The 72089-nt window shown below is 41.1% G+C and overlaps 1 protein-coding gene across 3 annotated transcripts; it reads right to left on the bottom strand.

Annotated features, from left to right (window-relative positions):
• Positions 1-14607: 14607 nt before the first annotated feature.
• On the bottom strand, positions 14608-41566 carry LOC109936539 (complement C1q tumor necrosis factor-related protein 1-like). Of its 3 annotated transcripts, none has more exons than XM_048609257.1 (4): positions 41450-41566; positions 33482-33576; positions 21637-21884; positions 14608-17729 (listed from the first exon to the last, which is right to left on the bottom strand). In XM_048609257.1, exons 3-4 carry the CDS (start codon positions 21863-21865, stop codon positions 17176-17178), a joined length of 783 nt encoding a protein of 260 aa, XP_048465214.1. In that variant the 5' UTR covers positions 21866-21884; positions 33482-33576; positions 41450-41566; the 3' UTR covers positions 14608-17175. The 3 variants fall into 3 exon arrangements, with proteins under 3 accessions (XP_048465214.1, XP_048465215.1, XP_048465216.1); XM_048609258.1 differs by having other exon boundaries at positions 41491-41525; XM_048609259.1 differs by lacking the exon at positions 41450-41566 and adding an exon at positions 40148-40415.
• Between the last annotated feature and the right edge of the window lie 30523 nt (positions 41567-72089).

Below are 72089 nucleotides of genomic sequence, written 5' to 3'. Positions count from 1 at the left end.
CATTTCTGCAGCTTTTGCCTAGTCATTTATTTTTCTTCAAAAAGCTTTTGCTCCCTTATTGGTTCCATGTGTGTTATTATTCCTGTACAATACAAAAGTATCCATTTCAGTTCTGAAATTTTCAGCCCTCACACAACAATGACAGTACTTTAGGGGAGGGAGTTTCAGGTTTTCATTATCTTTTGTGTGAGGAATTGCTCCTGACACTCTCCCTCAACGGCCAAATTTTAATTTTAAGATTATGTGCCTTGCTGTGGACTGCCCCTCCATTTTTCTCCTTTTTTTCGACACTATCCTTCAGTCAATTTTAAGCACCCAAATAAGAAGGTCATTAAAACCTACCTCTTTAAGCAAACCATCTGTCCCAATGTCTCTTTACATTACAACTCTCTATCAAATATTGACAGTACTCACATGAAACTGTTTGAACATTACGCTAGACTAAAAGTAAAAGTTAGACAAACAGGAGGCTGGAAGAACACAGCATGCCAGGCAGCATCTGGAGGAATGGAGCAGTCAATGTTTCGGGTGTTACCCTTCTTCAGGACTGGATGTGGGGGTAGGGGGGAGCTGCTGATAAAGGAAGGGGTGGAGGCAGAATGGTGGTGATAGGTGGACACTGGTGGCAGGTATGACCCGTCGGTCAATGGGAGGGATGAATCTGATTGGTGGCTGAAAGGGAGGGTCAGTAGGTGGAATGGAAAGGAGGAGGTGAGGCTGGAAGGGGAGACGGGGAATGGGTGGGAAGGTTATTTGAAATTGGAGGAGAACTCAATGTGGAGTCCTCCAGGCTGTAGGGTGCCCAGACGGAGGATAAGGTGTTGTTCTTCATATTTGCGTTCCGAGTCGCTGCAACACTGGAGGAGGCTGAGGACGGATGTGTCGGAGGGGGAGTGGGGCAGGGAGTTGAAATAGGTGGCGACCGGGAGGTTAGGTTGGCCATGACAGACCAGGCAGAGATGCTGGCAGCACCTCCTCCCTTCCATTCCACCTTCTGACCCTCCCTTCCAGCCACCAACTGAATTCATCCCTCCCATCGACCAACCAGGTCGAACCTACCACCAGGGTCTACCTATCACCACCATTCCACCTCCACCCCTCCCCACACCTTTTTATCTGCACCTCCAGATGCTGCCTGGCCTGCTGTGTTCTTCCAGCCTCCTGTTTGTCTACCTTGGATTCCAGCATCTACAGTTTTTTATTGTCTCTGAAGGTAAAAGTTGTTTTTGTGTTCAAAATTGACAGCAGCATATCTGGGCATCAGTAAAACTAACAGGGATCTGTGAAGTTGGAGCATCAGAGATCACAGCAAATAACAAAAGACCAAAGAAATTCAAAACAGACATTCGAGAGGGCATCTTTCTGAAGATTTTAAGTTGCAACTAAAGGTTAAAATGGAAAATTACATGAATGTTCTCTGATCAATATTCAATCCCTCAATTAATAACTAGAATAAAATGAATATTTGGTCTTTTATCAAATTCCTGTATGTGGTATTGTCTACTGCTTTTCATTACACTTCAAAAGTGTTTCATTGTCTTTAGTGCACTTGGACATTCCAAGGTGGTGGCCATTGTTATATATAGATGCAAATTCCTTCTTCAAAACAACCTGTATAAATAGATCGAGAAGAAACATAAGGCTAATAAGGAACAAATTGATCAGAAAGGTCTGTATACAATGAATCATTAATCCATGGAATGGAATCTTGGGCAAAAATATTGTTTATGAAGATGTGGCATCTTCTTGTCAGCTCGATGCTGGTGATGTTAACACATTAAAAATGTATGAGTTGGTAAATGGAAGCGGCAACAAACTTAAAATAAATTATTAAATGGAGGCAATAATGTCTTCAAAAATAGAGAGGGAGCAACAGATGTGGAAATGCCAAGTTAATGAATGCACACAGTAAATGACAGCAGTAACATATTCAAAGTAAAACAAATAGAAGCCAGAGCATTGATGCACCTTTTTATATAGCAAGTAAAGCACTGTCTTGTAAATATTTTTACCATTTATGATACCATTGACACATAAGTAAATAACACCAAAACAATTATTTAATATGTCAACTGTAGGACTTGATTTATCTTTTCATCTAAATCAAATCCACTTTTAATTAATATAGGCTCGCAGAATTAATTGGAGGGGTGCGAGTCAATATAATGCACAAGAAGCATGGGATAGTTGCTGCATTGAAAGGGTCAATATTGCTGTCGATATGGGCAGATTATTTGAAAGATGTGAGCTGAGTGAAGAGAATATTGTTTACTGAATTTATAAAGTAAACATAAAATAATGTTCACTATGGGAAGCATCAGTTAATAATCATCAGGTAAAAGAACTACACAACTTGGATTAATTTTTATGTAAATCATGAATGTAAAATGGAAACACTGATATAGTTCACCAATTTATAGGGCAAATGAGAGCCCATTGGGATAGAAGTTGATTCCGGTTTGTTTTTGCAGCAAAGGCTAGATGGTGTTTACCAGAACCTGAAGTTCTGAAGCTCAACCAAAATTATGTCCCAGCCTTTATGTTAAAGATGCAAAATCTGCCGGCACTTATAGCATCTCCAGGGGGAGCTCACAAGTCACCAGGGAACCAGGAGAGGCCCCATCTCTTACTGCCTTCAGCAACTTCCAAATAAAAGCAGGTGGAAGACAAAGGAAGGAAAATGTTAGTGCAGGCCTCCCCTCACGGAGCGTTGGGTAGGCCTCAAATAGAACTGGCAGCATTGAATTATGTAAGCATTGTGTCTGCTCTGCATCAGAGAGACATATGCTCCCTAATTGTCAGGGTCCTGATGCCTGACAGAAAAAGCCTGAGATGCCTCAAATGGTACCAGTAAATTGAGCACAGCTTGGATGTGGACATCAAGCCCCAAAATTAGACCAAAATTTTTAAATGCAAAAACAACTTTCATTTGAATACCTGCAGCTTTCACACAGTAAAATGAGAAGGTGCTTACATGAACTTTATTACACAGAATTTGACAACAAGCTACATGTGCAGGGCAGCTGACCAAAGCTTTGAAAAAGGGCAGGCTATAAGGGAGTTTTAAATGAGACAGTTTAATGCGGTGGGAATGTTTTTGGAGGGAATTCCAGAGTTTAGAGCCTTTACAGTAAGGCCCCGCTGTTGCTGGTGGAACAACAAAAATTTTGGTTGAGAATTTGGAGAAGTGCAGAGAGTTTGAAGGCTGTCGCGGGTCAAAAATGACCACAAACAGATGGGCCAACCACAGGTATCTAAGGTAAGCTTTACATCTAAAATGAGCTTGAGGACTGGATTCTCAATTGTACAACTAATGATGAACAGGACAGCTATCAGCGAACATAATTCTACTTGTTCGATCATACATGGAATAACTTGGTATTGCATATGTACTTCTCTGTCAAAAAGCATAGTAAGCAAACAGGTAGAAGACAGTATTACATTTTAGAAAGAATTACATTTGATCTAGCAGGGAGTTAATATGTTTTGGATGCAACAGGATGTAAAATGTGAATTATTAAGTCACAACCCGTTTGGTCATATTGTATGGACTACTCATTATTTAAACGTAAGAGGAGGGCTATTGGTCACAGGAAGCAGGGAAGGTGGTGAAATTAAAAGCTGCAGGCAATCCTCAGGAATGGTTGAACAATAACAAACGTGGATTTTTACCCGACAACTAAGTGAGAATAGTGTGATAGGTGAACCACAGGTAGGGCTCAAGGAACAGCCGGGGTAGAGACAGGATACAAACTTGAAGAGAGAGCTCATGGTCAGGGAAGAAGACAGGATACCAAGAGCAGTCAAGGGTTGCAGCTGTTATAAAGTGGAGGTTGACACCCCCCCTCTGAGAACTAAAATCGAAACACACAAAGAGGAGCACCTCACCCTATAACCTGTAAGAGGAGTGTGAAAAGTGGTGTAACCTGCCTTTCAGCAATTTCTAGTGGTTAAATAAAATAAATCCCTGACACTCACTTTATAATTAACAAATAACATTTTTTTTAACTCTAACAGTGAACAAATTAACCAAACTATTAACAAACCGAATACATCCCTTCTAGCTATTAATTATTTCTGAATAAAACAAGATTCTAATGACATGTTGTTCCAATAAATACAAGTACCACTTATATAAAATAAAAATATAATGTAGTCTCTCGAAATTACAGCCAGGTTACGTGTCTTTCAGACCGCTCTGTGCCTTCTCCATTGATTCTTCAGTCAGGAATGTTAACAAGTTGTGCCATGAATACTGCTGTTATTTATATGGTGCTTTCTCTAAGATATAGAAGAGTCTCTGGGTGCCAGTGATTCTCTTTTGACAGCTGAGACCTGTTAACTCTGGCAAATGGCAGTTAACTCTGCTGTCTTTGTCCAACTACCCACTTCTTTTATACCCTTGATGACATATAAATTTCTTACAATAGGATTGGTCCTATGTTGTCAAAACCATCAGATTTAAATTTAATTGGTTTTTGCTATCTAAGTGCCTGGTTCAAATTGATTGGCTAAATTCAAAACCCTGTTGTCTTGGTTAAAAAAGACTGCTGCTTGGCCTGCTAACTATACAGCCTTTTGATACAAATGTTTCAATTTGGATGCTCTCTGTGTATTGCAAACGTTCAAGCTGCTGCTCACAGACATCCATTTTACAGCTCTAAGTATCCAAAACGCACATCATTTTTTTCAACGGACCATGCAATGCTTTTCCTCCCCTAGCATTTTACAAACACCAAATTCTAACTTCCTTGCTCCCTATCCACAAGTACTCTACCCAACATTGCAACACAACTGCATCACAATAATCAGGCTAACGTAAGGATTATTCATTCCTCTGTACTACTGCTAAAGCGATTATATTTACTTTAATTATTCCATATTAATAAAGTCAACATCGGCAAATCTGCTAAATTGACAAGCAACGTAAGAACAGCTGGTCTGTTAAGCCTTGCCACACATATCATGATGGTCAGAGCTTCATGACTACACATTTCTTCCCTTCCCTCAATCTTATTCCCCTACTGTTTCTCACCAGAGATCAAGTTCAAGGTCAAGAAAGGAAATCAAACTCCTGAAAATTCCTCTCTGAGCCCTGTGAATGATCAGAAACACTTCAGGAGATGGTCCTAGCATTATCAGCACCTACTTTTTGCCTCAGTCAGAAGACAGGAATGAGAACTGACCACAGCTGCATTCCAGGTGCCCACTACTCTCTGGGAAAAGCAGGATTGCTCAGTATCCTGCCTATTCCTAATCTTCCATACTTTGAAATCATGTCTTCAAGATTTTCCAAATCTGTTAAATGGGAACAATCTATCAGGCTCTGGGATTCTTACAGCATACCTCTGGGGAATGCATTTTAACATGTTCTGCCTCTTTATACTCAAACTAACTGCTGTGTTTCTTACATTACAGTGGTTTAATTTCAAAAGGTACTTCATTGGCATTCCACTTTGGAATGTGCTATGGTTGTAATATGTGCCATATCAATGAAAGTCTACTTTAATTTTCCAACTGAGAACATACATAGTCTATGGCCCTGCATGAGTACAATCCTTCTGACACGATACATTTACATCACTTCATAGGATAGAATAGAACAGTACTACAAAGTGTCCATTATGCCTGTAATGCCTGTGCTAATTCTACTCAAACTAGCAGCATGATTGAGAAGCTTAACCATGATGTGTTAACCATGATACCAGCATAAGCTTGCGCTACCAGATTGCTTAATATGCTGGACCAAAAATTGCTGCAATCACAGGTTTGGTGATGAGTGACATAATCAGGATGTTTATGCTCACAGTGGACTTCAACCTATATTTCAACCTATATATTCAGCAAACCACTGGAACATTGATCTGATACAGAGCAATGTCGGTGTCACATCTGGGATTGTCACTCCCAATGGTTCATCGCTGAACAAAAGAAAGAATATTGAAAGAAGCAGACTAAATGACAATGGAACAAATAGAATGAGAGTCAAATTACAGATAGAAAAGAGCAAGGTAAAGAAAGAGAATGAAGTAAGAGAGAATGAGGGGGAAGGCTACTAAAAGAAAAAGAAATAGATAGAATGTGGAGAGGAAGAAGTCATTGTAACCCAGTTATGTTCAGGAATCATTGTATTAGTCCTTAGGGAGTTAATGAGCCAATGAAATGTTCGGCGTGCAAAGCATACAAATGATCTTTACATATGAAATATGGAACAGGCAGCCTTGTCCATCATAATCAGGGAGAGAAACACCCAGTGAATATGCCAATACACTGCTCTCATAATCATATAACAATTGATGAATGATAAAAGACAAAGGACCTCCATCACCCTAGGTAGTTACATAATGTAACAATAATGGAATTGTTGACGAACATTAGCAATCAATCTCTATCAGCCAGGCTACAACAGAGCGTGACATGACATAAGGAAAACTCCCAGTGGCAGTGGAGAGCTTCAGGAACCATAGGTCCAAAGGCATCTTTATCCATAACCCCTTCTACAACTACCCCATCCCAATCACGCTATACTTCCACACCTCCTGTCTCAACTTACTCACACTCTGTAATTCAGAGCATTACTTTCTGAAAGAAACCTATCTGGTTTGCATTCCTCCATATCAAAATAGTTTTTCATCTCAAAAATTATTGCCCTTCAATACTAACAGGATTGTAGATAGCAAAGCTGGCACAAAGGTGAGCCAAGATTAATAAAAAGGGTATAAATTGCTGAAGTTTTCTACAAATTAATAATCTAAGGCTACAAAGCATCATCATTCCCCAAGCAATTTCTGGTCATCCAGCAACCAAATGCTATAGTGCTGCTATTTTGTAGATTTTATTGTCAATGTGTTGCATTAACTAAAATTAAGCAGTAAAACAGAGGCATAAAGTATCATTCAAAAATGAATTTAGAACCAGCTGAGAAATTCTGATCCAATTTCATAACTGCAATTGTGTAAAGTGAGATTTAAAAGCTTTTTGAAGCTGCAATTAACATCTTTTTAATGTTAGTGAAGAGTCATTCTGATTCACTCCTTAGTAACATTCACAACAGATAGCATATGGACACTAGGAGTGCAGAATGTGTGCGCAGGGCTACATTTACCCCAGCCAGTGTGGGAAATAAAGCTAAGCGGTTAGCTCAATGCAATCACTTGTAGCGGCAGGGGAACAGAGAAGTTATGGGCGTCACAGGCAGGGGGAGATGTGCAATGGTGCTGAATCATCAGTTAGACGTTTAACCTTCAGTGATTTCGCAATTTCAATTTTTTTCCATGTCAGCTGGATTTGTTGTGTATTCAGTTCAGCATGCTCCATAGTTGCATTTCTAAATTTCATCAGTTGTTCAATGTGTGTTTTCAGTAGGCATTTTATTAATTCCATGGATTAGAATCTCATTCAGTTTAATCCAATGAAGGAATCTTTAATTGCCCGTGTCTTCAACGAAAGTGGCACTGTGAAGAAATATTCTTTCCCTGTGTACTTGCAGACTGTGTTGTGGAATTTTGCAGCCTTAATATCTGACTCTAAATCCATTTAAATTCAAGGATAGAAATTCCCAAACTGGGAGTGAGCAGATTCGTAGTGTAAACTTATCTGGTTTGCCAGAAGGTCAGCAGCTTGTTAGCTTTCCCCACATTGTTTGGGAAGCTAAGTGTCTCGCTCCTGTTCTTCTGGGCCTGAGATCAGAAGCCTGTTTTCGCAGAAATTTCCACAAAGGCTAACCCCTACCCCACTCAGAGAAACTGGTATTGTTCCCTTTAGAGCACTGGAAATTGTTAGGGTGAGATTTGATGGAAGTTTTCAAAATCATTTCACCAAAGGAGGAGAAACTATCTCCAGAGACAAATGAGTCAAGCAACCAGAGGACATAGAGTTGATAAAAGAACCAGAGACAAAAGAAGGAGAATTTCTTTTATTCAGTGTATTCTTGTGAGCTGGTTGCAAAGCCTGAGAACAGTGGAAGAAATGAAATAATAACCTTCAAAAGGGAAGGGGATAAACCCTTGAAAGGGCACAAATTTATTTCTTGGGGAACGGAACTGACAGAACGGCTCTTTCAAGAAAGCAAGAAATGCTGCAATGGATTAAATTGCCTCCCTCTGTATCATGCTCAATCTATCATCCTATAATTCCTTGAATGCGTAGTATTAGATCTCTCTTCCAAAGGGCCAAAAAGGAAACAAATAGCAAAATTCTTTTACAGCTTTCTGAATGGAAGAACCACTGACAGAGCAAGAATTAAATGGCCATTCCTAATTGCCCTTGAGAACTGGTGAGCTATCATTTTGAATGTTTTGTAGCCCATGTGGTGTAAATACATCTACAGTATTGTTAGGGAGGGAATTCCAGGATTTTGACCCTGCAACAGTAAAGAAACAAGGATATAATTCCAAGTCAGAATTCTGAGTATGGAGGGAACTTGGAGTTGATGGTGTTCCTACTGCCCTAGTTTTTCTATAGAGTAGACATTGAAGGTTTGGAAAGTATTTTCATAGGCATTTTGACACATTGCTACATTGTATCTTGTAGATTGTTTGCAGTGCTGCCACTGCATATTCAACGAATGTTTAAGGTAGGTCCTATTAAGCAGGCTTCTTTCATGTCTTTTGTGTTGAACTTCTTTAGTGTAATTAGAGCAGCACCCATCAGTGAAGTGGAGAGAATTCCACCCTAAGACTGATGAGTCAGGAGAGGAGCTATTTTGTGCAGAATTCCTGATCTCTGACCTGTTCTTATATCCAGAATACATGTCTAGTGCAGTTAGGTTTTGGTCACTGATAATCTCCTAGCACATTGATGGTGAATGATTCAGGGCTGGTAATGCCATCTATTGTCAAGCAGAGATTATTAGATTTGCAATTGTTGGCCATATGCGGCATTTCTGTGGTTTGAATATTATTTGTCCCTTATCATCCCAAGCCTGCACGCAGTATCTGAGGAGGTGCAAATGGTGCTGAACATTGTGCAATCATCAGCAATCATCCCTACTTCTGACATTATGCAGGGCAGATAGCCATTGATAAAGCAGCTGAAGATGGTTGGGCCTAGGACGCTACCCTGAGGAACTCCTGCTTTGATAACCTGAGGCTGAAATGATTGGCCTCCACTAACCACAACCATCTTCCTTTGTGATGTGCTGATTGCAATCAATGGAGTATTTTCATCTGATTCCCATTGACATCAGTTTTATTAGAGCTACTTAATGTCACACATGGTCAAGTGCTACCTTGATATCAAGGGAAGTATCTATCACCTCTCCTCTGGAATTCAGCTCTTTTGTCTGTGTTTGAACCAAAGCTGGAATGAGGTTTGGAGCTAACTGGCTCTGATGAATTCCAAACTGAGTGCCATTGAGCAGGTTATTAGTCATAGGGTTGTAGAGTCATTGAGTTGTTCAGCACAGAAACAGACCCATTGATTCAACTCATACATGGTATGCTAAATTAATCTAGTCCCATTTGCCAGCATTTGGTCAATATCCCTCTAAACCCTTCCTATTCAGGTACCCATCCAGATGCCTTTTAAATGTTGTAATTGTACCAATCTCCACCACTTCCCCTGGCAGCTTGTTCCATACAGGCACCACCTCTGCATGAAAAAGTTGCTCCTTAGGTCCCTTTTATATCTTTCCCCTCCTAGCTTAAACCTATGCCCTCTAGTTTTGGATTCCTCTACCCTGAGAAAAAGACCTTGACTATTCACCCTATCCATGCCCCTCATGGTTTTATAAAGCTCTATAAGGCCATCCCTCAGCCTTCAATGCTCCAGGGAACATAACACTAACCTATTCAGCATGTCCCTATAGCTCAAACCCTCCAGCCCTGGCAACATCCTGGTAAATCTTTTCTGAACCCTTTCAAGCTTAACAACATCTTTCCTATAGCAGGGAGACCAGAACTAAATGCAGTATTCCAAAAGTGGCCGAACCAGTGCGCTGTACAGGCACATCATGATATTACAACTCTTTTACTCAATGCACTGACTAATAAAGGCAAGTGTACCAAACGCCTTATTCACTACCCTGTCTATGTGTGATTCCACCTTCAAAGAATTATAGAGTTGCACCCCAAGGTCTCTTTGTTTGGCAACATTCCCCAGGATCTTACCCTTAAGTGTATAAGTCCTGCCCTGATTTGCCTAATCAGTCCTTGCCTTTCCAAATGCATGTGAGCAAGCCACAATTAACAATATGTCAAGGGCAGCTTTATCACTTTGCTGATAGTTGAACTGAGGCTGATGAGATGGCACTTGCTCTCTTGTTCTTTTGTAGGCATGAACTACTAGAGTCATTTTCCACACCTTTGGGTAAATGCCAGTATTGTGGCTGTACTTGAATCGATTGGCCTTGGGGCATAACTAGTTCTGGAGCACAAGTAAATATTGAGTACTCTAGTTGTTGTGGACCTCAGGAGTCATTGTCAGCTGGAGATGGTGACCAATACTTCAGCTTATTGTTTGCTTTGATGTGCTAAGTTGTGCCATGATTGAAGGGGATTTTTTTTTTGGAATTGTCCACCATTATTCATGACTGGATGTGGTAGGAATGCAGGACTTACATCTGACTCATGGTGTAGGCTTATTTATCTCTGTCCATCACCCATTGTATGGCATGCAAGTAGACCTTTGTGATACCACGTTGGCATCCTCATTTTAGTTATATCTGGTGTTAAACCTGTCATGCTCAAGCGCACTCCCCACAGAAACAAACAGGATACCCTGACAAGACTGTATTGGTAGAATTATTTTGTCTACCTCTTTGGGGATGTAACTCCATGGTCATCATATTCTGAGGTGGACATTGAATCCAAAACTGCTGGACCAGAGGTATGGACATTAACACTAGGCCACAAGACCTTCTTGGTATTAGAAGAATGAGATATATATACACACACCGTGAGATAATGATTCCATAATGGTTGATGACACACACCACCTCCTCATGTCCAGTTTTGAATTGCTAGATTTTTTCTGAGTCTATCCTATTTCAAGACATGTTAAACGTGGAGAAGTACGGATTCATCAGTTGAGGTAGAGCAGAAGGAGGTTTCCTTGCCCATGTTTAACATGACACCATGAGAATTCATAGGATCCATTGTCAATGAGAGGATTCTCAGGCCCATGGCCTCCCAACTATAAAGCTCTGTGACAAAACCTCTGGTGACTATGCTCTGCTGGGATAATCAAAGAGCATGGGGCATTGGCTATAATGTACGACACAGGAGTATGAACGCCCGAATGTTTGAGAAGAGATCAAACGGATTTCAGCCAAGTCCAATAAAAGTGGAATAATTGGGAGAACATTATCCCCACCCACCCCACCAGCTAATTACCACCTTTTATTCTTAGAGCAGGTGAGGCACTCTGATGGAAATGCTTACATGTCCCCCATCAGTTTTAGTTTGCCATTCAACGCAACTGTGTCATTTTGGAAGGATCAGAGTTAGTACACTTGATGCTAATGATGATTAAAATAAATGAGGACTTTATTGGAATAGCTCAGCCCTTTATCTTGCCTAGGGATGGTGATAAGACAGCTGGAAACTGTGGAGGAGACTGCATGCAGAGGGTAGAAGGTACAGCAAAGCCTTGCTGTTATACTGGTTTGGACCTCAATACTTTCACCTGGGATTAAGTGCAGCATTAAGCCATGGATGAGAGTCACCTTTTTCTGCCAACTGCAAAAGTCTTACATAAAATAAAATCAGGGCAGTCTCAATTAATTGTGGTGAGTTGACATTGCTTGTATATGGATAGGCAATGTAGGATCTTTAAATATTGGATGTAAGGACAGGGCTAACACTCAAATATGTATAAATTAAGCTAAATCGGGGATACTACTGTATCCCCCAGGGGATAATAAAAGAACATTGTGTTGATCTTGCACAGCAAGTTGGATTTGAAGAAGTGGAGAGTGAGGATGTTGAAGAACTGCTTGAGTCCCACAGTGAAGACCACTCTACAGCTGATCTACAACAACTTTTCACTGAGGGGGAAGTGGAAGCTGGAGATGAAGAAGATGAAGTCCAGGATGCAGCACCACGAGAAATTTCCACTTCTGTTTTGTCTTCTATCCTGAGGGAAATTGAGAAGCAGTTGTAGTTCTTAGAGGACAATGATTACAATGCAGAATGCAACAGGGTAGCATGTTGTGGAATAATTATTTGGCATCCTACAAACAACTTCTTCATGAAAGAAGAAAAAGGGCAAAGCAGCAAAAACTAGATGTCTTTTTTAAGCCAACCCCCAAGAAACAATCAGAACACAATGAACCACAGCCATCCACTTCTGGATTAACTATTTTTCGCCCTAACCCTGCAACCCCAACTGTACCTGAAGGCTTTGATGATGATGATGATGACCCTCAGCCCCTGCATTAACAACAGAGGAACCTCAAAATCTCCTCCTCCATCAAGTCATCTTGACATTTTTTCGAAGGTAAGGTGTTAAGTTTACTTTTATTTCATTATTAGATATGAATTAAACATTTATTCAACTGTGCTATCATTTGTATTGTGTTGTGCTGGCATTTGAGTGATTTTTGAGCAATTTTGAATGATATTATTTGGTGGTCTGCCCCTAACCCTGCTTTTTCCATAGGTCCTGTTATTTCTGTAGCGCGATTTTCTATAACGGGATGTAGTGCAGGAACGCAACAATTATAGCAGAACCGACTGCACTGCATACAATTCTGGACACCTTTCTACAGGAAGGATGTTGTTAAATTGGAAAGGATTCAGAAAAGATTTCCAAGGAATTTGCCAGGACTGGAGAGTTTGAGCTAAAGGGAGAGGCTGAATAGGCTGGGGCTATTTTCCCTGGAGGGTCAGAGGCTGAGGGGTGACCTTATAGAGGTTTATAAAATCATAAGGGGCATGGATAGGGTGAACAGCCGAGGTCTTTTTCCAAGGGTGGGGGAGTCCAAAATTAATGGGATATGTTTAAGGTCAGAAGGGAAAGGGACCTGAGGGGGAATTTTTTTCATACAGAGCGTGGTGCCTGTATGGAACGGGCTGCCAGGGGAAGTGGTGGTGGCAGATACAATTACAACATTTAAAAGGCATCTGAATGGTTATATGAATAGGAAGGGTTTATGGAGATATGGTTCAAATACTGGCAAATGGGACTAAGGTCAGATTGGGATGTCTGGTTGGCGCAGATGAGTTGGACCAAAGGGTCTGTTTCCATGCGGTGTAAGTCTATGACTCTATGACTAAACATCGGCTCATATCAAAGAGCTATTGACAATGCAATTTTAAAAATCAGTTTACAGTAAGATTAAAAAAAGTCTGAATTCCTGCAACATTTTTCAGTGTCATAATAGATTAGGAAAATACATATTCCAAGGAAAGAAATTTATTTGGAGGAAATGGGAAACTTCCCACATTTTGAAATCTTAAAGTAATCAGGATGCAAACAATTAAGAACATACAGTTTACTCATATTTCTTAAAGTATGAATTTTATGAAAATAAGCTTTAATGAATCATGAATAAAAATGTCTTACTGGTGTTCGAGCTAGTGTTAATTGTCCATCATCTCAGATGAGAACAGCAACCATGCAGCTTGTATGCAACCACAGAAGCAGCTCATTCCATGAGTGATATGAAACTTTCATATTATACTTGCATGCTGTACATGCAAGGCAAGTACTTTTACAGGCTCATATTGTTGCGGTTGCACTATGTCTTCGGATTCAATGTGATTTGCGAAGCCATTTGGTTTTATAACTCTAGGCTGCTGTAAAGAAATGTGATTGTACAGTAGGAAATGTGAGTACAATGATTAGTCATCTTTTTGCAATGCCAAAGTGCATTATTCTGCAGTTCATCACTCGTATAACTATCAGATCAAAAGATCCAGATCAAGCATTCCCACAAAACCATTACTATAAATATACCTATCATCAATTATGTCTGATTATGCTCCTTTGAAGTACTTTAGACTGATTTACTACATCAGAGGTGCTCCACCAATGCAAGTTGTTGTTCAAATGGGTTTGCTTTAGAATTATGATTTGTTGTTTAATCTATCTTAATCAGATTCAAATACAATGGCTAATGTGTTGAAAAAGAACTTATTCTCCCCACTGTCCAATTTGGTTTAATAGCTATGAGCTCCTACATTTAACAGCATAAAATTTAATCGAGCAACAAAGGAAATTGCACAATTATCTGGAGGTCTCACTTTTTCCTATATAAAAACCAAAAGAACTGCAGATGCTGTAAATCAGAAACAAAAATAGACGTTGTAGAAAGAGCTTTTCCAGCAATTTCTGTTTTTAATCACTTAATCCTATTATTTCCTAACAGAAAGCTTTATACAGTATATGCCAAAACTGTTTGCACAAAAAATTGCAATAGTGATTGTATATTTGAATATTTATCTAGGACCAGTGTCTTCACCAATGCAATAATAATCGCATTCCTTGTTAACTTCATTTACTGCGGAATGGTTTTATTCACCTGAGTCTGAGGTTACTCTGAGGATTTCCAAAGGGTATCCTTACACACTGGCTGTCCTTTCTATTCTGTAATATTTTTAAATGACAAAAAATGACAAAATCATGTCTGTAATACTTGTTAAATACCATATAATAATCATGTTAGCAAAACTGAAACCCATAGGTTCAAAGGAGTCCAGGATACATATATTGCATGGAATTGACTCAAGGACTGAAAGCCTTTAAAGTGGAGAAAATATGCTGTGGTATGCCCCTGTGTCAGTAATGGGATTACACTTTCAGGGAAATTTAGTGACGACCTGAACTTGGATATTGACATTATACTACAAGGCTGTACTATTCCATAATTCTATGAAAACAGACTAAAATTACCAAGATTGTAAGGGCTTTCTGTTTTCTAGGAAAAGCAGCAGGCAAATCGAAACACGGGAGCACAGTGAAATCAAGTGAGTGAAAGGAGCTCACATCACCTCAGGGTGAACAAAAAGCTGAGGGAATTTATAAATATAGTGGCTCACAAAAGCTGAGGTGTTTCCACATGCTTTACAGCCAATGAAGGATTTCTGAAGCAGTCAGTGTTGTAATGTAGGAAAGACAGCAGTCAGTTCACGCCTAGCATTCTCCTACAATAATAACATAATCCCAATCAGATAACCTATGAAAAGAAATGCACATTAAGTGTAAATGGAAGGATAAGTGTTGGCTTGGATACCAGGGAACACTCCCCTGCTGTCCTTCAAAATAATGCCATGGGAGTATTCAGGTGCACCTCAACCTGGACAGTCAGGGGCTCAGTTAAAGTCTCGTTGATTTTTCTTTTGACAAAGTCTAATGCAAAGTTAATGCGTAAAATTAGGACAAAGAGTAAATAGAGGAAGATTGGCAGAAAAAATATTAAAAACTTTGCTTTTAATTGAGTGGCTTTGAAATATTTATCCTGTTGCACAAGATTAGTATTACAATAACAAAGCTGCTTCTGAAATCTGAGTCGCTTAATTACTATAATTCTTCTGTTTGCAGCAGTGCCAAAATAATAACATATAAATATAAAGACCAGAGAAAGCGAAACTTCCCTGGAGCTACTAAGAGGCTACTGATAGGAAAAGTAAAACCCATATGGTCCTTTTTTTTTTATTAGAAAAAGTAACATATGTGCAAGAATATAAGTTGGTGTTATACTGGTTATTGAGTTAGAAGTGATCCATCACTTCAATGGGCAGCTACTTAATTTTGTCATTTTCTAATTACATAAATGTATAGAGTGACAATGTCATTGACTTATGATACTTACTGGAACCCAGTGTATGGACATGCAAAACTGCAGGCCAAGTTCCAATCACCCAGCAACCCCATGCTTACTGAACTACCTATGCTGTCTCTTGTTGAAATGCCCCAATTTGAAAGTTTCATTCTTGTTTTCAAATGTTCATGCATCTGTAATTTACTACAGTCAAAGTTCTGAAATCTTGTGCTCCTCCAATTCTGACCTTGCATGTATCCACAGTTTTAATCACTCCACTATACCATTCTTTCTGCTACCCAGGCAGTAAGGTCTGGAATTTCTGTGCAAAACTGCTTGAACCCACTAACCCTCTTTCTTCCTTTAAGATGCTCCTTCATACCAACCTCTTCAACTCAGCATTGCTCATCTGCCATAATATAGCTTTATGTTACTCGGTGTCAAATTCTGGCAATGCTCCTGTGAAGCATCTAAGGACTATGTTAAAAGTATTATATGAATGCAAGTTTGTGTTGATGAGTTTAATGCTTGATATTCACCTTGTTTGGGGAAAGTAGAAAAATAAAGGGGACAAAGAAAGGTCATGAAAACTGAAAGAAATTCAAAATACTGCAGATGTTCAAAATCTTCAGCAAAAGTTGAAAATGCTCAGCAGGTCAGGAAGCTTCTGCAGAGTGAGAAAAAAGGGTTAATGTATCAGCTCAACGTCCTTTGCCAGAAATCAGATTGTGAGCACTGCCTGAACGCAGTCAGGTTCAAAATGCTGGCCAGGTAAAATTCGAATTAGGTGTTCAGGATTACAACCCAGGAAGTACTTTTATTGATAAAGGTCATGAAAATACGGAATCCTTTCCACCAAAAACCAGTGAATTCTGGGAGTCAGTTAAAAAGTTCAAGACTGAGATCGACAGATTTGCAATAGGAAAGTGCTTCACAGGATAATAATCAGAGATGAGTAATATACAAGTAAAAATACAAAGGAACATCAGAACAAAAAAGTAGGCCATTCAGCCCCTTGAACCTGTTCCACCATTCCATTCGCTCATGGTTTATCTATTCCTGAACTCCATCTACTCACTTCGGTTCGATATTCTTCCATACCCATTGCCTAACAGAAATGCATCAATCCATTTTTAAATTGACAGTTAAATCCCCAGCTTCAACAGCCTTTCGGGGCGGAATGTGTGAAACTTTCATTAACATCTGTATGAAGAATGCCTCCTAACATCCCCCCGAATGGCCTAATCCTAATGTTAAGGTAATACCCCCTTTGTTTTGGGCTCTTCCACCAAAGGAATTAGCTTCTCTCTATCGACCTATCACCTTCTTTAATCATCTTAAACACCTCAATTAGATTGCCCTTTAATCTTCAAGTGAATACAGCCTCATCTATAGAACCTGTCCTCACGATGTCATGACTTTCACCATAATTTAGTTTGAGTAATGGGACAGTGCACTGCCGGCCGGCCCTTCTAATCCGACTCTACTGCTGCCTTGATTAAATAGCCATTGAATGTGATGTAGATATCGCCTGCACCACTGTAAGCAGCGTTTTCCCTGTTCTCCTGGTAAAGGCGCACCCACACCTCATCACTCTCACTTAGGTCCAGCATGACGCTCTGACTCTGCATGATGCTGCGGTCACTGGGTTGAGCGTATAGGATCACCACCTCCTCGTCATTGCGCATGAGGTGGAGGTACGTTTCCTTAAAGTTCCAGGTGTGTACGTTGAGGTTAAAGAAGTAAACCCCCTGGACGTAGCAGTAGAACCTGCCAGTGAACATGTCGAAATGGTGGTAAAGGTTGACAAACTCAGTGTCAAAAATCAGCTGAGGTTGGAGCTCGTTGCTCTGGATGCCCTTCCTGCGGCCAACCGAGAATGCTGCATAATGTTGTTTGCAGTTATGCCCCGGAATGCTTGCTTGTCCTTTGTCTCCCTTGATGCCAGTGATACCAATGGAACCATTGGGTCCTGTTTTCCCTGTTTTTCCTGGCATTCCTCTCTCCCCCTTCTCTCCTTTGGAGCCTGTATAAAGAGATTAATATTCAATTTGTGTTAGCATTTTATTTTCCCCAGGAGGCATGCCTATTACATGGAACTACATTGAACCCAAAGCAGAGAAACACCAGTTGATCTATACTGGTGTTCAAGCTCGGCAAGAGGTTCCCGCCACTATATTTAATTGAAACATATCACATCAGCTATGTGTGCTGACACCAGGCTGGTGTAACTAGAGATAAGCTTAACCTCACCATCAGAAAATTGGAGAACAAAATTCATCCAGTGTTTTGCCTGCGTTGTGTAATTTGATCCAGAATGCTGAAGAGTCATTGAAGTTCTGAAGGGGTTTAGTTATGAGGAGCAGTTGGATAAACTCATTGCTTTCACAGGAAAGATGGCTGAGCAGTGACGAGATAGAAGTCTACAAAACAATGAGATGCGGAGATAGGGTAGACAGTCAGAGGCCTTTTCCAACCTTGGAAAGGTCAAATACAACAGGGCACAGGTTCAAGGTGAGGGGGGACAGTTTAGGGGAGAATTGCAGGGAAAGCTTTTCACACAGAGGGTAGTGGGTGCCTGGAAGGCACTGGCAGTGGTGGTGGTATAATCAGATACGTTAGCAACATTTAAGGCATATCTTGATAGACACATGAACAGGAGGCAAACAGAGGAGTAGAAACCACGTATGGGCAATAAGTAGCAGGTCTAAATAAGGAACGGGAATTGGCCCAGGCTTGGTGGGCCAAAAGGCCTGTTCCTGTGCTGTATTGTTATATTGTTCTTTGTTCTAGACAAAATGAGGAATAACTAAGTAACAATGAAATTCCTGCATGTTAAGAATGAAAGTTTTGAGTGACATAAATATCTCAGCGATACCTCACCTACCTATTATTCATTACATAATATCATCAAAGCACTTAACACAGTGGGATTTTCGTTTTAGTCAATACTTATACATATATCAATGGAAATTAAAGAATTTTACATTATCACCCACTCAGAATTGCCTTGTTTGCCTGTATTGATAAATATTCCCCTGACCTGATACATTGGGGTACATTGACAGTGAGTCATTGCTTATCTCTTGTGTGGTAAACATCACTTGCCTTGTATCAGACAAAACCTGAATGTCATTCAGATCTAGCTGCATGCAAACAGGGCTCTTCGAGCCTCTGAGCAGGTAAAATTGTAGTTAGATGACACGGTGGCTCAGTGGTTAGCACTGCTGCCTCACAGCGCCAGGGACCCGGGTTCAATTTCACCCTCGGGCGACTGTGTGGAGTTTGCACATTCTCCCCGTGTCTACGTGGGTTGCCTCCGGGTGCTCCGGTTTCCTCCCACAGTCCAAAGATGTGCAGGCTAGGTGGATTGGCCATGCTAAATTGCCTGTAGTGTTCAGAGATGTTTAGGTTAGGTGGGTTAGACGTGGAAAATGCAGGGTTAGGGGAATGGGTCTGGGTGGGATCCTCTTTGGAGGGGTGGTGTGGACCTGTTGGGTCGAATTGCCTGTTTCCACACTGTAGGGATTCTATGATGAAGTACAGTTATAACATTTAAAAAACAGTTGGACAGGCACATGAGTAGGAAATGTTCAGAGGGATATGGACCTACACAGACAAATGGGACTTGTTAAGTTTGGTATACCTGATCAGCATGGATGAGTTGGACAAAAGGGTCTGTTTACAAGTTGTACTATTCTATGACTCATTGAAACAGGATTGATTACCTCAATGGTAATGGTAGTGTAGGGGTTATGTTAGGCCATGTTGCTGCTGATGATGACCCTTATTGATGCCCAGTTTTGAGCTTCTAGCTCTGTTATGAATCTTTCCAATTTTGTTGGGTGGCATTGCCACACAACACAATGGATGGTATTCCCAAGGTAAGGCTTTGTCCCTACAAGCATTGAGCAGTGGTCCCTCAGGAATTTTTTTCATGGAAAGAGGTGATACAGCAGGAAAATAACATCTAAAACTGATGGAGAATGGACAATGGGGTGTGTTATTAATTGCAGTTACTGCTATTGTACTCAAATGATTCAGGTATAGCTAATTTGAGCAGAAAGTGTTGTCCAGATCATCTTCGGACTTCCTCCTCCTCTCCCTGTTCATCTTCCTGCTGCTGCCATGTATCTGGTGACAAGCTCTTTGTCTGCATGATAGTGAGGTTGTACAGCATGAAACTGACCACCATACATCTTGACATAGGTTCTGCTGACCACTGCAGGACTCCATCAGATTCAGGCAGCAGAGGCATTGTTTTTGAACACCACAGGTCTGTTTGATTACAGATTATGTGCCAGCCCAAGTTAGGGTTCATTCTGCACCCGAGTCACATATCCTTTACAGATTGCTCTTGTCACCCAAGTAGCCACCCTCTGGTTTGTTGTGGTGGTTCAAATGTGGGTGCCACGGAATGTGACCAGCAAGATACCGGACATTGACCTGTTTGATACACTGAGGAGGCCTGCACAATGTCACGAGGATGGAATCCCTTTCAGTCAGAATACTTCTCAGTAGGGGACGCAATGGCCTATTGCTGGACTGTTAATCCAGAGACCTGAATAACATTCTGGGGACCCGGGTTCAAATCCTGCCACAGCAGATGGTGGAATTTGAATGCAGTAAAATATTGGAATTAAGAGTCGAATAATGACCGTGAATCCATTGTTTATTGTCACAAAAATGCACCTGGTTCACCGATGTCCTTTAGGGAAGGAAACTATCATCCTTACCTGGTCTGGCTACATATGACTCCAGACCCACAGCACAGCAAAGTAGTTGACTCTGAACTGCCCTCGGGGCAATAAGGGATGGGCAAGAAATGCTGCCTAGCCAGCGATGTCCTCATCCCATGAATGAATAAAGGGACAAAAAAAGTTGACAAGTGGAGCAATCAAGTTGATGTGCATTCGGTAAATAGTACCCCACACTGTGGAACAGCCTGCAATCCTCACAAAGCTATTGTTCTTTCCACTCACTCTGTCTGGTAAGGGAGCATGAGATCTATTCAGCTGACTTGGAATATAGGCTCTTAAATGATGTTCCTTAAGCAACAGTGAAAGAAATCTGGGAGAAGCTGTAAATAACACCTTCACAAGCCAGGATGTTGTATAAAAGTTCATGGTCATGGTCCTCTTCGCTGTTACTGTAATACCACCCTCATCCTGCTCGGAGTCTGCCGTTCTAGCTGCAGGCACTGGCAGAAGTAAGGCATTCAACCGCAGATTCACTATCCTCTGAAAGATGAGATTCCTCCTCATCTCTGATTTAAATATATGACCCCTTACTCTGAGATAGTACCCTCTGGTTCTAGACTCTTCCACAATGGGAAACAACCTTTCTGCATCGACATAGGTCCCCTAAGAATCTTGCATGTTTCAATGAGATCATCTCGAATTCTTCTCAATTCCAACAAGTACAAGCCCAATCTATTTAATTTCCCTGATAAGATAGTTTGCCCATACTTGGTATCAGCCAAGTAAACCTTCTCTGGACTGCCTCCAATACTTAATATATCTTTCCTTAGATAATGGACCCAAAACAGCTCAAAGTTTCTAGCTGAGGTCTGACTAGTGATTTGAGCCAAATCTCCCCAACTTTTATACACCATTTCCTTTGAAATAAGGGCCAACATTCCATTTCCCTTCCCTATTACCTGCTGAACTTGGATGCTCGGTTTTTGTGCTTCACTTACAAGAGCTCCAAAGTCCTCTGTTTCGTAGCTTTCTACAGTCTTCCATTAAATAAATAATATTCAGTTTCTGTATTCTTTCTGTCAAAAGTGCATAACCTCGCATTTTCCCACATGATAAAATGGATGACTGGTGTTGCTCACAACAGAAGCATGAATGTGGTAAAATGGCACTTTGGAGCTAAAATCAGACTTGTTCTGCTGCAAAACCAGCGGCCAAGAAATTTCTGGCTCTCACCTTTTAGTATAGTCATGTCTATCTTTGGCTTGATCTCAGGAATGGCGTAGGTGGGATGGTCACTTACCACCCTTTGGCTAGATGACAGCCCATACAGATACATCGGCTTCTCCAAAGGACCACAGCATCGGACGCATGAAGATTGCAGCGTCTGCTTTTTAAAGAGAATTCTTTTGGACGAGGCGGCAGCAGCTAGGAAAGAAACAATCAGAGCAATGGAAGCCTTCATTCTTCAACTGCAGAATAACCTGTGCAGGGGAAGATACAGAAAATAATCAATATTTATCCCTGGCAATATCTACAAAACAGGATGAGGTGGCCAAACCTCCCGGATTGTCCAAGCATTTAAGATAATTGTCCAGCTGCAAGCAAAAGTCCTTGGGGAAAAATTATAGCTGTATTCAAAATTTTTTTTTATTATTATGCCATCTACAAGGCACAAGTCAGAAGAATGATGAAATACTTACCACTTGCCTGGAGGGGTGCAGCCCCAACAACACTCAAGAAACTTGACACCATACTGCACAAAGCAGCCCGCTTGATTGGCACTACATCCAAAAACACCAGTTCCCCCACCATCAACGCTCAGTAGCAGCAGTGTGTACTATCTACAAGATGCACTGCAGAAATTCACCAAAGGTCCTCAGACAGCACCTTCCAAACCCACGACCACTTCTATCTAGAAGGACATGGACAGCAGATGTATGGGAACACCACTACCTTCAAGTTCCCCTCCAAACCACTCACCACCCTGACTTGGAAATATATCTTTATTCCTTCATTGTCACTAGGTCAAAATCCAGAAATTCCCTCCCTAATGGCATTGTGGGTCAACTCACAACAGGTGGACTGCAGCTATTCTAGAAGGCAGCTCACCACCACCTTCTCAAGGGCAAAAAGGGATGGGCAATAAATGCTGGGCCCAGCCAGTGTCACCCACATCCCACAAATAGATAAAAAACAGCTATCAAAATAGTGGTGATAGGGAAGAAAATTACCAATCGGTATGGAAAGGAGGGACACTGTGGCATGTCAGGTGACCAGTGGTGGGTTTGGGTGATTGGGTACTTGAGGTCATGGGATGTTACTTTAAAGAACATGCCAACTCTGAACTAGCTACTCTTAGATAAAGGCCTTCAAACACTCCCAATCCACTTGCAGCTTTGTACTCATAGGTTTGCTGCTCTTTAAATGTGACAACACCATGAGAGATAGAATAATAGAATCCCTACAGTGTGGAAACAGGCCATTCAGGCCCAACGAGCAACCCATCCAGATCCATTCCCCTAACCCTGCAGTTCCCATGTCTAACCCACATACCATAAACATCCCTAACACTACGGGCAATTTAGCATGGTCAATCCACCTAGCCTGCACATCTGTGGACTGTGGGAGGAAACCGGAGCACCCGGAGGAAACCCATGCAGACTCGGGGAGAATGTGTGGAGTTTGCACAGAGAGTCGCCCGAGGGTGGAATCAAACCCAGGTCCCTGGCGATGTGAGGCAGCAGTGCTAACCACTGAGCCACTGTGCTGCTCTAGATACTTGGACAAATGTGACTGCTCAACACCATCATCTCATGGGCAACTAGAAATAGGCTGTAAATGGCAGCCTTGCAAATGACACTCATTTCTGCACAATGAAGAAGCGGAGTAAAGCAAAGATAATTTTTATCCACAAGCACAAAATAAATGAAATCTTTATCAAAAAAGTTGATGCAGCCCTGTGATTAATTCCACGTTTGCCAGTCCATGCAATGTGGGGTTTTACTTGTAAGAAAGAGTCCCATTTACTTCACAGCTTGATTTACAACCTCAGGATGCCCCAGAGCACTTTACAACCAGTTGAATATTATTATGAATTGTAGTCACTGTTGCAATATCAGAGAGTCAGTAATTCATACACAGCGCAATGCCACATATTATGTGATATATATTATTTGTTCACAACACAGGGGGGAGGGGAGGTGGGCGCAGTGGAGGGTGTTATTTCCCTACTCTTCTATATAAACAACTCATCAGATCACAAACAGCACACACTTCTCTGAACAACTATACTCCCTCATACCTAGACTGTTGGACCAAAGGGTCTGTTTCCGTGCTGCAAGACTCTACAGCTCTATAGAGGCAGTCCAGATGTTTGTGCTCCAATCTCTGGAATAGGAATTGAGCCCACATCTTCCAACTCAGAAAAAGAATCCTGCCAACTAAGCAACATCTGAAAGCAGTTCTTTGGGGTGAAGAAAGGACAATGAAACTTTTCCAATATCTTTGTTCAGATTAAAAAACTGGAGAGAATCTACAATTAATGTGGCTTGTGCTTGACAGTGTAAACTAGTCTAACCAAATAAGTCTTTTTTTAAAATCCATAAGTTTCTTATATATCAATGGGGTTCAAATTAGCTGTGGAATTCTGTTCGTTCAATATCAAACATTCTCAGAATTTAAAAAATAGGCTGGTTCTCTGTGTTACAGTCGCAAAGTACTATTATGGGTTTGATTGTTATTAAAGAAGAAAAAGGACATTTTTGAAATACGTTTCGCAGGTGATGCAAAATTACCTTTGTAGGTGTCTTTGTTCATTTAGAAGCAATCAATGCTGCTGCCAATGAGCTCAAACGTTGCAAAGAAAACAAACAATCTTGCTCACCATCAAGGGGAGGAACTGATTCCAAACACAATTTGAAAAGCAACATTTACAGACTCACTTCATTGTCCGGTTTCATACCTTGAGGCAAAGGCTGAATGCAGAGTTTGGCATTCATAAGAACAGGGATTTAAGACTATTTCTTTTTAAGTGGGAAAAGAGCAACAAATTTTGTGAAGATTATAGACTGATATCAGGAGGGCATCTGTTCCACTTCATTTAGTAATGACAAGGCTGAATTGTTTTGACTGTTGGATGCGTTAGATTGTAAAAATAGTAGTAATGAAATAAAACAAACTATTTAATACCTTCTCTTCAACCTGTTCAATGATAAACTTCTCACATTTGTTGATGACTCTTAGTCATATCAGTGTAATGCTTGTCATTTTGTCACTGTATTATTACTATGCCTGTGAGCTCACCATCCTCAAAATGAGATATAATCATAGGAGAATTACCCTAATCTGCCTCTTTCACCTGCTGTTTGAAAACTATGAAGTTCCTTCTTTTGTTGTTCTTCTTAGATCAAGGATGGCTTGTTTCCAGTCTGGTTCGATGCATTCTGAAATTTCTGATCAGTCCATTGCGCAATCTGCAGACTTTGCCACATGTGGGCCAGGTGGCACTTGAAGGGTTGAAGAGATGGTTGCTCAACTCTGCACTTTCCCAATGAAGTCCCTCGCTGATTCCGAGGCCTCCTCTGTTTGATCATTCACGTGCTAGAATGTTTCCAAATTATGGGATGTTTGACCTCTTCAAGATTGTTTCGAGGATGTCTCTAAAACGTTTCCATTCACTTCCTAGGAATCTCATGCCAGAGAGAGCATTTCTTTGGAAGTTTGATATCAGACGCACAAATGACATGTTGTACCCAACAGAGATGATTTTGTGTGACTAGTGCCTGTTTGCTGGGTATTTTGTAAGAGAACATTGCTGCTAATTGCATTAATTGTCATCAGATTAGGAGGATCTTGCAAAGGCACCACATTTTGGAGCTTCTTCAGTGCATCCAAGTACCTGCTGAATGTTGTCCACGTTGATGGTTAACCTGAGTATTGGGATAGAGATACTAATTGTCAAATATTCTTTTCCTCAGTTGACCAAAAGCAGAGCTGGCGTTGTGGAACTGAATTTGAATTTCATCATCCACTTAGGCTTCCATCAAGCCAAGCCTACCAATACAAGGAAAATGGTACACCTGGCCCACCATCTCACTGTTGATCTTAATCAATGGAGGGAGGTGTTTGCTGTGGGAGTGGGTTGGAGGAGGACATTCGTTTTCCTGGTGTTTTGTGAAAAATCCTTTCTCTCACATGGTTCAGAGAAGGAATGGGCAATGACTGGAACTCAGTTTCTGAGAGTGTGCATATAAAGGATCATCAGCTTTCTGAAGTTCAATAACTGAGGTTGGAGTGGCTTTGGTTTTGATTTGAAAGCTTCATAGGTTGAATACTTTCCTGTCTGCTCTGTCAATTATCTCCACACCTGTGGATAACTTGCTGGTGGTGAGATGCAGTGCTGCAGAGAGGAAACTGGAGAAGGGAGTTGATGCAATGATAAAGCCTTGTGTTATCCCTGTAATCACTGGGCTAGGGATTGTGGAGATTTGTTGGTGAGAATCATAGCTAACATGTTATTGTGCAGTCGGTAGTAGGGGTGGAAAATTGTGACAAATTTCTGAGGACAGACAAATTTGAGGTGGGTATTCCATTAACCGGCACTGAGCTACAGGTTTTCATTTGGTCATGAATGGCCTTGGACTGTAATTGGTGTTGGTTCTCGTATTTTCCTACAATATTGCTGTCCATTGCAAATGATATCTGTGATATCTCTCAAGTGGCGAAAACAGCATTGTAACTCTGGATGGTGTTCCTCACTGTCTAGGAGGTGACAGTTGAGGAGAATCCTTGCAATGATCTTCCCTATGGCAGACAGCAGAGACACCCCTGTATAGTTATCACATTTGGATTTCTGTCCCTCTTGATTATAGTCAAGATCTTGCAACCTCCCAGCAAGCAGGAATATAAGGTTGTACAGCTGGGACAAAAGCATGTCTCAAAGAATACATTAAAGAGGTTGACCCTGGAATTTAACTCCTTGAAAATGTTCAAGAGATGTGATTGATTATGGGATATATGACAACACAGGGTGGTAGTGAATTGGTGTTACATCCCTTCTGATTTTCTTTTCCTTCAATGTCGATGGAAAACAAAGTTGAGCAGGATTGGACTGTTCAATTACAGAGGAGTTCTGCTGACTGTCTGTCTATCATGAGAAGCTGTTTACAGCACAGAGTTACTTCATCTGCATTCACTACTTCAGAGCTTCTTCAAAGTTATCATAAAAATCTGGAACTAATTCTCTCTAAATCACTATGGTGCCTCAACTGAAGTTGGCAAAACTTGAGATTGATACAAGGAATATGATGCAAATGGGTTCTGGTATAAATCAGCTATGACCTAATTATACCTGGCATAGCAGACTTGAGGGGTTGTGTTTCCATTTCCACAAATGGATACCATGACTTTTTGAAGATCATTGTAGTTATGCCTGAAATAGGGCCAACAGAATCTTTGATCTTGGATGCCCGAGTTAAATACTTCTGTGTGGAAGGATGGTATCCTTTTAGTGTAATTCATCAGTGTAAAAGTAAAGAAGGATATTGTTTTACTCAGGCACTTATTTTGTACTACTCACCAGTACTATTACTCCTCAGTGTTAGCCCAGATGTTGTTCTTAAATGCCTGGAGCATAGCTTAGAGCCAGGAAACCTCTGAGTTCAATGTACTACCAAATAAACCAAGCTGGTAATAGTCACTTTGAAGGAACCTGAACATCTGCAGTCTGTGTATATAGTCAGATCTACACTGTATCTATAATGCTAAAATTGGCAGATTTCTGACATTGTTTCAATATTTGCAGATCTGTTTGAGTTTTACATTAGCCTCTGTATATTATTTGATTGTGTAAATCATTTCTATTACTGTGTTTCTGACTTGAGGAAATGCTGTGACCCCTGACAGAATGAACTCTATCATATTTATTTTGCTCAAAGCAAGTAAATATTTAGACTAGCATGGTTGGTAGGAAGGAATCGTGTAGAGCAGGGACGGCACACTGGCTTAATGGTTAGCACTGCTACCACACGCCACCAGGGACCAGGGTTCAATTCCAGCCTTGGCTGACTGCCTGTGTGGGGTTTGCACATTCTCTCCGTGACTGCGTGGGTTTCCTGCAAGCGCTTTGGTTTCCTCCCACAGTCCAAAGATACGTCGGTTATGTGGATTGGAGGGGTAGGCTGGTTGGATTAGCCATGGGAAATACAGGGATAGAGTGGGGGTGCTGGATCCGAGTGGGGTGCTTTTTGGAGGGTCGGTGCAAACCCAAATGGCCTCTTTCCACACTGTAGGGATTCAATGTCCTGACAAAAGGAAAGCAATGTGACATCAATGTTAAGGGCAGTAAAATTTTGGAAAAATTGGTGGTGAACAGCCTGCAGGCTGGGTGAGACCACACCTCAACAGGAGAGGAGTAGAAGTGCAGGAGATACATTTGATTTGGCCTGAAACTAGGGATGGGGATTATGATGCATGATTACCTGGTGGCTAGTCCCGGCACAGCGAACAAACTATGTGCTGCCTATTCATGACTGTGAATGTCGGGAGCAACCTGGTGTTAAATGCATTGCTGACTGGCTGCACGCTCAGCAGGGGAGGGACCCAGTGTCATGCAAGACTGGCACAGTGCACTGCAGGCCTGGACCTCTGAAAACCAGCTGCCCTTTTGTGGAGAGGGGTAGGTTTTTGGGGGGTGGTTGCACTCCGATTGCAGGAGTGACAGAACAGACTCTGGTAATGGAGCACCAGAACTGGATTTCAGGTTTCCTGAAGTCACGCTGATAGCTTCAGCAATACCAGCTGAAAGGAGGAGAGAGGCCATATTTCCCAGGTGGGAGTCAGGAGGCTGTAAACAGACCATCATTTGGGAGCGTCAATTCCCAGAGTCTAGCCTAAATAACCCAGCTGTGGTGCTAGAGGAAATTCAAGCAGGACATGACCATAAGACTATCAGACATAGGAGCAGAAATTAGGCCATTCAGCAACAGGTCTTCAAATACTATCTCTCACCCATCACACTGCTAATCTATTACTTACGTGAATAAATCACACCCCATCAGCAATCACAACTCAAACCTAACTTTCACAAACTGTACCTTACCTTCATACACCAACGTTGCCAGCCTCATACCCACCAACTTGCATCTGGTTATTACAAGAAATCACTCCGGACATGGCGCAATGCCCTCACTGGCTTCTTCACCTTTCTCACAGCACATCACCAAATGAAGCAGCTGAGAGCTGGCAGATACAGGTATGCCTTCATGCCCTAATCCCCTGGGGGCAGGGCAGGTGACAGTTCCTTGTTGAGACAACAAGGTGCAGAGCTGGATGAACACAGCAGGCCAAGCAGCATCATAGGTGCAAAAAGGCTGACGTTTCGGGCCTAGACCCTTCATCAGATATGGGGGAGGGGAAGGGGGTTCTGAAATAAATAGGGAGAGAGGGGGAAGCGGATAGAAGATGGATAGAGGAGAAGGGAGGACAGACAGATCAAGGGGGCAGGATGAGGTTAGTACGTAGGAGATGGGGGTGCGGATTGAGGTGGGAGGAAGAACAGGTTAGGGAGGCGGGGACGAGCTGGGCTGGTTTTGGGATGTGGTAGGAGGAGGGGAGATTTTGAAGCTCCTCCCTGGACTGACTTATCCCCTCCCTAACTCCCCACCTACACATCTTTACTGGCTCCATCCCCGCCTCTTTGACCTGTCCATCTCCTCTCCACCTATCTTCTATCCACCTCCCCCTAATTATTTCAGAACCCCCTTCCCCTCCCCCATTTCTGATGAAGGGTCTAGGCCCGAAACGTCAGCCTTTTTGCTCCTATGATGCTGCTCGGCCTGCTGTGTTCATCCAGCTCTGCACGTTATCCCGGATTTTCCAGCATCTGCAGTTCCTACTATCACAGTTCCTTGTTGGTTGTGACTAACACCATTAGATCTGGAGTCACTGAGAACATTCTGGATGACAGAATGCCTCTCTCAAATCCCACATTCTGCTATCTGACATGAAGTGCAACCTGCACATGACCGTGTGACCATGAATTTCTTACACTCCACCTTCATAACCACTGGTAGCACCATGGGTCCAATCACAGGAGGTGACACAATTCAGTGACCATCACCTTGGGAACATGTGGCTGCCTCAGACATTGACTCTGGCTGACTTGCAGGTAGGTGAAGTACTGTCTGCAGACCCTTGGCAGTTCTGACCTTCTCCTGCAAGCCCTCCTCTTCCTCCATCTACAGACAGCCTCCCCTCTCTGCTGCCTCTGCTCCTTTTCCAGGTCACGCTGTAGCTCCAGGAGAAATTACAGCTGACTGAAGAAGACTTTCTCCCGACAGTGCCCCTGACCCCACACATCTCATCTGATATCCTTGTCAAAGCTCATCACCCTTTCCAGAAATTCAAGAAAGTGGATTCAAGAAAAACATCAAGGGGTACAGAAATCATGTGGCAAGTGGTATTGAGGTAAATGATTATTCATGATCAAATTAAATGGAGCAGGCTTGATGGGCTGAATGGTTGGCTTACGTTCCCATTGCCTTGAATCGAAAACATCTGAATTCCTCTCGCAATAGTGAACAGAGCAGCAACAGGAATTCTAAAGTGGTTCAAAGTTAAAGTATTTTCCCTTTATTTAGCATTCATGGTATGGGGTCCTCATGCAGTTGAACACATGTTCATCTGAGAGTGATTAAAAGAAAACATTAACTGAACCTGGAGGATCCAAAACGGCAAATCAGATGCCAAGTCAGACGCTGTTTGATGTCAGGATTTGCCCACTGTGCATGTTTCCAGCACATGCTAGTGCCCTGACAGTCAGACAGCACCGCTCAGATTAAGCCTGAATGTCTGGTGGATTCTTCTGAAGTTTCAGGTTTCCTTGGTGCCAGCACTTACAGGACTGTAGAGCAGAACTTTACAGACGATATTTCCATTGGAATTCAACGATAAAACAGCTGAAACTAATTTGCCTGTGCCCATGAAACTGTCATTGAGCAACATCTAAAAGCACCATAAACACAACCCGCAGACATTCCTTCAACCCGGGTCAGCATGCACCAAGCTTCATTCACTGAGATATTAATCTGAACTGACAGTAATCTATGACACATTCTCTATGAATACATTCTAAATTCAGGTCCTTGTTCCTCCTTTAGTACAGTATGCAGCTCATATGCTGGGGCTTGCTTCATTTTGCCAGTTTCTTACTTTATTTCTCTCTCGCTCCTTGGCCCCTCTCCCACTTTTAGTGTCTCTTTGACTACTCTCAAAGTGGTTCTCTTTTATCTCTTGTTCTTCATAATTTCTTCCCCTAAATCATTTCCATCTCCTCCTTAACATTTTATGGCCGGGTTATTTTTCATCTTTTCTCACATGGTCAATGGATATGTTCCTCATTCAATGCATTGCTCTGTTTCTGGTTATCTATGACATCTTTATATTTTGAAGATGGACTTATCTGGCCTATCTCCAGCTACTTTTGCTTCAGGTTACCAGCAGCTGCAGTATTTTTGGTTATCTTACTGCCATGGCTGAATTCTTTTCTTTTTCACCCCATTAATGGCCTTCTACGCTAATCTTTTCTCATGTGCTCTCACATTCGCAAGGCAAAAAAAAGAACAAATCCAAACATCTTCAGGTATTTAATCAGGTGCTGCATTCCTCCCAAGCTTAGGGTATGCTTGCTGTTTAAATGAGACTCCCCCCTCCAGCATAATTTTGCCCTACTGCTATCGCACTTATAATTTGATTTGATTTTTCTTCCTGCTCATTCCTTGCCATGTGAACAAGTCTCAATTTGTTTGCCTCCTCAGTATCCAGGATGATATCTGTAACACGACTATAAGCGATTTCATATTTCATAGAACATAGAACATTACAGTGCAGTACAGGACCTTCGGCCCTCGATGTTGCGCCGACCTGTGAAACCAATCTGAAGCCCATCTAACCTAAACTATTCCATTATCATCCATATGTTTATCCAATGACCATTTAAATGCCCTTAAAGTGGGCGAGTCTACTACTTTTGCAGGCAGGGCATTCCACACCCTTACTACTCTGAGTAAAGAACCTACCTCTGACATCTGTCCTATATCTATCACCCCTCAATTTAAAGCTATGTCCCCTCGTGCTAGCCATCACCATCCGGGGAAAAAGGCTCCCACTCTCCACCCTATCTAATCCTCTGATCATCTTGTATGTCTCTATCAAGTCACCTCTTAACCTTCTTCTCTAACGAAAACAGCCTCAAGACCCTCAGCCTTTCCTCATAAGACCTTCCCTCCATACCAGGCAACGTCCTGGTAAACCAGCTTCTATTCATTTTGAGTGGATGAATTTTACAAATGCTTGCAAAATGCAGCCTGACAAACACCCTGCCCCCGCACCTTTTTGTTCTCAAAATGGGACACAAATCCAACCCCCCAAAGTTTTTGACCATGCTTGCAATCTCCCAGTGAGTTCTCCCAGCAGCAAGATTCCAATCCAATAGCACACATTCATTGAAAATTAACGGCCAGTAAATTGAAGGAGTAGATATCTGATGAATGGGCTGTACTCAGAAAGCTTGAGAGATTCCAAATAAACCTATTGGACTATAACCTGGTGTCATGTGACTTATAACTTTGACACAGGAGGGCTCAACAAACCCATTTTATGCTATTCAATTAGAACATGCATGATCTACAGCTCATCTCTGTTTACCCACTTTTGCTCACTATTCTTCGTCCAAAGCTATCTCCCAGTAGTGAATTTCCATCCACACCAGGAGGTTGCAGTAATAGATTTTAACCTGGACATTGTTACTGTTAGATTAATTGCTCTTTAAACATCCTGCACTTTGGAAGGATAATTTGCTCACTTAATCTGCCAAAACAAAGATTTTGTTTAAAATTGAACTCCAGACCTTTCGACTCTTAAAGTACAGAGCTAGTGAGATTTTCCTGCAATCAGAAGTGTGCTATTCGTCATATTTTCATACAGCCTGTAGCTTGGGTAGAAGACAGACACACATGAAGGGAAACAGAAACTTAAGCAGCTTACCTTGTCAGGTTTCACCTAAGAGATGTGACTTTTGGAATACACTTCAACTGAGTGGCATCCTTTTTATCTGTACTGGATCAGGAGAGCGCTAGTTTTCATTTCAGCAAATTTCTGTTTTTGCCAGAGTGGGAAGAGCAGGACAGGAAGGTGCTTGAATTGAATAAAGCAACATGAACTGGCTGTGTTACTGCTTCAGATTGATAACAAGTTGCATCTTTTCATGTGAAACTGGACCAGGTTTTTGCAGGAAAGAGAATGTGTGACATGGAGTCACGCTCATTTCCTGCCACTTGTTTGCCATTAGAAATTTCTACTTCAATAGTTATAATTCTGCCTGTGCCAACTTGAGGCACCTGTAACTACATTCGTCCCCTCTAGAATTCTCCATTTACTTGAAGACCTCTAGTGGGGTTTTTTTAAAAACAACTAAGCTAACATATACAGCACAGAGTAATCTCCAGAGAGAGCCTGTGCCTCGAGCGCTACAGTACAGAAGCTTGCGGCTTATAGTCATGTGATAACATCTAGGTACTTGGGCGTATTTGAATGTTGAGCTTCTAAGACGAGGTTTTGAGCCGCCTTTTTGATTTTGGTGTAGATAGACCGCAATATCATTAGGGAGGGAATTCCAGGATTTTGACTCAGTGACACTGAGGGAACGGTGATATATTTATAAATCAGGGTATGAGTAACTAATAAGGAGCCTTGCAGGTGGTGGCATTCCTGTGAATCTAATGCTTTTGACCTTCTAGATGGTGTTGGTTGTAGGTTTGATCCACGCTTTCTTTCACTTGGATTTAAAAGAAAGTTCATTGAGGAATTTTGCTTAAATCTTTAACTTTTGTGATGATTCTGGGAAGAGAGGGCTTGATTTCCAGTGTGCTACCCCAATGAGGCATGACATGTCCAACATCCACAACCATCCTCCTGTGTGTCAGGTATGGCTCCTGATTCCCCAGTGAATTGAGTAGGGCTTCTTGATGCCACACTTCATTAGATACAGCCTTGATGTCAAGAACAGTCAATCTCAACTCACCTCTGGAATCAGCTCTTCTTTGACCATAGATGGGTATCACTTTTAGGATGAATACACAACATCCCTGTTTATTTTCCAAAGATGACTCTTTTATCCTATTTGTGAAAACAGTAACATTTAGAGAGAGCAAAATTAGTTATGCAGTTATAGGAATTGTAAAATTTACAAGGCACAAAGTCCTGAGAATCCATATATAATTTATGCTGTTTGACAACTCTTCTAGATCTTGCTATGGTATAACCTCCTGAAAGTATGCATCTAACACTTGGCTGTGATCAGTGACTTGTTTATCGTCCTGGCATTACGTTACACCGTTGTCACCTGGGTGTTATTTCATCTTCAATGTGCACAATTAGCATATTGTACACGACCCTTCACTGGCTATAGTTACTACTCAGCATTGTTGCAGTACGTATTCTGAATCCATAAGGTCTGAACTCACTGCATATTTGGAAAACTTTGAATGTAACCATGCTCCCATCAAGTGAAATGTGACTGACACTTTGGCCCAATGTGTTGTTGGGTTTGGTCTATACCTACACGAGTCATGAACCATTGTCATTCACTCTGGTTTGTCAAAAAGTACATCCTGCATCTGGGAGAATTTGGAAAGGTGGTGGCTTGGCAATGTTGTGCTCTCACTTTGCTTCTGAATATGACTTCTGCCCAGTGATGGTGATACCATATCCAAAGTATAGCTGAGGAGAAACACAACAAACAAAATCTTTTGTTTTGATACCACACATTTATAGCTGGGCGCCATTCACATAGCGAGACTGATCGGCATGCAAGTGATGAGGATGTCGTGGTGTTCATGACAATCTTTCAGTAGTCTACTCATATACTGTGGTGCATTGCCAGAAAATGTTCTCTGTGGTGCATCAATCAAACTGAACATGGCACTCAATGAGCCTGCCTTGGCCTCGTTTGAAGTGTTCTTTACTTGTGCAACAACTAGAAATTTGACGAAATTATCACCCATTAAAATGAATAAAAATCATCATCGATGGTAAATCGATTGGTGTGATTTTGGACCAAGAGACTGACAAAATCCTGGTGCAGGTGTAGGTATTTTCCACATTGCTGTGACAGATGGCTCTAGCATACCTTGCACATCCTTACTAACTTTTCAATGTCACCATTTAGCCCTGGTCAATAGCCTCATCTACTTGTCTCATTCACTCTCTGCCCATACATTCTTGTGTGGTTGTGACAACATCTCCCAAAGATCTTCATGTAAAAGGTATTTGTTTTCCTTTGAAAATAATGCCTCTTGACAAAGCAGGCTAATTTCCTTAAGGTCTAAAGCATCTGCGCATATCTGACATCTCTTTTATGGCATCAGGCTATCCTTTAAGATATTTTACCTGATAATAGCTTTTTCAGTGATGTTATTACTAATGTCTGGAGCAAATAGAACTTAAACCCAGACCTCTTGGTCCAAAAAATAGGGACACTACCACTGCACTACAAGAGTCCTAGATCTACCTTGAATCAACCTGTTGATACATGTTATGACACACATCTGGAGCAGGTATGGCCAGTATCTGAGCCTCCTGTCTGCGAGGAAAAGACACTACCAGTGCACCACAAGAACGCCTTAAAGGCTATCCTTAGAGATATTTTTGAGCCAACCTGTTCACATGTGTTATTACACAGCCCTGGGGCAGGTGGGAATGATAATGTCGTATATTGCATTTAGTTAGTGGGCCATTAACTGTTTTGGATTGAGGGTTCCTCAGGCAGCTTAAATTAATCCCACTGTTAATGGAAACCTGCTACCTATTGCATCCAACAGCTGCCATCATGTAATAACATTTTTATACTATCTAGATGTAACTCAAATGAGGTACTTCGATTCTGTTTACTTGAAGATTTCTGGTGTGTTTATTTACAGGTAGGCTAATATATACAGTGCAGAGTCAGTCATACAGCATGAAAACAGATCCTTCAGTCCAACTAGTCCACACTGACCATGTTCCCAAACAAAACTAGTCCCACATCTCTCCCAATCTTCCCTATTCATGTGCTTATCCAAATGTCTTTTAAATGTTCTAACTGTCCACCATTTCCTCTGGCAGTCTATTCCCCACATGAACTGCCCTCTACATAAAAAATTTGCCCTCATGTCCTTTTTAAAACTTTCTCTTTACACTTTAAAGATATGCCCCCGAGTTTTAAACTTCCCACCCAGGGGAAAAGACCCTTGTTTTTCACCTTGTCTTTGCTCCTCATGATTTTATAAACCTCTATAAGGTCACCCCTCAACCTCCTATGCTCCTATGTCCCAGTCAATCTTTATAGTGCAAACCCTTCATTCCCAGCAACATGCTGGTAAATCAATTCTGAACCCTTTCCAATTTAATAACATCCTTCCTATAGCAGGGCAACCAGAACTCTACACAATAATCCAGAAGAAGCCTCACCGACATTCTGTACAACCTCAACATGGCATCCAAATTCCAATACTCAAAAAGGTCTGAACAATGAAGAGAATCATGCTAAATGCCTTCTTAACAACCCTGTCTACACATTACAAAATTTCAAAGAATCATTTACCTGAACCCTTAGGTGTCTCTGCTCTACAACACCACCCAAGGCCCCACCATTAATTGTATAAGTCTCGCCCTTGTTTGTTCTACCAAAATGTAATACCTTGCATTTATCCAAATTAAACTGCATCTGCCACTCCTCAGCCCATTGAACCATTTGATCACGGTCTCTTTGTAATATTTGATAACTTTCACTGTCCACTATTACACTAATTTTGGTGCCATCCACAAACTTACTAACCATGTCTCTTAAATTCTCATTCAAATCGTTTATATATATGAGAAACAAAAGTGGACCCAGTACCAAACACAGCATATGCCTTTAGTGCTACAGTGCAGAACCTGTGGTTATGTTATAGCATCTGGGTACTTGGCTTATTTGTATATTGAGCTTTTTAAAGGGAAATCACTCCAAAGATCATAACACAGCTGCATCAGTACTAATGCTAATTTAATGTTCGTAAAACAGGATTTGTTCTCTATTTTCACTAACAATGCTTCATGTGTGGTTGCTGATTCAAGTTAACTGCAATAAGGGAAACGTTAAACCCCAAAACAGGTGAGATTGGGTCACATGGGATAGAAAAGAAATCTTTAAATTTCAAACGCAAACCCAATTCACCTCAAATTTTAATTGAGTTATAACAAGCAACTAACTTATTTCCAGGAGGCCGATCACTCAACGTAAATTTATATGCATCTGTATGTACCAGATGATATCTGCCTTCTAGATTTAAACCTGATCGACTGGTTTGGCAATTGAATATCAGGGAATGATCAGACACAGAAGGAACCCGTCTGCAACATCATTTTTTTGACAAAGCTACCTAATTAATCTCATTCCTTTGCGCTTTCTGAATAGAATCGAACAAATTTTCTTTCAACTCTTCATCCAATTCCCTTTCCAAAGATATAATTAAATCTGTTGTAGAGCATTATTGAAACATCTAAAAGTTGTACTGTATTATTAGCTAATACACAATGACTGTAACTAACCAAAATCCCCTGCTCTAATTTGTTGAATCAAATTTTAATGCCTTGGTTTACAAAGCAGGTTTCTCAGAAACCTGTCCGTATGTTAATATTTCACACCATGACTTCACTGCACTTCAGTAGACTGCTATAATCAAACTGGATTGAAAAATTGGAACAGTATGGAGAAAATATTTTAAGTCTAAACATCTAAAGCAGCAGGTAATTAAGAGGAGAAGATTGTTAATTTGTAGGCAATGCCTTCAAAGGCAGCAGATGTAGATTCAATCACATGGTTACATTAACCGTACAGTTGCAAAGGAAAACAATGCAGACCTGTAGGAGTGAAGTATGGAGAATAAATCTGAATTGTTAATTCTTTCACAAGGGCCATTGGAGATGATGGGGCAAAAGACCTCCTTTTGTAACCTAAGAATCTGGCATCCTGATAGTGACAGGCAGCTGGGAGTGAGGCAGTGTGAGGGGATGCTGTAGGGTAAACCCTGCTGGAGGCTGGAGGCTGGATGCTGCAAAATGAGGTGGTGCAGAGTACTGAGGGGATGTTGGGTGGGGAGGGAGCGGAGTTATGAGGGGGTACTGAGTTATGTCTTGTAGATGTGAAGAAGATGTGGGGTGAAGGGGTGCTGAGGAGTAAGGGGATGTTGTTGTACAGACTGAAAACCCAGAAGAATGGGTTTAGCTCAGCTCCTGACAAGTTTAACAGCAGGGCTTGATCCAGGTTGCTAACTCCATTTGCCAGGTGGAGTGATTTACTGACTGACTGACTCTCACAGGGAGGGCCCGCAGCGCCAGGCTGCCACTGAGGTTGAGAGGAGGGACAAATTGAGGTTTGTAGCAAAGTGGCTCATTTTGATGGCTTAAAACTCCTCACAAATGATTTTCTAATGCACTAACAGTGAACGAACACAATGTCTGAGAATAGACATAACTGCTTTTTCACAGAATTGTTACAGAACTGTCAGAAGCCATTCAGCTCATCACATCTGTGCCAGCTCTCCAAACGAGTAATTTACTTCATGCCATTCTCCAACCCTCACCCTGTTACCCATGCAAATCATTCCCTTTTTCATAAAATAACAGTTGCATTCCCTTTTCATTGTTTCACTTACCTCCATTACACTTTTAGCTAATGCATTTTTAAGTTTTTCCTTATTTCAATTTTGCTTCCTTTACCAGTTACTTTTAATCTGTGCCCTCTTATTCTCAATCGTCTCATGAATGGTAAAAGTTCCTATCGATATACTTTGTCCAGCCTCAGGGATTTTAAATACTTCTATCAAATCTCTTTCCAGCTTTCTTTTCTTCAAGGAAATGTCTCAACTTCTCCCACCTATCTTTGATAACTTAAGTTTGTCTTCTTTTGAAAAACTAGCATTGGTGTTTTTTCTGCATCTTCTGTAATGCATTCACGTTCTTCCTAAAATATGGAGCCAAGAGCTATACACAATACTCCAGCTGCTGTCTAACTAACATCTTAGACAAGTTCAACATCAGCACTTTGCTTTTGTAGTCTATGCTCCTATGGCTAAAGTTTAGGACGATCTATGCTTTATTAACAACTCTTTCGACCAGTCCTGCAAGTTTCAATGACTAATGCCTATATATATTGATGTCCCTTTGCTTTTATATCCCTTTTAGAGTTGTACCTTTTATTTTGTTTTGCTTCTCCTACCAAAATGAATCACCTCATTTCTCCAACTGTACTTCATCAACCAGCTGTGCACCAAGTTGAAGGGCATTAATATATATCAGGAAAGACATTAGTAAATAAAACAAGCAATCTGAAATTACGCTGTCATACTTTATCAATCTAGAAAGATCAACCAAACAGTGCCATCAGAACACTTGTGAATTTAACATGATTTCCCGCAACTCTAACTGAGCACTCAAATGTAAACATTTTCCCGACACTATCACTTGCCGAGCTGTGCAATATTCTATATGATTCAGTATTTCACATGCTGCAGCCTATTCTTAATTATGTACTTCCTAAAAGGTCAGAAATGACTATATAGATTGCAGTTTATTTACAAGGGCAGTACGTGTTTATATTGGGGGTTTGCTCTGTACTGGTTCTTGTGCTCTGATCGGAAACAGTTGAGGTTTTAACTCAATCAAAACCCAATCACCAGTAAGCAATTAAAATCAAACCCAAAGATTCTTAGAGCACAGGGGAGGCCATTTAGTCATTTGTGTTTGTGCTATTGCCTTGAAAGAGCTGTACAATTAATGCCACTAACACCTGCCCTTTCCCTGTAGCCTGCAACCTTACCCCTTAAAACAAAGAGAACTGTAGATACTGGAAATCCAAAATAAATTGCTGGAGAAACTCAGGACATCTAGCAGCATCTGTGGAGAAACCACCAGAATTAATGTTTCATGTCCAGTGATCCTTCTTCAGGACCTAACTGGACTTGAAACGTTAACTCTTCTTTCTCTCCACAGATGCTTCCAGACCTGCTGAGTTTCTCCAGCAATGTCTGTTTTTGTTTCTGCAGTTTACCCCCTCACTTTAAGTTTTCATGCAATGCCCTTTGAAAGTCACTTACAATAACATGTAATCTTCCAATAATCATTCACTATTACATATTTTGCTTTAGTCTTCAGCGAAAGAAGAAGATAAATTCTTTATTCTACTTGAAGATGTGAATGGATGCAGTCAGTGAGTTAAATTGGGTAACATACTGTCAACCCAAGCAATGGCTCACTGGCAGCTTCTTCATGAATCACACATTCTTGGGCAAAATACTCACTGCAGAGATCAGAGTACAAAAAGCTAGGCTGACAATCCAGGGCACTACTGAAGGAGTGCAGTCCCGTTGGGTGCAGTTTAATACACCTCCTGATGAAGATAAAAGATCCTGTGGCATTATTTCAAAGAAGAGACCCATATTCATCTCTCAACCAACAAGATTAATTATCCAAACACTGTTACATTGTTGTTTGTGGGAACGTCTTGTGTGCACTTGGCTGCCATGTTTTCTTTATTCTGCAGTGAATACAATTTAAATAGCACTTCATTGGCTGCAGAGATTTAAGGCATCCGGAGGTCAAAAAAGGTGCTGCATAAATGCAAGTCCTTGTTTTTATTTCCCCTCATGCTATACCTTAAACAACTTACCCAAGGACTTGCTCCTCTTCCCTTCTCTTCTTCAGTGAAGCATTGGATGTGAGCCAGTTTCCTCTCAGCACACAATAATCTTCTTCAGTCTGTCTCAGCCTCAACCCTCACAATGATACAGCCAAGCGCCGATCTGGGTTATTGTTTCTGTTTGCATTGGCAAGCAACTTCTTTGCACCGAAAGCTAATTGCTTTGGCTTTACACTAAGATTGCCACCCTTTGAATTACTGGAACCAGTCTGGGACTTGGTGTGTTAAGCCTCCAGAGTCACAGATGCCCATTGTTCAAGATCCAACAGGAAAAATAAAACTCATTTAAAACAGAAGGGAAAAAACACCCCCAGGCAAAGGGAAAGAAAAATTGTGGTAAAACCAGCTGGAAGTCATTTCAGAGTAGGAAATGTCAGCAAGTCTGTGAACATGGAGCAGCTGCCTGGATTCTGGAACATTTAGGAAGCACTTTAGATTAGAATGTAGAAATAAAGCAGTCACAGGTTCAGATCATTACCATTCAGTTGCTGTACTCAGAAGCGTAGAATGGTTACAGCAGAGAAGGTAACTCTTTAGCCCATCATGTCCATACCAGCTCTCCAAAAGAGCAACTTAAAAAAAAACACTCCCCTACACTTTCCCCATTGCCCTGCAACATTTTTTTTTTTAAGTCCATTCCCTATTTGAAATCCCTGATTGTAATTGCCTCTACCACATCCTGAGACAAAAAGTGTTCCAGATTCTAACCAATCCCCACATTAAAAAAATGTTTTTCCTTGCGTCACTTTTACCACTCACTGTAAATCACGGTCTCTTGGTGCTCGACCTATCCCCCAGCAATTTACTTTGTCAGTCCCCTTTTCCAAACTGTCCTGCCATGTTCAACAATTTGTGCATGCATGTCACAGGACTCTCTGATCCTGCACCCCATTTAGAATTGGGCACTTTGTTTTACGTTGCTTGTCCTTGTTCTTCCTACTAAGATATGATACATCATAAGCAGAGAACAGAAGGCTGACATTTCTAAAGTACCTTATACAATTTCAGAACACCCAGATGTCCTTCACATCAACTAATGGACTTGTTGAATTCATACTTGTTTATAAAGTACATACAGAGCAAGATCTATCAAAACTAATGCGATCAAGACCAGATCATTTCTTTGTACCAACGTTGATTGAGTGATAAATGTTGGCCAAGTGACAGATGAGAACTAGAATTCTCTTCCCCAAAATCACATTATGAGATAGTTTCACATGCAACCAAACAGGCAGGCAGACAGACAGACAGACAGGCAGAAACTCAATTTACCATCTTTTCTGAAGGCTGGCACCTCAGCCAATGCAACGTACCCTCTTCTACACTGCAGTGACAGTCCCAACTTAATGACTGAATTGCTTGAGATGGATCAGATTCTCTAGTGAAAGGCTTTTAAAGAAATACCTTGTATCACTTCATTGGGGTAGCAACAACCCTAGTCTAAGTGAGTACAACACATTAAAGAATTTAATTGCATGTCATAATAGTCTGAATACATCTTAAGGAATTAAAACAAAGAACCAATTCAGTTGAGGGCTTAATAGAACAGGTGCAATGCAGTTATATTAATAATAGAGCTCTGAAACCACTTAAATTCTGTTACTCAGTGATTCAATTGATTACAGATTTCAATGCAGATAGCACCTAATTAGACACTTAGGTATTATACAATAGTTGATACAGCTGCCAATGAACAAGGCAATGCAAATGAAAGATGATCTTGGGCTCTCAGGGCACAGTAGTGGTGTGCCGACCTCTGGACTGGGAGGCTCAGGTTCAAGTCCCAACTGCTCCAGAGGTGTGTAGTAATATCTCTCTGGACAGGTTGATTAAAAAAAATAGGTTAGAGAAAAATTTGAAAGAGGATCTTTAATTCAGTGAAAGCAAGCCAATAGTTAAAGGCTGATCTTTGAGGTCACAAACTACTTTAGCTTTGCTGTTTAACAAAGTCACCTAATTATTACTCCTAATATTGCTAAAACCTAACTATTGATTCTAAATAAGCTTTAGAATGTATTATTTAAATAATGCCTGAGATGTGAACATCATTGGTAAGACCAGTATTTATTGGCCATTGTTAATGTCCCTTGTGAAAGTGCTGGTGAGCTGCAGTTTTGGATGTTGACTATGGTATTTCCTATGAACTGTCCCGATGAATGCAAGATGAAACACTTTGGCAAAATCTGTCTTTTTTTCAGTAATACCCAAGTTCTGTGCTACCAAACAACTACCTACACCCAAGTGTTGTAATTGAGGCTTTTCCAGAATTTCGATATCACTGACACAGTGATACAGTTCCAAATCAGGACGGTTTTTCATTTGGAGAGAAATTTGCAGGCAGTGATGCAAATCAAAGGACTGGAACAGGCACGATAGACCAAATGGCCCGTATCTGCTGACCTTGTTCTTTTAGTTGATCGATGCCATGGATTTGGAAGTTGCAGTCATGGAACCTTGATGACGCTGCAATGTATCTTATGTGCCATGAATGGGGTGCCAATCAGGTGGGCTGCTTTTTCTTGGGTGGTGTTTAGTTTCTTGAGTATTATTGGAGCTGTACTCATCCAGGTAAGAGGAGAGCTCCTGACTTGAGCCTTGTAGATGATGGAAATGTTTTGGGGAGGCAGGAGGTGCTACTTATTGGAGGATTCCTAGCATCTGACCTAATCTTGTGGCCTCAGCACTTGTATGATTACTCTAGTTCATTTTCTGGTGACTTCTTTGCTGATTCCCATGTGTTGATGATGGCAGTTTTTATAATAATAGCATTGAATGTCAAGGGAAGTGACAGAATTTATCACGTTTCATAGTGAAGGAGATGATTACTGTGAAGCATCTGTGTGATGCAAACATTACTTTCCCTTATCAAGCTAAGCCTGAATGTTGTCCATATGTACACAGATTGCTTCAGTATCTGAGGAATTATGAATGGTGTTGAACATTGTGCAATCATCAGTGAATATCTCATCTCTGCTCTTATGATGGAGGAAAGGTCACTGATGAAGCAGCTAAAAAGGTTGGGCCTAGGACACTGGTTTGATAAACACCTAAAGCAATCTTTTGAGGATGAATTGATTGAGATTATTGTCACTTTCAGACCTGCAATTCAATCATTTTGTCCAGGTTGGATGAGCGTTGTAATAGGGTCTGGAGCACAAACTCATGAATAAGAACCACTTAACAGCACTGGCAAGCACGCTTTCTAATACCTTGTACGTGGCTTTTTGCAATGATCGATAATCAGCCATTTCCTGAAGTCACATGGAATGCAATTTGGCAGAAAACTGGCATCTGAGATGATAGGACCCTGAGGAGGAGGCCAATACGGATCATTCATGGCATTGTTTGTGGAGATAATTGCAAATGCTCGATCATTGATATAACAAACAATGTGCTGGGTGTCATATAGTGAAATTGGTGTAAATTGTGACAATGTACCTGATGACATGACTTTGCCATTAGTAAGGGAGAAGACACTAGGCTAGAATGAGTATATGAGGAAAGAGGTCATCGAGAGAGCTGTATTAGATAACTATTATGTAAATCAAGGGCTACAAGTAGGCTAAGTGAAAGGAAGTCACTGCATTAAATGAAATGCACATTCTCATAGAAACCCATGTACATGTTCAGGTTATGTTTCCAGAATATCAAGCAAATATAGAATATAAGCATATGGTTAATATAAAACACCAAAGTAGACATGAAAATATGTGAATGGAATATTTTTGAATGACCCTTGCCTCATATACAAGATTGTTTACCTGGAGGGGGAAGACTGTAGATCTTCATTTGACTGATCTGCACCTCTGCAAGTTGAAGATTGTAGATCATTGGACCGCTCTTTTGCTTCTTTTGGAGGTGGAGGGTTGTGTTTCATTCGGGACAGCTTTTTTTAAAATAAAATCCAGCAGGCAACAGTCAAAACAAGCAGACTGAACAAGAACTTGCTTCGGAGTGCTGTGTCTGGGCAGGCATTCATTCCTTAGTGCTGTTGGGAGAGGAGTAAAAACTGTATTATTACAAATCAGGGACATGTTACTAGAATCATGGGCTATAACAACTACACCATGGTAAAATCACATTAATCGAGAACAATCTGTATGAACAGATGTTTTAAAAAAGTAGTGTTCCAATACATATGTAGTTTAAGAGCCAGATAATGATAAGGAGGAAGTAACCTCAGGGACGGTGTATGTGCAGACTCCAAAACCCATGGCATTCCAGTCAGAAAACACAAAGTACAGGTAACAGTCTCGACTTAAGGTGCAAGATAAAGCACAGAGACAGTGAAGGAAAAAACCTCCAGAGCCAAAATGTGAAGTTAAAGTAGAGTCCAAGGGACACAGTTGAAAAGGGAAGACTCCAAAGGCAGGACAGGACTTCGGATGATATCAATGATGTAGCCGAGCAAACAGAAGGAAGGTTCAAAATGTAGGCCTTAACCTCAGAGGATTCATGAGAAAAGCTGGATGTGGAGAAAACTCCAAAGGCAGGGAAAGAATCCTTGGAAGACTTCATTTGCAAGGCTACAGAATGGGAAGGCTTTGAAAAGGTGGTTGGGGGCAAGGGAAGATCCTCAGAAGACTTTGACCCTGGCCACAAATCCCTCAAGAGAGGAAATATCCAAGTACTGTTGCAGATCAGTCAAGCATAATTGCCCATAGTGATGTCAGCTCCAGTAGACACCTTGCCATTACCTCAACTCATGGAAAACATAGAAGGCTCAAAGTGGGAGATCTGAAAGCAGTATTTTCAACATCATTGAATGGCTTCAGACTTACACATAAATAAGCACTGCTACCAAGTCAGCACATTTTTATACGCAATAGGGCTAGTAACTGATGATGTTCTGGAAAGACAAAGTGTAGAAGAAAGTTCTACAAAGTATGATGCATTGATTGAAGAGTTCAACATAAACTTTAACCCAGAAAGTAATTTAGTGATTAAGTGGTCAATACTTAATCAACGATCTCAGCATTTAGGTGAATCAATAGAAGCCATTTTAACATATTTATATTATTAAGCAGGATGCTGTGAGCATGAAGCTTTTCAGGATGAATTAATTAGAGACCATTTAGTAATCAGTGTAAGATATGTGAACTTATTGAACTTGTTTGAATCCAAGGAGGACTTAATATTGAAATGAACAATCAAATTTGCTACCAGGGAGAAATCTCAGCTCAAATTTAATGAGTATTGTGAGGAAACATTGAGGACTTTCCTGACAAAGTTGGAAGTATCAGCCGCAAGATGACATCATCACTCTCCTGAAAGTTCATCAAAATGTCAAAAAAAATCAATGTCATCGATTTATTAGGTTGTATGAGATGTGGCTCCAAACAGAAACCTGAGCGCAATAGACGCACAACAGGGAGAGCTGAGTGCATTAAAGTATGGAGCGTTGGGACACTTCAGAAAATATTGTGAGTTAACAGCACCTTCAACACTGGAAAAAAAAAGGATCCTGCAAAAGGAACATTTGCAGAGAAATGCAAATCAGACACCAAGGAAAAAATTCAACAAGTTGAAGATGTAGAACAAAAAATAAGGAGAACATTCCTAGGGGAGGTTTGGGGGTCTAGACCGTCAAAAGGCTTTGAAACAAAATCTAAACTCCAGCAGTTTGCCATGGTTGAAGCCTGTGAGAATTGGAGCAACTAATGCAGCGTCAAGGGCCAGGACGTATAGATCTTCAGGTGCACAGAAAAATCAGCACAATGAAATGTCAGTGAAACACTGTGTATTTTGGATGAATCAGAATACCTCATTGTTGAGCAGAAATACATGTATTTGTCCAGGTCTCTCAGAGAAAGTAGATATTTCAAACCAAAGACAGGAGAGAATTTCAGCAAGAATTTTGATTTGATTTTGATTTTATTGTCACGTGTATTTTACAGTAAGAATACAATAAAATACAGCGAAAAGCTTTCATTTGTCACCATGAAATGGTGCCGTTTTGAATATTTTAACAATAAGGAAAGAAATAACTTGAAGAGAGTCCATCAATCCTGAGCTAGCTCATCACCATCATCAACATCTATGCAGCCATGCCTACGCCACCACTTCACCACCGCCAGCACTGGGCGCAAACAATATTGAAGTCACCAAGCTTGAGGTGCCATCTTTTGCCACTGGGCCTACTTTGCCAATACCACCTCTGTCAATTTTGTAGCAGCTGCTGATTTCTGGGTCCTGTGCTTGCTCCAGGAACGTAAGTAGGTGTCTGGTCCCTGGGGTCTCACCACTGCCGATGCCATCCAAGTTCAGGACAAGGTAAGTAAGTAAATAAAAAAGAAAAGAGACTGGGAAAAGAAAGAAAAAGGAAAAGAAAAGCAGTCACAGTGCATGATCTCTGGCACAGGAGCCCTACTCTGCCACCACCTTGATCCAGAATTATCCAAGTTCTTTGCATGTTTTGGAAAATTTGAAGCAGGAGAATCACATAACATTACACATGATCCTAACCCTAAACCCATCTCCTCATACACTCCCAGGAAATTCCTCATCCTCCGATCAGAAAAGCAAAAGCTCAGTCGGATAGCATGATTGAAAGCAGGATCATATTTCTAGCACCGAAACTGACACAAAAGCGCTCAGGGTGCGGTGGGTCATGGACTGGGTTGTAGGGATACATGGAGGTATCCGAGAGCTGGCGCTCAGCCCCCACATTGTAAAGGTCAGTCCGCCAGCTAACAACAGCACCACCCTTGTTGGCAGGCTTGATTATAAAGTCAGAGTTGGATCTGAGAGCATGGCGTGCAGTCAGTTCAGAGGGAGACAAGTTGGAATGGGGGCAGAGAAATTGAGGTGACTGATGTAACATCGACTGTTCTCGTTGAACAGGTTGAGTGCAGGTAAAAGGCCAAAGGGAGGGGTCCATGAGGAGGGACAGTATTGGAGGAGGGTGAAGGGACAGGGACAGGACTCTTGTCCAAAGAAATGGGCATGGAGGTGAAAGTGATGAAGAAGAGTTCAATGTCATGTCATGCCCAAAATTCGTTGAAGTGGGGCATAGGAGGATTACTCTAAGACCTTCCCTGAGTACAGAACATACAGCATCAGAGAGCAGAAGGTCAGAAAGGATAGCCAATGCACGATGGGAGATGGGATGGAGTCAGAGGGAAGGGGTAGGGCGGAAGGTTCCAGAGGGGCGTGGGTATCTCTAAGTTGTTGCATTTGCATTCCTTAATGCCTGGAAGGAAAAGACAAAAGTTTCTTGTTAGAACATTAAATGAGCCAGAGGGTAAAGGGCAGCCCTGAGCTAGCATATGCAGTGCTAATAGAGAGAGAGGTCAAGAGTTTGCACATGGCAATGTATGACACTGAGTGTGGACCTTACAATGTGGAGAGAGCAGTTCTCTGAGCAGCGTTGTACATCACAGAGATACCTATGATCCTTGAAGCCTTCAGGACTCAATATTGAGTTCCATAATTTTAGGGCCTGAGCACTTTACCCATTTTCCTACTTCAACCCACACACAGCAGGGCTGCTACTGCAACAATCATTTTCAGCCACTCATGGCCCCCATGTGCTGCTTTTGATTCCCCTAGGCTGATCGTTACCCATTCCTTTATCTGCCCAATTATTGTTCCCTCTCATGCTCCCCCCCTCCCCACCTCTCTCTCTCTCTCTCCGGGTTCCATCTCCATCTATTATTTAATCCTTCCCTTTCCCCCACCCCATCTTCAGCATATATACCAACCTTTTCTTAACTGCAATCAGTTGTGAAGAAGGGTCACTGAACACAAAATGTTAACTGTTTTCTTGCCACAGAAGCTACCACACCTGCTGAGTTTGTTTCCATCAATTTCTGTTTTTGTTTCTGATTTCCAGCATCTGTCGTTCTTTGTTTTTTTTTTAGTGTCTCGAGATGGAAGCTTATTCATTTCCAATGTATTAATACTTCTGTTCCAATAATAAATGAAGGACTCATGCTGGAATGTGTTAAGTATTTACAGTCTGCTATTAAACATATTTAATGTCTCGGCCAGTTACAGTGTATCTCCTTGTCTTCAGCTCTATTTTTGCAATGTATTGAAACTCAGGCCACAATACACTGCAATAGATCTTACCTTTGACACAAGCCCTATTAAATTTCCTCTATCAATAGCTTTAGCAAACCTTGAAATTCATGTTGGGCCAATCAAGGATGGTCAGTTAGCACTTGTTCACACAAAGATTGGTGGAAACATGGGACTGTCACTCCGCCAGGGACATGGGTCCGATTCCACCCTTGGGCGACTCTCTGTGTGGAGTTTGTACATTCTCCCCGTGTCTGTGTGGGTTTCCTCTGGGTGCTCTGCTTTCCTCCCACAGTCCAAAGATGTACAGGCTGGGTGGATTGGCCATGCTAAATTGCCCAGAGTGTTCAGGGATGTGGAGATCTGGTGGGTTATAGGGGGATGGGTCGGTGTGGACTTGTTGGGCCGAAGGGCCTGTTTCCCCCCTGTAGGTATTCTATGATCATGAAAACATTTTTGCAACTAATGGTCATCTGAAAATTTCAAAACTGGATCAATAGATTTTTGCTGGACAAGATAGATAAAGGTTACAAAACCAAGGTGAATTAAGATACAGATTGGCCATAAACTAACTAAACAGGGAAACAGATCAAGAAGTTTAATGATCTGTTCCTGTTCACCGTTTTGGGGGAAAAAATATCAAATCCAATTTCCTCGACTTGGGGGGAGTAAGGAAGAGGCCAGATTCTTCCATCATCTGCATGTTCAATTTAATTGAATGTCACATTGAACCCTTCTCCATATTGTGAGCTTTTTTCCTTTAAATGTAATCACCCTATAATTAGAAAAGCATGTTGTTATTTATTGGGCATAGCTCCATTGTTTCTCCTGTAAAGCAGCTAATTAAATATCTTCAACATCTTCACATTGACATGTTAATGTACTTCAGCATCTTGTGCAATCTTCCACCACTGAAAATTACTTTAACTCATTGAGCACTAAAGAAATCAGCAAAAATTGACAGCTAAGCTCGAATACTCATCCATCCAAATGATGTGAAAAAGGTATTGGCAAGTCTCATATGATCCAATATTTTAGAAGTGTGTTTTTTGCAGATGTGCTGATTGTATTTTTATAATTTTAAAATCAAATGCAAATAACGGTTGAAAGTTAAATAGTTAATGTCAGAATAATGTTAGTTGGTATCCTTCAATCTCTGAGTGATGACGGGAACGTTGCCTTAGAATTTGGTTGAGATTAGATGAGATTATCTCCTGCTTTTGTTAAGACAAGACAAACCCCTCATCTCTGGAATGAATCTAGTGAATCTTTTCTGACTTGCCTCCAACACAACCACATCCTTCCTGAAGTAAAGGGACTGATGGTTTAATGGCTAAACGAACCGATTCTGGACATGTAAAATGTGCTAAAAATGCCACATATGATACTGCCCCTTTCCAGTGGTGCAGGATGCTATCAACTGTCATAACCATTGACCTTAATCCTGAAGCATTTATAGACATACAGAACTTTTAATTCCAATACATGCTTTTCTTAAAGAGGTGAAAAATAGCCAAAGGATGTCATATATCTTATAATATTATTTATTTCAGAGTTTGGACTTTGAAATAGTGACATGTGTGTTTTGGTCTGTGTGTATAAGGAGGATTAATGTTAATATTTGTCAATATTTCTGGAGCCATGTTCTTTTTAAACCAGCATAAGAGAGACTTTCTGGGTAATAATGGGAATTTGTTCACATTGAGAGAATTTTACAAGTGGACAGAGTAATCTTGAAGGGCATTAGGTTGCTTACAGTGAAAAGGATCGGGATTTTGTTTTGTTTATGAAAAATATCAATAGTTTAGAAAGTCTTTGGCTTCACTTTTTAGAAGTCCTGATTGAAGTAGTAAAACAAATTTCCTAGACAAAGACGTTTGTTAAGAAAAGTTAGAAAATAGTTTACTTCAGTATTAGGGTTATAGTAGAAAGCTTCAGACTAGATGTATTTGGGTAGAACAATGAAGGGCTTATTGAAAGCTGAGTAAATCTAAGTTCAGTTATGTGCATAATCAAGGAAGAGACAATCAAACTCTCAAGACTGAAAATTGGAAGAAACAATTAATTCAAACCAATACATAATGGAAATTGTCTCTGGTGTTTGCATGCTGTAAAGCGATGATGTTGGGATAGGTGGGATTGTATTTTAACACTTGTTTCAAACATTTTCAAATTATTTTATAAGTAAGTAATTTGGTTTGCTCTATTTTATCTTAACTTCTTTTGGGCAATGAACTTCTGTTTTATTGCATGCATGTGTTCCAGTGAAAGACTATCCTGTTAAATAAAAAAATCTATCAAGCCAGTTTTTCTTCTGGGATCTGATTTACCTAGTCATAACTTCAGCTGGGATCATGACGCAGAAACATAGAAGATTAGAGCAGGAGGAGGCTATTCAGCCCTTCGAGCCTGCTCTGCCATTCTTCACAATCATGGTTGATCATCCAACTCAACAGCCAGTCCTGCATTCTCCCCATAGTCGCTGATCCCAAGCGCTATAACAAGTCGCCTCTTGAATACATTTAATGTTTTGGCATCAAAATGACTGTCAGGATATAAATTAAGTTCAGCTGGGCAGCTAAATAATTATATTAACTTTTTAATACACCCATTTGAATGAGGGTGTTCAGAAATGCACCTTTAAGAGTCAATGATTCAATTGTTGTTCAGTTACACTTGGGATATAAATTACAGTCAGTCTGAAAAATGGAGATTGTGTAGAGATATGGGAAAGGGGATGCTGCTGCATGGGATGCAAAGCAACAATGACAAATCTATTGTTCTCCTCCCTCCAGCTAAAGAAGGGTCCCGACCTGAAATGTCAGCTTTCCTGTTCCTCTGATGCTGCCTGGCCTGCTCCACACTTCGTAGTGACAAATCTACTAGCTTTTCCCTTTATTATTTACTGTTATATTATTGAATCCCTTAAACAATGACCCTGAAATAATGTAGTGGGATGTTAGTGTAAGAACATATCTACCTGACTTTCATCTTTCCACTAGTTTACCAGAACTGTTGTTCTATTTATTTTAAATATATTAATAGAAATTATACAGCAAGGGACCAATTAGCCTTTCAAGCTGGTATCTCACAGCCCATTTCAAGGAAAGAACAGCATAACTTCTTCAATCTGGGAATGACTTAAACTATGATTATGAGAGGATATTGAGGACTACTTACACTTGAACAGAGGAAGGGAGATTTAACAACAGTTTTTAATAGTGTGAGATTTTTAAAATTGTAAATAGGAAAAGATCAGTGTTGGAATGGGATTTGAATAGATGTTCAACCATAATTTCAGCAGAAGGTCAATGGAAACCCTGGAGAATGTATATAATGAAATAGTGACCATAACTGCTGGTTATAGTACATGTTTATACTATCCTGCTGAATTGTGCTCTCCTCAGGTAGAGCACTAGAAAGTATTCCAAACACTCTATAATTGTACTGCCTAGATTGAAATTGTAGAACGACAAATAATAATACTCTCAGGTTCAGTTCCAGTTTAGCATTTGCTGATTGATCTTAGCTGAGGTTAGAATGACCTCCCTGCTAATGACCCAACTGCTCCATCCTACTGTCTCTGACCTTCATGCCTAGCATGCTCGCTGGGGCTGACCCTTCTATTCCTCTACCTTTCACATTTAATAATGAATTGAGGACAAGATCAGGCTCAGTTTAAAACTCCTATTGTCTATGGTCTCTCTTGAAAAATAGCTACTTGATATTATACAGGAGGACGTTGGCATCCAGCGTGACCTTCAGGAGAAAAACAATGAGAACTAAAGACAGCAAGAGCACCAATCTGGATAATGAAGTGCTGCAGTTTGACCTTTTGTAGTTTGAAGATGATGATTTAAGCATGCAGTGCAGGTAATCAAGAACAAGTTGAAGTATATTCACGCTTGCATTACCAAGACTAGAAGCACTTTCTATCTATTAGATATTCGCTGGAAACAAACTGGCTGACAATGAAAAGGCTGAAGGACATTCTCCATATGAACCTACCATCTGTGGCTACATGAAAAAGAGAAGATTCCTGTCCTGAGCTAAGAAATATATTGTGCTTCATTATTGATATGGTACATTCGATGAAATATTTTTGAGATGTAATCCTCATTTTCAAAAAAAAAAGCATTTTATCAGATGTAGTCATCACTGGCATTGCCCATCCCTAATTACCCTTGAGATGGTGGTGAGTAACCTGCTTGAACAGACATGAAGGTAAAAGCCCCTTTAATAAATGATGTGTATCCTGGTTAAATTATTTTACTGCAACAATAACTGAACCTAAAAACTGGATTCGCTACTGGAAATAAAATTGCAGCTCCTCTCTTTTATTGAAACATTTAATGTTGAGACTTACAATCTCACTAAACTATGAATTGCTTGTCTGATTCTTTAATTTAGAATTCACATTGTCTTACATAGTCTTCTATATGACTAACTCATGAAACCAAACTGGTGAGGTGATACATAGTTGAGTTATTCCTGGGACCTCATAATGTCAAGAATATTATAATCTGAGTGAAACTTTGTAAACAGGTTATCCAGAGGACAGTAACACTCTCGACTAGCTCCTTGTCTTTGGAAAGGGATAGACCAGTCCTTTAGGCCCATTTAGCATCCTTAACTGCTAAGTTAGATCTCTCTCCCTTAACCAAAAGTTAGGAGGAATAATCTGAAACCTATGCTTCATCGGGGATTATCTCAGGCAAAAAGCAGTGACACAGTTCATTGATGCTTCCTCTGAAGGTTATCCAGGTGACATGCTCCGCCATTGTCTACTCCATGCTTCATGGCCCTTTGAGCATTAACATCATAAACTTGCCAATGCAGAGGATTATCACTCTCAAAAGTGGAGGCCAGGTATCCCCATTAGATGCCTCAAGTGCTATCAATGTCTGTCACTTCATTGTAGCTACCAATGTAGCATTGTCTGCACAATAGAGCACTGGCTTACACATATCTGGTAGAGGTCACTTAAGATATTAAAGGAGCTATTACATTCAGCACCTCATAAATCAGCAGCTCACTGAGTTCCCATCCCAGTTAGGAGAAAGTGCATATTTGATAGTTTTGCACCAAAGACTTCCAGGGGGAAAGGCCACCGCCACATAACACGGCTTTGGGATGACCACCTCACAGTTATCTCAGGCACACACGTCATATAATGTTTGATCAATTTGCATTAACTATAACTCTTTGACCAAATTGAACCATCTTTCAATCAGACACATTTAACTCTTGATTTGGTCCGTGCCACATACATTTTTTACTAGAAATGCACATGGACAATCACAGCTCCATTTGCATCTATCAATACAGGTATAGTGCTCATGTACCCATGCTATTTAGTGTAATGCATCTCTCCTGCAGAAGAACATGCAACACCCATAACTGACGCTCCTCACCCCCTTTGAGAAGCTGGCTGCCAAGTTAGCAGGAGCTGTAGGGCTGATTGGGTATCTACAGCCACTCAGTGAGAAAGCCTTCAAGCAGCAACATCTGAATAAAATCTTGGGACAAGGTGGTAGCTCCCAGCACTAACAATTTTTAATGTGTTCTTTGCAATCTCCAGTTCATACTCCTAAGCCATCCCCAAAAGAACAGTCTCTACCATCCCACAGGCCCAACTCTACCAACACCTCACAGCACAACTCTGAGGAAGAACGAGAAAGGAGCCTTTCTGCCTTACCCTACAACAACACAGTGACACTCACCTCAGAGGATGATGTAAGTAGTATAGGCTTGGGGTCACACTATGGTGAGCATTGCACTGGCATGGGCCTGCAGCTAAAGGAGAGGTATATGGCTGAGGTCTCTGAGACTCAGAGATCTATTGGAGAATAGGATTCTGCTCAGCTCAGTGCAGATAATAAGCCTCTGGACTAAGTCATTAGTGATCTGGCTGAGGTGTATAGGCAAGCAGGGTATATCTGGAAGAGGTTCCAGAGAAAATGGTACTGTACTGGAGCTAAGGGCAGAGGAGGTTTTTCAAGTTCTGTCTGATGTCATGGCTTTGGCATTGGAGAACATGGCTATCTCCATGAAACAAGTGGCAGCCACTGTGGATCCAAAATAACGATCAGCATCTGCCAGATAAGCACAAGGGCCTTTACTCCATTACTTAAGCTGATGGGGGTAGGTTTGATGCTTTTATACGCTGGCTCGAGCAAGGGGAGTCAAAGGTCTCTAACCTCCCTCCGGGTGCACCATTCCCTCAAGAGGTGAGGGAGGTGCCATTTGCACTAACAGGGAGAAGGAGTAACAGCCAAGTACTCGGGAATTGTCATCTTGGGACAGTCCAAAGAAACCCTGCCACACCATCTCTACTCTGCTTGGAACCTAAATATCTCTATCAGGTCAGGCCGAGAAGGTTACACAAGCACCAAGATACCCAGCAGGTCAGAGTTACTAGGCCCCAGACTACCAGAGGATGCCTATCAAAGTCATCTGAAGCAAGGTGACAAAACAGTTGGCAGGTTTCCACCAGCTTGGCTGCAACTAGCGGGATGGCTATAACGATGGAGCAGGAGGAAAAGCAGGATGAAAGAACATTGAAGGCAAAAGCATCATCTGTCAACACTTCTGACTATTCATGTTTACCTTGTAGACTATCTTGAGTGATGATGATTACCCTAGATGCGTACATGTACCTCAGCAGTACAAAGAGAGCTAAGGCTCTCAGACATCTCTATCCTCTGGGAGGGGCTTAACTTCCAGATAGCAGGATATTTGGATTTTGGAAATCAATCAGCATACTATAGCCCCCTTACATTTCAGGGCTAGATGGATACTTTTTTACAAACAAAGTTTTGATTGATTTAAGTGCAGTCCTTATGTAATCCCTAGTGATGTGCTCATGAGGAAACTGAACAGGATGTTAATGGTGCAAAGGGAACAAATTAAGTTACATTTTTTGCCAAACAAAATAATTTAACATTATAAAGTTATAAACCAAACATTCCCTTGAGAGCAAGAATGTCTCTGCACCATCATTGGCTCAGAGTTCTGAGCACCCAAATATGTTAATGCAAAATCATTTGCTTTCAATTCTAGCTGTTGTCATGTTCTCTTGCCTCATCTCAGTACTGTCCTGGGTTCTTCAGCTTCCCCATCATCAGCAGTGACTCCTTCAGCATCTCCATCAGTCTCCTCTTTCTCCTTGTCTGAGCAGGCATTTCCCCACTTCTAAGTTCTAACGTCATCATAGAGACAGACTGAGGATTTTCCATCAGACTGAGTGCTTCACACTCGAGTCATTAGCTATGCCTTTAGGGCCACCCCTTGTCTTGCACGAGGTGGGTTCTGAACATTAAGGGTGAGATATCTTCTCTGTTCAGGAATTTGGCTGGATGATGCCATGGAGCTCCGAGCACCATGCATGTACAGTCCATGAGCCCTTATACCCGAGGAAGCCAGCAAAGCTGCAAGGCCAACTCCTCAGGCTCCTTCGGTCCATGGTGAACTAGTCAAACTGTAAAGGGCCTGCCAGGTATATGCCTGCTGTATATAGTCAGGTTTGTGAACATACCTGTTTCCTGTTTGTGGCTGACAAGATTGTGCCTGTGAATATAATACCAACAGTTGGGGTGTTAACATGTAGTCATTACATGCTAACAAATGCAAAACAGGTTTCTAACCATGGAGTGCCTAGTCCTCAGGACTCCCAACCAACATCCAGATACTCCATTGCACCCTCACACACCAACATTGTCACTGGCCTGACCCTCGCTTCTCGTAGTTTCCACACACCTACAACTATTCTACTGTAGCAGGTTCATCAGTCCATGGTGTGTATAGTCACTGACATTCCACCTATCAAATTGAAGTGGCAACAGAGTAAAACTAGTGAAGGATAAGGATGTTTGTATCATAGAAAGGAGATTGTTTCTTCACATCGGGATGGGTTACGATGGGAGTCGGTGGAATCCAGTGTCAGTGAGACTATTGAGGATGATTGCATATTCCTGCCTTATGTCCTTTTGCCTCCCAACTCAGCTTTATCCTACTATCTGGTATACTAACTGCGGACGGCATAATAAAAGCATTTCTTGATTTCTTCCTTATTCCTCTTCCCTCACCCTTTGGAATTCCCACTAGGAGATACCCATAAACTGCCACCTGCCCAAACACACCAAACCCAGGAGGAAGAGGGAGCAAGAGAGAGAAGCAATACATTGTGAAGATACACTGCTGTTTGCTCTGACACTTCAAATACCTAAGAGGCAGACACACATGATATCTCATCCAGATGTGTGTAATCTGCAGACGGTTCATGAGGAAAGGATGGTTCATTTACCAAGCTCCCTTTGGGGTGAAGCCACAGTAGATCTGTTGCAGAGGAGTCAGATGAAGACTTCAAATGGGGCAGCAGACAGGAAAACATTGGGTGCATCAGCTGACCTGCTTCGCATACAGCCTCCTGTTATTGTCAAGGAACATGGAGACATCTGGCTCCATGTTGCCTGAGGATATATGGTGCAGCTTGTCCTCAACACAGCAATCTCATTGTAATGTTAGACATGTGGAGACACTGCCACTACTGTACTGCACTTACAAATGTTGCAGCCGTTATATGGATAGGTAACCTATTCGTCTATGATGCCTTTGAGAATGCAAAATTCAAGAACTTGTCCAAACACACTCCAGAGTATTTCCAAATAATCTTGCAAAAGAAAAGCTTTCTAAAAATGCGTTTGGATGCCTGGCCTTTTAAGGGAGGTTAACATTGGATCCATCTGTAAATGCTTGTTCAACAGAGTGTTCTACAAAGACAGTGACTGGATATGTATGTTTCAAATTTGATATCCTGTCATCACATCAGCCGATTGGGATGTGTGACAACAGGATAGTATTGATTCAAAGCTTTCCAGCACACAGCATACTCTACATGGCCCCTAATCCTCTTAGAACACTGGTAAATTTCACAGGAACAGGCTAGAGGAACAAAAGCTGCACCAGTCCCCTTATCCCCACTGGAGGCAGTGGTCTGGAAATTAATTCAGTATTCTCTAACTGCAGAACTATCGGGGTCATTCCAGGTTCTTCCTGATAACGAGTCTATCAATAATTACTGCAGGAAACCTTTCTTCTGGATAACGGTGTGGAAATCATCTGTCAATTATCATTTCCTGAGATTAATGGAGCAACAAGATTTTAATTAATTAGGTTTAGAGCCTCTTTTAGTGCAAATCCAACATGCCAGTTTTGTTCATGTTTTATTTTCAGTGTTATAAAAAAGAAAATCAATGGGAGATTATTGGAATACAGAAAGTGTCCAGATAAATTGTTGTTACATTAAAAATATATGAGACTCACTGTCTCAGATACGCTGAGGCTGCATTTTGTAATGAAAATTAAAACAGAGGAACCTATGTTTATTGCTGTGGCTGCCATTTATACATGAACTGCAGCTCTGAGTCAGAAAGTTCTGTGTTTGTGGTTATTCAGACTGATGCTGCAATGCAACACCAAAGAAATGCAGCCATGCTGGATGTGCTAGCTTCTAGTTGAGACATTAAACAAAGTGTTTTCTACCCTCTCAGGTGGATGCAAAAATCCCATGGAAATATTTTGAAGGACCATAAGGGAGTTCTCCATAGCATTTGCCAACCGATATCACGTAAACCTATTACGTTGTGTTATCACATTGCGTTTTTGAGCCCTTACTGTGCACTTCTGTCTCTTAATATGCATGCATTTCCTGCTTGGCATCCTAGGAGGCCATATGGTGCCCAACAAATGGGGATAATTGGGGATAATCAACTTGGCATGCACTCAAATCAATTAATTCCGCAGGATCTGAACCAGCAGGAAGCATGAACTGAAGGACATGGGCAACAATGTAAAGACCGCTCTCTGCCCTATGCCCTTACTGAATAAAGCACCCTCACAGGGAACATTAAATAAATTGTATACTATCACCTTGAAGGAGTAGTAAAGGGACTAGCACCAGTGGGAAACTTCTTAGATTTCATAACATCAGGAATCTTCCCCCTTATAAATAGGTTTCTGATTTGTCACACACCCACCCCATTTCATGCTACCACTTGTTTCTGGGCCTACACTTCAATGATTCCTGACACCTGAGACTTTTTCTGCCTGTGTTTCTGATAACTGAACTTCCACATGGTAAGAAAATCAGTTGGCCTGATACGCTAACTTTTGTTACTTTGAAGTCAAAAATCACACGACACCACGTTATAGGCCAACAGGTTTATTTGAAATCACAAGCTTCCGGAACACTGCTCCTTCATCAAGTGCACCTGACGAAGGGGCTACGCTCCGAAAGCTTGGGATTTCAAATAAATCTGTTCAACTATAACCTGGTGTCATGTGATTTTTAACTTTATCCACCCCAGTCCAACACCGGTACCTCCACATCATTGTTACTTGTGCATCACAAGTGCAAATTAACGTTCAGAAATTAGAACAGAGCATGGCATGATAATGCGACAGAGTTCCTGATAATTTTGATGTGTCAGAGGAGTTTTCTAGCTGCATGTGTCACAGAAACGACGAATGTATTCTCCTACCATTCCATCATCAGTCAGTTTTATATGGAGAGATGTGTGTTTTCTTTCTACCATTGGAGTCTGATCCAGCAGCAAATTTATAATCATAGAATCCCTACAGTGTGGAAACAGGCCTTTTGGCCCAACAAGTCCACACAGCCCCTCTGAAGAGCATCCCACCTGGACCTATCCCCTATTCCTGTATTTTCCATGTCTAACCCACCTAACCTAAACATTCCTGAACACTATGGGCAATTTAGCATGGCCAATCCACCTACCCTGCACATCTTTGGACTGTGGGAGGAAACCGGAGCATCCGAAGGAAACCCACGCAGACACGGGGAGAATGTGCAAACTCCACACAGACAGTCACCCGAGAGTGGAATCAAACCCGGGTTCCTGGCGCTGTGAGGCAGCAGTGCTAACCACTGAGTCACCATGCCGCCCACAAACTTCTGTGAATTTAAAATATTATTTATTCCCACACACTTAAATCAAATTAAATACAACATTGAACACATTAGTTTTCACTCACACAATCACACAAACAAAGACGAGACACAAGTAAACATAGTGCAATTTTACAGGTTACAGTTAACTTGGTCTCTGGCTTATGATTACTGTTCTCCCCATTGGTCGGGTGATGATTTCTTGAGAGGCTTAAATGGCTTAAAATTGATGTGAGGGTCTTATAAAGTGAAGAGTTCGGTAGGCTGTGAAGTTTCTTATAATTCAATTCTTGAGCATTTGGCTCTCCACTGGTCTTTGGAGCTGAAACAGATCAAGACACTTGATACCATGCAGCTGAATTCTGAGTCTCGTTCACAGACTGGCTGAACTGAGAGTTTTGATAACTTCAGTGATTCTACGTGTAAACAGCTCTTAGCTAATCTTAAAACAGACCAAGGAAATGTGGCTGTCTCCCATGTGGCTTTTCACAAGTTTATGGTCTATTTCAACTGAGGGATGGTGTTCAAGTTGATTCCACATCATGTGTTGTGGGTTATCACCTCTTAGGTCCTTCCAGTTGAGATTGACTGGGAAACATCTTCCCTGTTCCATCATTGAGTTTCAATCTTTCCATTTGCTTAGTATCAAACTTGGAAACAGGTGGTTTGGAAACCTCCATAGTCTTTTCTTTTGACCCAACCTCAATCAAATGTATGAATTCCCTGGATGGCTGTGAATGTCTACATTTGTTTAGATATTTGCTTGAGACTTGTGACTATCTGTTTCAAATACCAAAGATCAGATGATTTGCAGCAGCCATTTTACCAGCTTATGTCGTACTTTTAAAAGCATTGTTCGAAAGTTCATAACATGCCTGGCATGATACAAAATTGAATCCAGGTGAAAATCAGAAGGGATGTTACATTTTACTTTTTTCCTGAGTAAGAACACAAGACAAAATTCAAATGTTCAAAAGCAATTTTTATCATTTTATCCACACTAAGAGTTACAGACAATAATGTGCAATGTTTTCACAACAGTATTACTCTAGCTGATATTTTAATGATGGAGTTAAGACAATTAAGATAATGCATCTCTATTAAAATACCAGTCAAAGGAATGTCACATGTATATATTTGTCATCTGTTGGCTGTTATCCCAAGTAATGTCTCTGCTTGTTAATTCCTTACACCATTTCTTTTCCTTCATTGATTTCATCCCTATAGTCTGATGTGTAAGCCATGGGCCCATGATATACTAGCTGCTGCATTTCACTGCACCTGGCACAGGGATAAGTGACACATTGGCCAAGATTTTGCTGAAACAAGAGTGATGAGCCTATCAACACTCATTATTCTTATAGGTTAATCTAATATGATCTTTTGGGGGCCACACATGAACAACTGAGCTCAAAAATCCTGAAATGTCTGTCAGAGGTGCTCTGCTCCTCCGCAAGGTGCACTGTTGCAGTCCTTAATGATAACTCAGCATTGAAATCACTGTAATGGCCTGAATATGTGGTGCTTAACCATTACTTCGGCACTAAAGACAAATCAAAAGGTAGAACAAGGTCATTCAGGAATAAATGAGTTTTTAATGGCTTAATAAGAAATGATTATGCTGAACAAACCATGTGGCTCTGGAAAAATAATGTAGCATTTGTGGAATCTCATCACCCGAAAATAAAATTAATGCTGCAAATTTTTCGTTAAAAGTTACATAGTTTTTGTATAGTTTTCCGTTTTTCCTTTTTATCTCTCTATTAATCCCATACCTATATTGCAATCTTTATTTTACTACCTAAAGGATAATTTAAATATGATTTATGTTTCCTAGTTTATACATCCTAATTTGTAGTCTGTGAATCGCTGTGAGGAGCAAGTTGATGATTTGCACTTTGCTTGGCTTGATTACAGTTGCCACAGATTCCCATGTAGAGGTCACTGTGCTGATCAGATACCTAATTAGTGGAAATCTCTACTGACAAGTCTCTGGGCAAATGTACACAGAGTGAACAGCACCACTTCTGCACTACTGAGAAAGAAAGTACAAGCCATTGCAATAGTGCCAAATTTCTGAAAGAATGGGTTGAATTTTTCTGCCTCTGCTGTGGCATGAGTGATGGTGAGAACGTTGGGTTAATATGGTAAGAGTGAAGAGTTCTGCATCCAGACATCAAGAAAAATGTTTGCTATTTTCACCTTAAGTCTTAAATGGCAACTTCAGAATCTTGCCACTGAGAGGAGATTACCTTATTTGCATGCAATAGTATCTTATTAATACCCCATCTTGCCTTATTAATGCACTGTTTCAATTCTCCTGTCCTTCCTTAAGAAACTAAATAGTTCAAAATCCCAAAATGTAAATCAGAGCGGTTACCTGGTGACCGGGCTTACCGATTGTTTATCCCAGCCATCATCCAACTCTCACTCACAAGGTGAGTGGAAGTGTGGAATGAATGAATGTGTGAGGTACATAATCCCTGCATACTGCGTTTAGCCTGTGTGTTGCCCACATTACAGTGCAATGCCTTGACTGCTCTCATCAATGTCACAGTCTAAGAATATCTGACATGTGAGGCTATAATTTAAGAGGAGAGTAATATTTGGTCTTTTCAACTTCTTTTATTCTCAGGCTATCTAAACAGGCTACTCACTTCTCATATGGGTTCCATTTAACCAAGGCCAACAGCAAAAATTGCGCTAGGGCAGATATTTTAACAGTACAAATGAACATAGGTTTAGAAAGATGTGTGTTTACTTATAATGATGTTTCACCAATGCCACCAATGTGCCCTCAATCAGTTTATCTTCTTCTGCCTCCCACTCTGGCAGTCCTCTGTGTGTCATAAGATATAGGAGCAGAAGTAAGCCATTCAGCCCACTGAGTCTGCTCCACCATTCAATGAGATCAAAGCTGATCTGATAATCCTCAACTTCATTTTCCTGTCCTATCCCCATAACCCTTTATTCCCTTCCTGACTACAGATCTGTGCATCTCAGCCTTGAATATGCTTAATGGTCCAGCTTCTACAGTTCTCTGCAGTAAAGAATTCCACAGATTCGCTACCCACAAAAAGAAGAAATTTCTCCTCATCTCTGTCATCACTCGGCAATCTCTTACTTTGAGATTATGCCCTCTGGTTCTAGATGTTCCCACACAAGGAAGCAACTTCTCCCTGTCAAATACCCTAAGAATTTTGTATGTTTCAATGAGGGCTGCTTTCATTCTTCTGACTCAAATGAGTATTGATCTAATCTACTCAATCACTCCTCATAAGACCCAATGCCAGTATATCTTTCCTCAGAAAAGGGGAACAAAACTGTTCACATTATTCCAGGTTGAACTAACTAGTGCCCTGTAAAATTTTAGCAAGATTTCTCTATTTCTGTACATTCCCTTTGAAATAATGTCCAACATTCAATTTGCCTTCTGTATTACCTGCTGAATGTAAATGCTAGCCTTTTGTGATGTAGGCACAAGGATTCCCAAATCCCTCTAAGCTGCAGCTTTCTGCAGTCTTTCTCCATTTAAGTAATATTTAATATATAAAGTAATATTCAAATACATTATGTAACATTCTTCCCGCTAAAGTGCATAACCGCATATTTTTCCATATTACATTACATCTGCCAAGATTTTGCCCATTCACTTAGCCTGACCATAGTCCCCTGCAAAATCTTTGTGTCATCCTCACCACTTGTCTTCCCTCCTATTTCTATGTCATCTGCAAACATTCATCCAGTGAATGGAAAAAATAAACATGGCTATAGTATATTCACTTTCCTCATCCAAGACAATAACATATATTATAAATAATCATGGCCCCAGCACTGATCCTGCGGCAGTCCACTATTTACAAGTGCATTCTGGAAAATGTCCCCCGATCCTAATTTTGTCTATTCTATTCTGTTGGTTAGCCTCTTTCTGTGCTAACATACTACCTTTGATGCCATAGACACTTGTCCTATTAAGTAGCCTAATGTGTGGTACTTTATCAAGTGTGTTCTGCAAGTCCAAATATATTGCATTCACATCTTCTCCTTTATCTATCCTGCTCACTACCCCCTCAAAGAATTCTACTTATGTGAAGCCACACTGACGTTGCTTGATTATATTATACATTTCTAAATGTTCTGCCTTTATATCCTTTATTATAGATTCGAATATTTTCCCAATAATAGATGTTAAGCTATCTGGTCTATAATGTAATCTAAATAAGAAAACGAGCTGAGGTGAAAGTCTTTGAGCTAGTGGAGAATGCAGGTGAAAACCTTGTCAATGCATCTTCTGAGGGTCCATTGACTTTCTCTGTAGAGGTGGAGTTGAGGATCTTGGCCTCTTTTGTGGGGGTTTGTTGGGTGCCGCTCGTGCCTATGTAAGAGAAGAAAGGGAATTAGTTGTCTAAGAGGTAATTAAAAATTGTTTAAAGCAGATTAAGAATGAGTTAACAGTGGGGTTAATAACAGCACAGCACAATGAAGCTTAGTGTTGATAGTCCATTGAGGTCTTTCCCTCCCCATATGTGCACTTCTCTTAATAATTCAATAATCTTCTCCTCACATGGACTGACAACCCTGATATCTGCCATTTCCATCCACCCAGCAGTACTGGACCTCTAGGTTATGGGCCAATTTTACCAGCAGTGAAACAAAGGGAGAGATTGAATATGATGGAAGTGGGTGGAAGGAGCAGTTAGTGATGATGTATGAGTAGGTGAGGTGATGAGGTGTCCCCAGTGAATGAATAGGAAGCTGCAAGGGCACGAAGGATTAGTAGTTTGGGGGAAGTGGTGGGTGACCTGTTGAGTGGACATAAAGCATGCATGAAAGTGAGCTCAAGTCCATGCGCCTTGGTGAGAGGCATGTGAAGTGGCACAGTTAGAGTGAGTGGTTGCCTTGCGAGTGCGAGGGACCAGAGAGACGATGGTGACACCTACCCCTGCAAGTGCAGAAGATCATTGACGTTATTCCTGTGCTGCTGGGTGGCCTCTCTGACTGAGCACTTAGCACTGACCTAGACTGATACTTGAATTCAAGTTGGCTTGGTCTGGTGCTGTGACCTCTTGTGGTGGTCCCCAGCAAAAAAATACTATTCCATCCATAACACTTCCAGGTCCATGACTGTGAAGCAGGGTGCAAGCTTTCCTTTCCAGTGTGCCATAACAGTGGAGCACCACGGTGTGATGGGTAGTTTGTGGTTTGCAGAGACTGTACTGGTGTGCAGCTGGGCTTTAAATACAGTGCCTAAGGTATGAACACTGGAATGTCCCAGCAGCAGAGAGTACTTTTGCCTCTCCTACTGTGCAATTACATGAGAAAGGTGCCCAAGAGCCTACTTGTATGATTACTGAGCTGGAGAGCAGAAGATTGTGTGGGAAAAATTGCACTGAACCATGACAGATTGTACACTACGAATCTCACTTCAATAGAAATGGGACAATTCCAACTCTACCATTGATTGTTCAGAATTCTGGGATGTCCTAAGGCCAGCATGCATCCAATTCTGGAAGTCGTTCTTTCCGTCCATCTATTAACTCTGAAGTGCTTTGAGGTGTCCTTACTTTGTGAAAGGCACTATATAAATGCAAATATTTCTTTCTATTGGTGGTGAAGTATTTGAGATTCCCTGAAGTCATGAAAAGGCACTACATCAATGCACACTTCTTCAACTGTGCAGAACTCTACTCCCATTCTAATTTGTATGTTATACTATACTCAGCATAGGCCTGAGCAGTGTGAGAGTTGTAATTGGGCAGATACTTTCCAATCAACCTGTTGAGAGATGTTATTACATACTTCTGCAGCAGGTAGGGCTTGAAATTCAAATTCTTCTTGCCTCCATCCGCAACAACTCGGTCCAATCTCACATCAACGTACACTCGAAATCTATGTGCAACAAATGGTGCAATGATCGTCTCACTCCTTCAGTGTCAAAGAGCTCCAGACAGCATATTGTCCACATGATTCCTCCAGAGAGCTGCTTCCCAAGCAGATTGTTGATTTCCTCTTGAAGGATTCTTGAGTGACAGGATACAGACATGAACACACAGATTTTCTATCAAATGCCTGCTTGATAACATTAGGAATTCTGATGCCTCCTACGAACTGGTGTTTGTTAAATATACTGCAATTTTACGAAAGTTGGCAATCATTTTTAGTAAAACTATTACTCATTTGGATTTAAGCCTGTTCTGTGCATTGAAAATGTGATAACACATTTATGTGGACATTGCAAAGTTAAGTAGAACTAGGACCAGAGAGTCTGGAAATCTAAACAATGAATATGATTGTTCGGGCTCATTTAGGAGGTGAAACAGATAAAGCTAACTGGTTCTTAAGTCTCAATGCTTCACATAATGTGTTCAGTACTGTTCTCAAAGAGCAGAAGCAGATTCTAAGCAACAAGCCACCAACATCATTTTGCATTGGAAAGCTACTCAGTGCAATATAAGTAATGGACTTCAGACAACACATTGACTCCCTCCAACACTGATGCTCAATAACAGCAGTGTGTATTATCTGCAAGATGTACAGCAGAGATTCACCAAGTCTCCTTAGAAAGCACATTCCAAACCCACGACCACAACCATCTAAAAGGACAAGGGCAGCAGATACATGGGAACACCATTGCCTGCAATTTCCCCTTCAAGCGACTCGCCATCTTGACTTGGAAATAAATCTTTCACTGGCACTGGGTCAAAAACATAGACTTTCCTTTCTAATGGCATTGTGGGTCTACCTGCAGCAAAAGGACTGCAATAGTTCAAGAAGGCAGCTCTCCACCATCTTCTCAAGGGTAATTAGAGATGGGCAATAAATGCTGGTCTAGTCACCAATGCCCACATCCATGAATAAATAAGCAAAGGTAATAAAGTTCAGTTCAAAACAGAAATCTTCCATTTTTTGATCATAAAGACATGTTATTCCCAATCTCCCAAAATGCAGCATTTGTACCAAATTCCACCATGGCATTTATCTTTGTGAAAACACTTTGTCACTTCCTTTAGTATCTTATTGCCCTATCTCTGATATGGTGTGAGGAGGCTGGAAAGGGGAAAACGATTAGGAAAAAGGAGAGGAAGTTGAGACTGGATGTTGGCATGAATAAAAAACTGATGAGCAAATGAAAGGAATATTTTTTATTCGTTTTTGGGATGAGGGTGTCACTGACTAGGCCAGCATTCATTGCCCTTCCCTTACTACCCAGTGGGCAGTTAAAAGTCAACCAGATTGCTATGGGTCTGGAGTCAAATGTAGGCCAGACCAGGTAAGGATGCAGTTTCTTTCCCTAAAGGACGTTAGTGAACCAGATGGGTTTTTCTTGACAATCGACAAAGGATTCATGGTCATCGTTAGACTTTTAATTTCAGATTTTATTTTTGTTGTTGAATTCAAATTCCATCATCTGCTATGGTGGGATTCAAACCCGGGTCTCCAGAATATTCCTGGGTCTCCGAGATAACAGTCCAGTCATAATACCACAAGGCCATCACTTCCCCCAAAGAGATTAACTGAGGAACATAGCAAATTGAATTAAAGATGAGCAATCAAAGTAAATGATCAAGTTAAAGAAAACATTTTGCTGAGCTGAGGGAAGAAATAGGCCCATGGGACTAAGATATCCTAAGACTGAAAAAATGTACTAGGTTGGCAGCTCAACATTTCTGGTTATAGGGTTTTCTGACCCAAGTAGAGAAGAGAAGGGGAGTCATAATATTGATCAAGAAATCAACTACAGCAGTGAGGAGAGAAGATATAATGGAAGGGTTGTCATATGAGGTCATATGCATTGAAGTAAAAAACACAAAGGGGAAAACATGTTGCTGGGTGTGTACTATAGGCCCCCAAACAGTCACAGACAGATAGAAGATCCAATATGTAATCAAATTTTAGAGAAGTGTATGAATAATAAGACAAGAAAAGGACAGGATTTTAACTACCCAAGTATTCACTGGGATAGTTTTAACATGTAAGGTAGGGAGGGAGAGACGTTCTTAAATTACATCATGGAAACCTGTTTTAACTGGCACATTGGTAGACATCCCAGCAAAGGAGGAGGCAGTTCTGGACCTAATTTTTGGAAATGTGCTCAAGCAGATGGGAGGCATTTTGGACATCATGATCATAACTCAGTTTGATTTGTTAGTTATGGAAAAGGATAACAAAGTGTTTGGAATAAAAGTTCTGAACTAGGGAATGCTGCTTGCAGATAAAAATGTGTCAGAGCAGTGGGGGGCATTCAAGAAGGAAATGGTAAGAGTACAAGACAAATATGTTCCCATAACGACAAAGGGTCACATGAAGCCTAGAGAACCCTGGATGTCAAGGGACATAAAGATTAAGAAGAAGAAGAAAAAGAGAAGCTTATGAAAGATGCTGAGGGCTCAATATGGCAGAGTCTCTACAGGAGTATAAGAAGTGAACAGGAGATCTTAAAAATGAAATTATGAAAAATAAGAGAGTGCATGAGGAAGCATTGGCAAGTAGAAGAAAGAAAATTACAAAGGGGTTATTTAGATATGTAAAGAACAGTAGAATAACTACGGGAAGAGTACAGCCCATTAGGGAAAATAAAAATCATCTGACTGGACCTGCAGACATGGGAACAGTCCTCATTTAATATTTGATTTGGTCTTCACAATGAAAAAGACAGGTACAGGTTATGAGAGTACAGCAATATGAAATAGTGAAACCTGTGAAATAGAATAAATCTGCAAACCCATTTTGGATGTATCCTAAGCTGTCGAGGGAGGCAAGAGAAGACATATCAGGGTCCTTAGCAATAATTTTCGAATCTATCCTGGCCACAGATTAGGTGTCAGAAGACTGCTAACATTATCTCATCATTAAAAAAGGGAGGAAGGGATAGACCAAGATATTACAGGATAGTCAGTCTAACCATATTGGCAGAAAAGCTATTAGAATAAATTCTCAGAGCTAGAATATATCTGAACGTAGTAGAGACATGGATTAATCAAGGACAATCAGAATGGATTTGTTAAGGGAAATTTATGTTTGCCAGATTCAATCAAATTTTTTGAGGAGGTAATCGGGAGTGTTGATGAGGGTAACGTATTTGTTGTCATCTACGTGGACCTTAGCAAGGCTTTTGATAAAGTCCTTTATGGCAGAGTGATCAAGAAAGGTAGATCCCATGCAATCCAAGGCAAAGTGGCATGTTAGAGCCAAATATGGCTGAGGAACAGGAAGCAGGGCATGATGGTCGAGGGATTTTTCTGTGACAGGAAATCTGTTTCCAGTGGGGTTCAGCATGGCTTGGTGCTGGGACCCTTGTTGTTTGTGGTGTACAAACACAAATGATTTGGCTTTAAATGTAGAGGGTATGATCAAAACATTTGCACAGACATGAAAATTGTTAGAGTGATAAATAGTGAGGAGGACAGCCATAAACGGCAGGAGGAAATCAACGGACTGGGCGGATGGACAGAGCAATGGCAAATGGAATTCAACCTGGAATCATGTGAAGTAATGCACTAAGAGAGGGTTGATCTAACCATGCAACAGATTACACTGTAAGTGGTAGAACCCTGGGAAGCCCTGAAGATCAGAGGGACTTTGGTGTGCATATCCTTAGATACCTGAAGTTAGCAGGGCAGGTTGATAAGTTGGTTAAGCAGGCATATAATACTTGTCTTTATTAGCTAAAGCACAGAATACGAGAGCACAGAAATTAAGTTCGAAGCTGGTTAGGTCTCAACTTAGCCAGTTCTGGTCACCACATTGTAGGAACGATGTCATTTTTTTTGAGATGGTGCGGAGGAGATTTACCAGGATGCTGCCTAGGCTGGAGGGTCTGTGTTCTGAGGAAAGATTGAATAGGCTGAGTCGGTGCTCTTAGTGCAGTGAAAGGTTGAGAGTGGACCTTATAGAGGTATAAAGGATTATGAGGGAGCAGAGGCAGGTTGGATAGGGAGGCGCTTTTTCCATTCGTAGAGAGTCAATATATAGCACAGATTTAAGATAAGAAAGCTGAGAGAAGGTTTGAAGAGAAATTATTTCACTCAGAAGGTGATGGGAATCTGCAACTCGCTGCCTGAAAGTGTGGTTGAATCAGAAACTCTCATTACATTTCAGCAGTATTTCGATATTCACTTCAGTTGCCATAACCTCCTGGGCTATCGTTCAAGTGGGCTGTGGAAAGTGAGATTTGTGTAGTCAGATGTTTGCTGACCAGCGTAGACACAGTGGACTGAATGGCCTCTTTCTATGCTGTAAAAGTCTATGAGACGGAGTTTATAAAAAAAATGAAGGATAGGAAAAAAGGAACCATGCACAAGGAATTAAGTGAAGTAACAGGACTGAAAGAAATGAATGAGATGAAAAGGAAGATGCTGAAATAAGTAGGTGGGTAAATTGCTAAGCAACATGGATAAAGTTGATTTATTTGGAGACGATTTGGTCAGACACTTATCCTAAGGGCCAGTTGTGATGTGTAAGATTGTATCCAATGCTCCACACTAATTTTATTGCATTAGTGCCAAGCAAATCGAACTGTGAACCATATATTTCTGCTCTACAAAGCACAAAGGAAATGAAGTCTGCTTCCATAAATCTCCAGTTTAATTTCTATGGAGGTACATTTTTCCAGAACACTGTAAAATCTGCTATTTTGTGTTATCTTAGGTACAATCCTCAGCACAAGACTTCCTAGGTCAGAATATATTTCTAAGGATAAGATTCCAATTAATTTGATCATAAAAAGTAAAATGTGCCTCAATTAAACATTCAACTTGTGTCAGTTTAGGCTGTGCATGCAGGTGTGTATTTAACTGATAGATCCCAACTTCAAAAAAATTGAGAATGTGAAAGAAGCTGCCAACTCATTATAACCTACTTTGAACAATTGAACAGAGCCATTAGCCAAGCTTCTGAGTGAATGTGTATGTGGGCACAATATATGGGTGATGTGTATGAGTAAAAGAGTGGACGTGTCTATCAGAAATTGAGCATGGATGAGTGTGTGTGTGTAAGAATGTTAGTGTGTCTGTCAGTGTAGGTAAATAGATATATGTGGGTGAGTGCATGTGGATAAACGTATGTGCTTGAGTGTGCCAGTGAGTGACTGTAGGGATAACTGTGTGTGTGGGCGAATATCTGTGGGTGAGTGTGTGGATGAGTGTGTTTTTGGAAAATGCGCATGAATGCCACACTCAGTCAAATGTGGCCTTGATTTTTAAGGGCAGTCACTCCACCTCACCTCTTTTATCCATGTTTCAACAAAGGCTCAAATGAGATCAGGAGCCAAATCTGAACCCAAACTACCATCTATAAGCAGGTAATCATTGAGGAACTGTTGCTTCATAGCACTGTTTATGACGCTTCCCATCATTTTGTTGATGTATGACAGTAAAAAATTACCCCAATTGTGCCCAACCTGCCTTTTGTGGGCAGGGGTGCCTGAATAATTTTCCATATTGCAAGTTTGATGCCACCCTTGTGGCTGAACTGGAAAAGCTTGGCAAAGGACACAGCTAAATCTTGAGCAAAAGTCTTCAGTCCAAATTACCAAAATGTCAGGGCCCGTAGTCTTTGTATTATCCAGCGCCTTCAGCCATTTCTTGACAGTAGGTTAAGTGAATTGAATTGGTTGAAGACGGGCATCTATGATATGCTGGCGTCTTTAGGGAGAGGCCAAGATGGATCATCCACTTGATACTTTTGGCTGAAGAATGGAGCAAATGCTTCAGCCTTGTCTTTTGCCAATGTGTTGCATTCTACCATCACTGACGATTAGAAGGCTTTTGAAATCTCCCTCTCCAGTTAGTTGTTTAATTCTCCACCAACATGCACATCCCACAGTCAACATTTTGAGTCTAATATCCAAAAAGAGTCATATGTGAGTCAAAATGCTTCTCTCTCCAGAGGTGCATGCAGACTTGCTGAGTTTCTCCAGCATATCTTGTTTTTGTTCCAACTGATGTTTGCTGCCTCTTGCTGCTTCTTAAGACCATCCAGACAAATTCTATATTTTGTTCATTCAATCCGATAACCTCCCTTTCTAATTTCCTGATATTCCTTATTATCAACACAGCTAGCAGCAGCAGTCAGGTCAGTGGCATGGTGACCGGCTCTGAGGCTCAGAGGGAAAGGGTGCAGTCAGACAGAGCGATACTGATAGGACACTCAGTTGTGAGGGGGACAGACCGGAGATTCTGTGGCCACAGAAGAGACACCAGGATGATATGTTACCTCCCAGGTGCCAGGGTCAAGGATGTCTCTGAGCAGTTGCAGAATATTCTGAAGTGGGAGGGTGAACAGCCAGAGGTCATTGTGGACATCAGTACAAATGACATAGGTAAACAAAGGGATGGGGTCCTGCAAAATAAGTATAGCGAGTCAGGTAAGAAGTTAAAAAGCAGAATCTCAAGGGTAGTGATCTCCGGATTACTCCCAGTGCCACGTGCCAGTGAGATTAGAAGCAGAAAGATAGGCCAGAGGAATCCATGGATGAGGAGCTGGTGTTGGGGGCAAAGTTTTCAGTTCTTGGATCATTGGGATCTCTTCTGGGATAGAAGTAACCTGTACAAGAGGGATGAGTTGCACTTGAACCGGAAGTTTCAATATTCTTGTGGGGAGATTTGCTTGTGTTACCCAGGAGGGTTTAAACGAGTTTGCCGGGGGTGGGGGGTGGGACTCTGAATAAGAGAGGAGCTAGCGAGAAGTCAGGAGAAAATACATTACCAATCGAGAGCAAATTTAGTATTCAGGGTAGCCAGGGACATAGTAAAGGGAAGCAAAAGACTTCTGATTAAAAGTGCATTTATTTCAACGTATGAGACCTGACAGGTAAGGCAGATGAGCTTGGAGCATGGATTGGCTCTAGGGATGGGATATTATAGCCATAACAGAAACATGGTTGATAGAAGGGCAGGACTGGCAGCTCAATGTTCAGGATAG

Source organism: Rhincodon typus, chromosome 21, assembly GCF_021869965.1.
Source record: "Rhincodon typus isolate 14 chromosome 21, sRhiTyp1.1, whole genome shotgun sequence".
In the NCBI taxonomy this organism is placed as follows: Eukaryota; Metazoa; Chordata; class Chondrichthyes; order Orectolobiformes; family Rhincodontidae; genus Rhincodon; species Rhincodon typus.
Note: the sequence above shows the minus strand (reverse complement) of the source record. Positions and strands in the feature narration are given on the sequence as shown.

Coding starts and splice junctions, on each gene's coding strand:
- LOC109936539 (XM_048609257.1), bottom strand. CDS start 21,865: ATGAAGGCTTCCATTGCTCTGATTGTTTCTTTCCTAGCTGCTGCCGCC. Junction 17,730..21,636: donor AGACATGACTATACTAAAAG/GTGAGAGCCAGA, acceptor CTCTTTATACAG/GCTCCAAAGGAGAGAAGGGG.